The 59,203-nt window shown below is 36.0% G+C and overlaps 1 protein-coding gene and 3 pseudogenes across 2 annotated transcripts; all 4 read left to right on the forward strand.

Annotated features, from left to right (window-relative positions):
• The first annotated feature begins 18,482 nt into the window (after positions 1 to 18,482).
• On the forward strand, positions 18,483 to 20,332 carry LOC148863618 (3-ketoacyl-CoA synthase 6 pseudogene; annotated as a pseudogene). The gene has a single exon (XR_016108935.1). The product of XR_016108935.1 is annotated as a 3-ketoacyl-CoA synthase 6 pseudogene (transcript).
• Positions 20,333 to 22,075: 1,743 nt separating this feature from the next.
• On the forward strand, positions 22,076 to 27,264 carry LOC148863619 (uncharacterized; annotated as a pseudogene).
• Positions 27,265 to 27,479: 215 nt separating this feature from the next.
• On the forward strand, positions 27,480 to 27,576 carry LOC148863620 (U6 spliceosomal RNA; annotated as a pseudogene).
• Positions 27,577 to 37,234: 9,658 nt separating this feature from the next.
• Positions 37,235 to 39,902, forward strand: LOC148863621 (cytokinin hydroxylase-like). The gene is made up of 5 exons (XM_088975299.1): positions 37,235 to 37,615; positions 37,757 to 37,986; positions 38,135 to 38,376; positions 38,714 to 39,092; positions 39,291 to 39,902. The coding sequence occupies exons 1-5, from the start codon at positions 37,330 to 37,332 to the stop codon at positions 39,711 to 39,713; spliced, it is 1,560 nt and encodes a 519-aa protein (XP_088831425.1). The 5' UTR covers positions 37,235 to 37,329; the 3' UTR covers positions 39,714 to 39,902.
• The last annotated feature ends 19,301 nt before the right edge of the window (positions 39,903 to 59,203 follow it).

Raw genomic sequence — 59,203 nt, forward strand, 5'->3', positions numbered from 1 at the left:
TTATTTAATGCAAATAAAAATATTAATTAATTATCTATATAAATTTTGAGATATATATCATGTGAAAATTTGTAAATGTTAAGTATTAAAATAATTACTCTATTATTAATATTTTTAAAATTCTTTAAATTAAAAATCAACTTTTGATATAAATGTGGATTTGATAGATTATTTATTCCATTGGTTTATAAAATATTAATTTTAGATATTATTCTTTTTAATTTTTCCATTGTTGGGATTTTATGTAGATATTAGATAATAAAAATTAATGTATTTTATTTAGTGACATGAAATAAAAATTGAATTAGTGGTTAAAGATGCATTGCTTTAGTCTAGGGTGCTAAGTGAGTTGGAGTCTTAGGTTTGAATCATGCTAATAGCATTTTTATATATTGAATGTGGGTTTCGGCCCTTGTAATCAAACTAAGGTTCGATACACTTCTGTAATGGTGTTATCGGCCTTTAATCCTTGCACTGCAATTAAGTGTTCTGAGCCGAAGAGGGTGGCCTTGTACCCTATTTCTTCTTGTGACATGTCTCCGAGTGTTGGATAACCGACTAATTCATAACACCTCTCTTTAGAATGACCAATGTGTTTGCAATGGTCACATTTTAATCTTGGCTTTCCCAATTATGTGAGGTTTGAACACCACCGACATGGAAAGTTGCTGCTTCACAGGGAGCTCCTTGGTTCACGAACATCTAATGTTTTCTTCTTGTACTAATAGTGCATAAACTCGACTTGCTCCCGGCAGCGGATCCAGACTTAAGATATTTGAACGGAAGAGCGACGAACTAAATACACTGAAGATTTTTGCACGTGGACAGAGTATGAGCAAGAAAATGGCAAAAATGCCCTTCCTTCTATAAAGAGGGGATTTGAGCTATGTCGACGCCGCTACCTCAAGTCCTTCCATCCCACCTTTGATTTCGGTAACCTATCTATTAGGCCGGTATCGGATGAGCTAGCCGTGTAAATCGACCAAGAACCTTTAACTCCAGACGGAGAAGATGGCAAGGTCGGCGATAGACGAGGTTGACGATGAGCTGCAGTGTGACGAGGAGTAGCTGCCGGTGGGGATTTTTTGGTCATGTTCTTCAAAGATCTATTGTACCTGGAGCCTGCGTGTTCCTGAATGCTTCTTTAGAGATCTATTGTGTGCTCTTAATTATTTCTTTTTGGAACCTGTGTAAGGGTGTCAATTGGACTGTATTTGGTCTAATCCGATCCAGTCCAATGTGAGGCCATTATAAATGGACCAGGTCCAATCCAATCCAATGAATGTACCAATTTGGACTGGTCCAATTCAATGTCTGAACTGTCCAATCTGTTCAAATTCATTTTGAATTAGATTGGTTTCAACCCAAACCCAGTCCATTGACACATATATATTCTTATCTTATATCAATGGACCAGATATTGAGTTAAGTCAACCCAATCTAATATAATTTCTTTTTTTTTTAAGGGACAGACCAGGTCCAATCCAATCTAATAGATATTTTGGATCGAATTGGTCCAATCCAATATGTCTTATTAGTCCATCAAATCCGTTCAAGTTGATTTTGGACTGGACGAGATCCAATCCAAAACCGGTCCATTGACACCCTTATTGGTTGCATCAGCTGCGAAGCTCTCACACATACATTCTCTCCTCCCATGCAGTTCTAGTAGTCACCGCTTCCAGATTCTCATTCCAAGTAACTGAGTAAAAAATTTGTAAGATGAGGAACCTCTATTTGGATGATGCAAGATCAAAATTTTAGTAGAATTACAAATATGTTGTGAGGACGTTTACCTACCCAGCAAGAAATTCCTCATCTATTACGATATCCACAATCCAGTCCAATCTTGTGCAGCAACGTAACTAGCCCTTCGTGTATCCAAAATACTGTGAACTATCTTAGGATGTAAAATTGTAAATCATGTTTTCCACTAGTTTCTATATATAACATCATTGCTAGTTCATTCAACTATCTTGTTGACTTAATTTTTGATGGAGGGTGATTTGACCCGACCTCCTAATCAAATGACACGTAGACATGATTTGACGTAAATGACAGCTCAGTATGACAGCTTGGTCACAACTTGGCGTAATGAGTTCGTTGAAAACCTAGCATGAATAGCTTGCCACACGACAGCTCACTACAGAACGGCTTGCTGCAAGGCAACCGCTATTGGAGCTCGCTACGAAGGAGCTTGCTATTGAGTAACCGGAGTCTTCAGGAAATTTCTTATCCAACAAGACCATGCCTGTCAGACTGCTCCCACATCTCTTGTCTGGCGGCGCTGCACCTGCCAGTCCAGAGGATTGCACCCACGTCTCATGTTAGGCGGCGTCGTACACGTTAGCTCTGCGTACATCTCTCAATTGACAGGATCATACTCTGTGACGGTTACCTGCACCAATCGAATCAGCCTGGCAAATAACATCTGTAGCAAAGAATCAGAGGCAGTTACACCCGATTTGACAGAGCATCAGTATATAAGGGCTCCGACCCCCAAGGAAAAGGGTAATTGAAAATTGTGCATCTTCACTCTTAGCATTTATTACTTCGCAACTCTCTCAGTTTTCTGCCGAGTTCTAACTTAAGTATCGGAGTGTTCCCGCCGGGCGAGCTCCCAAGAATCCTTCATCTTCTTCTCCTTCTCAGGTATTGTCCGTTGCCAGGTAGGAACAAAACCCATGCCAGTTAGAAATGACCAGATCGGACTATATCAATCTTATTTTGATGGGTGTACTTTGTTCTTAATATCCATGGTCATGAAGAACTCTCTATGTATTTAGGTGAAGATTCTTCATGCCATTAATTACTTCTACCTACCTTTTTGTATATGCTCCTTATGCAATCAAGAGGTCGTCATTAATTCAAGGAAAGAAACAAGATATATACCTAAAATATAAACACGAATGGTTCCTTGTGGATTTGTGTAATTTCTTTTATGTTGACCTTTGGATCATTTTTTTTATGAGTTCTTTAGTTTTTAGATCCTTGTATGTTCATTTTTCTCTCATGAATTGAGCTGTATTTTGGGGAGTTGGGGGTAGTGGCATGGGGAATAATTAACTGCAGGATTTGTCTTCCGACCCCCCCTCCCAACCCAAAAAAGAGGAGAGGGGATTGGATTCAATCCTAGTGGCACTTCGATCGAAAAGGTTGTAGCTTATAAAACACATTACAAGTATATATATTACCCAAGACAGAGACAATACAGGACATGAAACCTAGACCATCACTAAGTACCCTCTCATTGATCAGGTAGCTTCTGCTTTGGACTGTTATAATTCACTAATCTGTTGGTTTGTTGCAAATTTTGTTGTTGTTGTTTTTCTGTCTAGGGGTTCTTCCTTTCTTCCCCCTCTTGCCTCTTGCTTTGTTCAATCAAAGCATTCAATTTTTTATCCTACTACGTACGGTACTATACATGACCCTGTTTGAAAACGCGTGCAATTAAGCCCCCCCCTCCCCCCAATGGCGAAGGAACTCAAACAAGGCCTTAACATTTGGATGACTTCTGAAACTGGAGAGACTCTCGTTTCTGGGTGCGGGTGGTTGCATATACCAGTTGCATATCGGGAATATCTATTATGGGAAATGTTTCAATGAGAGCTGAGAATTATATATATTGTTGGGGAAGATGGGGTCACTGTAACTTTGGAGGAGAAGCTCTGAGGCGCGTCTGAAGACACTGTTTTTAAAACGTTATTTGCCCCCACTCAGTTTTACTGAGTTTGCTGTTGGGTTACAGGCAAATTCATTCCCAGGATACAACAGAGCTTTGGGCGAGAATCTGCAATCAACAAAATTGAAGAGTCTCCAAAGAAACCTTCCGTGAGACTGTAGCAGACCGGACTGAGAGAGAGAGATAGTGAATTTCGAAATTGTGTGTTTTGGAGTCTGATTCATGCTCCTTAAATAATTTGTGAAGATGTGTGAGGAAAATGTAGGTGCTGGTTTAGAGAAGGCACCTTGAACAGTCACAATTTCAAACATTGTGACTGTTTAAAAAGTTGTTAACAGTTGGTGACTGTTAGCTTTGAATTGTTCCTCTTAATCACACCTGATCGAATCGTGACCGTTGATCTCATCAACGGTGATCAACGATCATCAATGCACCAAAACCAGAGCCGCCCATTGCAAGCCATGCGAAGTGCGAGCAAAGTGCGCCTCTAAAGCGCCTCATTGCGCCACACACACGCGCGCACACGGGTGCACATTATGGTATCCCCATACTCTCCTCTACTAATTCTAAGGAGTGTAAATCAGCTCCTATTGAAATACTGAAAACAAACCTTGTAATTATCCAATGTGGGACAAGTTCAAAACTAGGTTTTTTTTTTTGTAAGAAAATTTTGATTTTTCAACCAAATGTATATATGCAATTTCTCATGTAACTGACCAATCAAACCCATTGGATTTAATCTCTTATGAAATTAAAGTCCAACATATATATCCGATTGCACTTAAATAATTTAGACATAAATACGGCCCTATCACCCAATACAATCCCCTATATGTTAAGATGACTTGAGTCTGAGAGGTAGAGCTGGCTCCGGGCTGTTTAACTATTCTCATGACTCATATGCCATGATTTAATTGACCTTTATTTTTTATTTTTCAACTGGACATGATGGGCATCTTTTGACCTTAGAGCATCATCTCTATGATTTCTGACCAGTGACAGTTGAACAACCATGCTTGGATGAACATACGTATACTCGCATCTACCCCGTCAACTAATGTGATGCTCACCTATGTAACCCACTAATCGAACGACGAACGATAGAAATGAGTGACTCGCATCATTATCGATTACAACAGGCTGAAGCTAAACAAAATGAGGTGGTAAGTAAGAATCAAGTATATAGCCCATGCTTTATAAATACAGATGAGCGACGAGCCGACGATTTTCAATCTAACCTTTTGAGTTTCTACTAGTATCATTTGCAGTGTGTGCTCGTTGGTTGCGGTACAGTCAGGGGGCCCACGACAAAAGATGCGTCTTAACCACTAGATCAATGTCGTTTTCCTTCGCCAGGTGGGGACCAAATGTGGCCACTAGCCCTCTACAATGAAACAGTGAACCATGTACATGCAAGGATGCAACTTGGGTCGGATTGGGTTAATTTATGTTAATGGCTTTTAAATGTGCCCAAACCCTAACCTACTAAGTTGCAGTGTTGTACCCTAGAGAACACGTGACCGTCAGTTGGGTTTGCTGAGCCTATATATGCTCTCAGCTAAAGGTGATTGCTGGTTCAAAATTTCATGTCCGGTCTGATTAAAGGGGTGGTCTCCCCTTTCGCCACGTTTTACCTTGTGCATGTTGATTATTTTTGTATTTTTAAATGGCCAATTTTTAAGAAATCAATAAATTTATCAAAAAATGATTATTAAAATCAGTCTTAAATAAAAATTTTTAGGTAAATTATAATTATTTATTGAATGAAATAGCATCTTATATCTTATCTTAAAACCGTTATGGCCACCGGTTTTCAAGTTAATGGTTTGATCGTCCGATTCGAACGAACGATTTATTCTGACAACAAAAATTTAAAAAAATATATACAAAATGACAAAAAACCATTGAACGGATCGATGGTTCGACCACCCGGGTCAATGAGTCGTTGACCAATTCAACGATTTTTGGCTAGGGGCTGGAATTGGAGTAAAATGGAATTGGTTGCCTGGACGGTTCCCAAGTCGAACGGTCCGACTGTCTGACCATCTGAGTCAATGGTGGTTAAAAAATCATGGTTTTTTTTATGCTTTTGAATTTTCACTGTTCAAAAGTTTCTTCTAATATAGGCTTTATTCAAGCGTGTGTAGTTTAACAAAAGTATGTTCCTTTTTTTTTCATTTTATACTTTTGTTCTTTTTTTGTTGGTCTTCTTCTTTAAGATCGTCCAAAATGATCAATGTTTACCATCATTTGATTTCTTCTCTTTTGTTTTTTCTTTGGGTTTTCTTGTGTGTTTTTTTTTTATTTTATTTTCTTACAGGGCAATCTGCTCTATCTCTTTTTTTGCTTGCATATGTGTTTAGCTCCATCTCAAAGTGGAACTTTGGACTTGATTTTCTGATTTTTTTCCTTGGGTTTTTCAATTTGGTAGATTTATCACCAATTTTTTTTGTGCTTAACGTCAATTTGGATTTATCTTTCAAGGTTTTGGAATCCCTCGCAATGTCTACCTTTCCCATAACTATGACTACAAAGTTATTTTGTTTAATTATTGACATTTAGAAAAAATGACCCGGAAATGAAACCATTCTGACCACGGGTTTCCAAGTCAATGGTTAAATCATCCAGTTTGAACAAATAACCCGTTTTGACAATAAAAATTAAAAAATAAAAAATGGCCACAATCATTGAACGGGTTGAAGGTTCGACCGCCTAGGTCAGCGGGTCATTGATCAATTCAACGGTTTTTGGCTAGGGATCAGGTTTGGGGTAAAATAGAACCAATTGCCTGGACTGTTCTTAGGCTAAATGGTTCTACCATCTGGGTCAAGTAGGAGTTCTCAATGTGAAACAAAGGACAATTATAAAGTAGAACTATCACCATATGACCGTATTCTTTTATATAAGATGCTTTGTTAAAGCAATATTTAAAAACCAAGCAAATGATGATTTCTTTAAAGTCTTTATATAAGTTTCAAGACTTGATTAGTTATAATTACAAATTTCTTATTAAAAAACCATTATCTTTCTTAATATAATAAATAACAATATTACAATTCCAATATAATTCCTGCGAAATAGGGCCCTCCGCTAATGGTTTTTATTTCAAGACAGACAACTGGAGATGTTGTGTTGGAAGACATCATCTACGCCCTGTACAATTTCATCACAGGTGCCTAGCTTCAATAATTGTATTAACTTTTATCTTTCCCTGGCCCCACTCAACTCCCACCCATGGCCCCCCTGACCCTGGTGAGTGGTGACAGAGGGATTTGATCCCAAGCCAAAGAACTCACAAATTGAGCCACCTATCACTTGGATGTTGATGTCTATCGCTAAATTTAAATTCCAACTACTCCATTCTACACAAAATTGATATGTCGTGGTCTCTTGGTCTTTTCAGATTAGTGGACTCCATTTTTAATATTCAAATAAAAACAATTAATAGCAGTGTGAACTTGAATTTCGTAGGCAGCCTTTATTCTCCATAATGAAGATGGACCAATGTTGAAATGTATAAACTGAAGTAATTTATTAATCAGTTAGTAAACTAATTAATATATATATACAAGGCAAGTTGGTGTTGACTGCAGCTAAAATATTCAGAATGGGCATTATCTGGTGTACTGTTATTATTTGATAGATCGCATGAAAGGAATTAAGTGGGTATTCGGCATCGACGCTGTTTTTTAAGAAAACGGCGTCATATAAACGTTAATTAGAGAAAGCATTGTTTCAAATAATGCACTTTTATTTGACATTGTTTTTTTAGAAAAATGATAAAATTGCGTACATCTATCTCTCCCCACCCCGAACCCATATTGGCAGGAATTTCAAGCACTGGGCTGCCCTTCACAACAATGAGATGGTGGGTCCTTGGTCATAGTATTTGATTTCATATTTCACATTAAAATTGTAGAACATTAGTGCACAGGACAATTACTTAATGCATGTCCTCCCAAAAAATAAATGGAGTCAAGATGGAACGAATAGCAAGATTAAATGGAAATAGTCATCGGGACATGGCCTCTTTAGTCATCAATGGCTAAAACAACTGTTCACACTTCACATAGTAGGTTGCATTAACCGAGCGATGGGTCCAATCCTATCGAGGAAAGTTCATACCAAAAGTTGGGTCCCATAATATTAGGAGGGCTGGGAAGTACAAAGCCATAATTAATTAATTGGAAAGGCATTAATTTTAGGTATGAGATTAATTGAAAAAAATTGCAAATAGCTAGTGACAATAAATATAAAAGAAAACTACTTCATAACTAACAGTATTTTTGTTGAATAATTAAGCACGACAAACATGGAGGGAGGCATGTATTTAAAGAACGAGTGCCCAAGTGATCATAATTCATCAAGTGATGAAATGATAACTGATATCCCAACGTTTCCATATGATCAACAGTTCTATGAAAATGCCTCCTCCATTGACTGCTCATTTATAAGAGATTAACGCTACGGGTGCCCGGGTCGGTTTAGTTAATTCTATTAAATGACATAATATGCATATAAACTTATTTTATACATTATATAATATAACATAGTACATATAATATAAATTATATATGTCATGTTATAATATTTATATATAAAATATATAATATAATGTAAAAAAAATATGTATACATATATACATTATACACAAAATGTGTAATCTTAAATATATGCAAACCGGATTTGAAGTATTAAACTCAAGCCCAGCCCTATAATTTGTTGGCCTAATGTGGGCCCAGCTTGAGATGGGCTTGAACACAAAACCCAAGCCCAAGCCCAGAAATCTGATCAGACTGGACAGTCAGACAGTTTGACCTGGGACCGTCGGTTCTGTTTTATGCTTGACCCAGAATTTTTTCAAAAAAAAATCATTGATTTGGTCAGTCAATCGCTGACCCAGATGATTAAACCGTTAAAACATTTGACCTGATGAACAATTTTGAGGTCATTTCATTATTTTAATTATTTTTTATATTTCTATATTTTTAAACATCACAGGCCGATTCATTTGAACTGGATGATTGAACCGTTGGTCCAAAACCAAAGCAGCTGTTTTTAAAACCTTACGGCAATTTATTATTATTTTATTTGGACGCAAATATGGAGAGAGAACACTTATTACAGACACGCGGATAATGCAGGTAACTTCTCTACTGATATCAATATAAAATTAGAAAAGATATATATAAGTATAATTTTCAATCTATAAAACCGTTTACCTATGATTTAAAATAAATAACTTACAACAAGATTAAAGATCGGTCCAACAAGTTTATCATCATCATCGTCGTCGTCAATTATTCTAAGGGGCTGTTTGTTAACCATTGAAATTGCTGAACTGAAAGATTTATTGTTTTATATCTATTAATTGTAAAAATAATTAAATAAATAAAAACTTCAAGGGCAAAGTAATTTACCCAACTTTAATTTCAGCCATCAAAAGAGACTACAACCGCTCCTTAAATATTTATTTACTAAAAGATCAATAAGTTTTTCATTTGAACATCGATCTTTCAGCTGTTACGAAACGTATGCTATAAGTTGTACGAAAGAGTGTATGGGTTGACCGGGTCCACTTGAAATCATGTGCATTGCTTTTTTATAATTCTATCAATTATTGTTTTGTTTCATGATTGGGATGGGTTTGAAGTTGGTGGTGTTTTGTTTTTATGGTAGATCATGAATCAATTGATGGAGTAGAAGTCTCAAGTCTGGTCTATTAATATAATAAGAAAAATGGGCTTACTCGTGTAATTTTTGTTATCAAGAATAATATTGGCAAATCAAATGTTAGCGTGATTATTTTTTTTATAGAACGAAAAGACGGGGTAGCGCGTCCCCAAACATCAGTAACACAAATAGAAATAAGAGGAGAAAACTAATACTAACGGATTCTATTGGAGAAGATAGAGCTTCGTGCACCAGCCAATCACTCGCCTGGTTTGCCACTCGATAGATATGCTTTGCGCCAGACCTCTTTGAAGCTCGTCCTGCAGTTCTTGATGATGTATTTTATCTTTTAAGGAGCTGGAATCTTATTTTTGAGACAGGAAATGATAAGGTTTCAATCACAGTCACTAATGATAGGATAACCTTTAAAATTAAAGGCCAAATTATGGGCTTCCCAGCCGCCCAAGGCTAGAAAATTTCTCTTTTTTTTTTTTGAATTCTTGAATTTTTTAATCCATGTCATTTTTTAAATTATTAATCCCAAAAAAAAATCTTCCTAAAATCTCTCTATCTTATCTCTCTCTCCCACGTTCCAATAACCTAAACAATTTGATATCCTAAATTTTCTCCTAAACAATCTCCCTTACTATCTCCAACTTTCTCCTAAGTTATCTCTAATTTAGTAGAGAGTTTCTCTCCTAAATTATCTCTAATTATTATTTATCTTCTCCCCAATTTCTATCTATATTTATCTAAAGAAAATTTGAATTAAAAATTTTAAGAATTATTTAAATATTCTAATAAAATTATATAATAACTTTAAAATATTTATTAAAAAGACAAAAAAATAATTAGAATTGACTTAATAATATTCATATTATTAATAAATATATATTTTTACAAAATTCATCACTAAATTATATACAAAAAATATAAATTATGATTTTTTGGATTATTCAATCTAAATGTTATTCAAATAATAAAAATCTAACATTAAAAATGAAATATTATTTAAATATTTCAATAAATAAATATCTTAAATAATAAAATAATAAAATTAATATTTTAAATAAATTTATAATATATTTTAAATAGTTACTGCATAACTATCAATTATAATAATAGATTAAGATTTTAAGTATTTAGTTAAATAACAAAATATTTAACATAACTAGATTTTGAATAGTTAAAATAACAAAATTATGTATTGATGCTGCTATAATTTTATGGATTATTAAATTCAACAAGTAATTAATGTTTTAAAATTTAAATAATTATATTATTTCAATAAATAAATAATATTATAAATCACTAATTTCATTTATACCAACTAAAAATTTATAAAATTTCAAAATAACTATTGTTTATTAATAATAATTTAAAAAACTTAATCTTTACTATTATATATTTATCCATATTAAAATTAATATTTATTGTATTTCAGTAATTATTTATTGTTTTTTGTGACAAATATATTTTCAATAATTACGCACAAATTTATTTTTGTTTTATTATTTAATAGAAAATTTTCAGTAATTATTGGAGTTTAAACTACAGTTATTTAGCTTTTTAAATTTAATTAGTTGTATATTTGTGCTATAAACTTTTAATAATTATTGGAGATTAAACTATTATTCATGGATTGGTTCGACTTAGTTTTACGTTGTTTGGCCAACCAAATCAACCTGGTTAGGTTGGGGGGTTGGTCACTCAGATTATATCGATTTAGGTCAATTTTTAATTTGGTTGATTAATTCATAAGATTTAAACTAAAAAGTTAAATTTAAAAAATTACAATGGAATTATTGAAAAATTAAATTTATGATATAAACTATTTTAGCCTAAGAAATATTAGAAAATTTCCACTTTCCCATATTAAAAAATATATTTAAAATATAAAATATTAATATATATCAATGGTCGAGTTGTTTGATTTTAGTCAGTTTACAAATGGCCAAATAGAAACTAATCCAACCTAGTTGGGTTGGGAAATTGTTGAACCAAAGCCAATTGGAAACACTAGAAATCAGGTTGGTTAGTTTCATAAGTTTGATTCGGAATGGCAATGGGGCAGGGCGGGGACGGGAGCCTCCCTGGATTCCTGTCCCTGCTAACGAGGACAGGGTTATCCCCATTCTCGCAAGATCCCCATTCCTCGTGATTTTTTATAATGTTAACCGTTTTGTTTTTGTTTTTTATTTTATTTAAAAAGAATAATAATAAAATAATGAAAATTTACAATTCTATTAGAAAAGATTCAAACATATTTAACCACTAGGCGGGGATCGGGGTCCCCATGGGGTGGGGAGTGCTCTCCCCGTCCCCGCGGGGGAAAATCATCTCCATCCCCACCCCATTTGGGGTGGATCCCCATGGGGATTGGGGAAATGGGGAAAATTGCCATCCCTAGGTGGGGTAGGGACAAGGAGCCTCTCCCCATCCTCGTCCCCACGAAAATCCCCATCCACATCCCCGTCCCCTCTAACGAGGATAGAGTTATCTCCATCCCTGTCTCCACGGGTATCCCCATTAAACCTGTTCATGGGCCATGCTCGGGCTTAGCTTTTGCCAAAATTTGAATGGGGCCCGACATGAAGCCTAAAGCCTGGCCCATGAACAAGTCTAATCCCCATTCCCGTGGGGATCCCACTCCTCGTGATTATTTTTAATGTCAAGCATTATGTTTTATTTTTTATTTTATTTAAAAAATAAAAATAAAATAATTAAAATTTATATTCCTATTAGAAAAGATTCAAACATATTTAACCATATTTTTAAAAGGGAAATTTCCTAATCAGTACCTTATACTTTGGCTCAAGAGACAATTTGGTCACTGAACTTTTAAAATGAGACAATTTAGTACCCCAACTTTCAAAATGTGACAATCCAGTACCTGCCGCTAACCAGTCCATTAATCAACTGTTAATTGACATTTGAAAAGTAAAAAATGCTCTAAGAATGCCATCTAATTCTCTTTATTAGCCATCCAAACATTGACAATAAAATGAATAGTCTCAAGTTCTAGATTCTTCTAAATAGTCATCAACTTTTTTGAATAGAAGAGTCTAGGATTTGGGATTGTTTAGTTTTTTGTCAACGTTTGGATAGTTGATAAAGAGAATTAGATGGAATTGGAAAGGCATTTTTAACTTTTCAAGTGTCACTTAATTGCTGATTAACAAATTGGTTAACGAAAGGTACTAGATTGTCACATTTTAAAAGTTTAAATACTGGATTGTAACATTTTGATAATTTGAAAAAAACAGAGAAAATTGTGATCCCTAATTTTGATAAATAACCTTACCAAGCTTATAAGTCTCATGTCTAATAACACTTTACTGAAATGTTAGCGTGATTACGTGATTCTAGGAACCAGCTGAAAATTAATTCCCTCGATTCTTGGGATATCTCTCGTTTTAAAATGACAAGTATGTAGACACTTGTCAATATATATACTTTGGAGTTTTGAGTGGAGGACTAACTTAACATCTCCGGTTAAATGCGATCATTTAAGCTCTAGCAGTTTAGCCTTTACGTGTCTGACCAATCAAAGCTGTTGATGTTAAGGTAGTCCCCTAAGCAACACTTGGTTTCTAATTGCATTAAATAAATTATAGTAAAAAATCTGCCTACTGCGTACAATCTTTTCTTCCTTCTGTATCTGATGTACTTCTCAACATTGATGCTCAAGTTCAGTAAATTCCTTGTTGAAATATCAAAAAATAAAATTCTCTCAAATTTCTTATAAATTTGACTTATTTTTTTGAAACAAGTAAGAATGAATACAAGAATAACAAAGACGTGTGTCAATTTGCTCTGTGATTCGAAGACTATAAATAAGTAAATAAACTAGTCAAACCTCTCGTGTATGGGGAAAAGTGAGTTACCGGCCACGTCAGTAGAATTTCTGAACAGGAGACATTTATGTTATTTGACTGCCACTTATTTAACAGAACAAAAAAATTGGCTAAACTTAATTGTCTGCAAACTGCAACAGCACATTGAACCTTTATAGATAATCGGATTACTAATAAATAAGAACATGTTTGGTTCCATTTTGTTTTTCTTGAAAAAGAAATCGAAAAAAATAACTAGATGAATCTGGGACAAAACAGCTTAATAGCTTACCCCTTGATTGTTTATATCAAAGTTACATTCAGACATTAACAGTTTAAACTTTGAATCTAAGAAACACCAACTGATTGCTGAAAATGAAAAGTTGTGCATTTGACAAAAAGATTCTCGATACATGAACGTACCATTTCATGAACAATATAATTCAATTAAGGGGTCCTAATGGTTAATGCATGTGGTCCTCTCTCTTCACACCAACTAATGGCTAATCCTTAAAATGTAATATTACCAGAAAGTACCTTATTGAACCCCTTTTCTTTTTTTTTTTGGCTTAATTAGAGCGAAAGGTTAATTTCAAACTGTCATTCAATGCTAACTACTATAAGGGACAAATAGTAATATCATCTGATGACCAGTTGCAAACCAATAAAATGAAGTTGATGCCCTCGAAGTACAAGTGTTTATTGTTTATATGTTACAGGTGAAGAAGTTGATGCCCTTGAAGTCATGGGAACATATGGAGATTTCATTGGAGCTTTTTAATTTCGAGGTTCTTATAGTTTCTCTGATGAAGTTATCATCGAGCAAAATCCAATTTGCTCCTATTGGATTAGTCGACAGGCTTAATACCATTGATGCCATGCATTCAATCACTGGAGTAGGATGACAAGACATTGGAGTGAGGGGAAACAGAAGGATGAGGTTGTTTGCATAAAAAAAAAAAAAAGTTTGTTTGATTGACGGTGAAAAGGTGCCATTTACATTGGAGGAACACATGGTTGTGGTTCAAGTTCCATGGCCTACTTCTATGTTATCTATAATTGATTACCAATTTTAGAATTTGGGATGGGGACCGGATCCACAAAAATGGATGTTTTTTGAAAGCCACAAAAAATGTATTGATGTTTTATTTTTATTGAACTAACTTTATATAATATGAATAGTGGTAAAGTATGCTCTGTTATTTGTTGTTTGTCTTGTGCATTGAACAGTAGCTTATATTCATTTTTCACAAAACGACCATCTATGATATCGAGAAAGCTTGGTAGCCAATGTAAATGAACAACTACTAGTATGATAAGCGTGAAGACCTTTCTTCATCTTCTGGGGTTACCTATTCAACAGTGAAATTGGTGAATCATTAAGTTGAAGGTGGGAACTAGGCCATATGAATCATAGATCTTAAAGGATGTTCTCAGCAATGAAAATCATGGAGTTGAAGGTGGGAACTCAGTAAAATGGTGAAATTGCTACCGGTAGTCTCCTGGTAGAAGAAGAGGAAGGAGGAAGATATTAAGGAAGAGGAATAGCAGGGTTGAAAGGGGAAGGAGAAGAAGAAATGCTTACTGCCAATTGACTCTACATCATCAGAGCTTGGTGAAATTGCCGTGTGGTCTCTTGTTCTTGGGCTAGGGTTCAAGTGAAAATGAAAATGAAAAAAAAGGGGAATTCGAACAAATGAGAGGCAAAAACGCTTGTTTCATCTGATTTTGTCTTTTTATAACTAGTTGAACTGGATTAATTGACTCGCTTAACAGGAGTGTGAACCAAACGTAACTTTAACCAACGGGTTCATTGGATTCGCCCTCATTTTTTTGGGATCATAAGCAATGACCATTTACCACGTGGACATTAATTAATGCACACATGGTTGACATGCATGCAGTACTATTACACATTATGATGTGATGATTATTAATTGTATTGCCACATATTATTACGTGAGCTATTGTGACTTGTATAGGTGAAATGTCGAGGTCTATTCACCTGTCTTATATTTTAATTTCAATATTACCACTCAAATCGGTTCTCCTAAATTGTATGAGGAGCTTAGGTACATGAACTTTGAATTAATTTTATAAAGTAAAAAAAATGAGAAAAATAGAAAATAAAAGTTCAATTTTCTGTTTTTTAAAGATTGAGCGTTTGTTTGGCATTGATGTCGTTGCTCCAAAAAATGGCGATACAATAACATTATGTCAGAAAAAATGGTGTTTTAGGAAATGTCTATCTATTTGGAATAATTTTTCATAAAAAATAGTGCTTTGAAATCATGAAAGTGTGGTTTGGAGCAATGCTGAATTTGACATTTTCTCATATTGGAGCTCATTGTTGCCAACGATGTCGTGATGTAATAGTAATGTGAGATTCCTATAATGAGTACCAGTGCTAAAAACAGATATAAAACATCGGTACCAAACAAAAAGTGTTGCTATTGCTTTACAAAACGTTCTACCTGATAACAATGTTTCCAAACATTAAAAAAGAAACTACTTTTTCAGAAAACGGTGCTTGTATCCCACACATCAACAGCACCGCTTTCTGCATCTGCAACATTGATGCCAAACATATACTGAATGCAGAAAGAATGTTATTTTAATTTAAGACATTAAATTTTGGTTTTGAAGAAAGCACAATTTATAATGTATAAAGTAGCATTTTTAACTTTGTTAAAGTCTTAATAATAAGCATATAGACCTTATAAGTTAAACATAAATCAATAAAAAGTAAATAAATAATGTTTTTAATATAAATGGTTGGAATCTTGATTCAACATACAAAAATATTTGTAAAATGCACCATATATAGTTGCACTTCACCAAAGAATGACAACATTATAACGTAGAGTTTTTTATTTTTTTTTTCATTTTAATATTTTTCAAGAGACTACGGCCATCCTCCCAATCTCATTTCATGTATGTAGCTATAAGGAGTTTCTGAGTGCTGCTGACCACTGTCAACCTCTCAAAGAATATCAAAGAGGTCTGGTGATCATAAATGGTTGATGCCTTGGTTAGCTAGCATTTCACCAATTTTTGTAAAATTACCAAACCCTAAGACACATGTCCTGAAGTACACAAGCTTCTTCATTATAACAAACCAAACAGTACTTACGTAACAATCCCGACTTATATACAACAACCCCAACTGTCAACATATTAACCTAAATGTGTGTATGGCGGTTCAATTGTGGGGCCCGGCCCGTATGTCAGAAAGGGCTCTTTTAGTCAACCCTATATTTTGTTTTTCTTATGGCAAGATAAAGGTGGGGTCATGTCCTTACAGTTGTTAAGTAGCATGCTTCGGCCGGCTAAGTAGGAAAATTCTTCCACAAATCCAAGATCAAGAATCCGGCCTGCTGCTTTCGCCATTATTGTTCCTACTTCCCTCCCGAGTCTGTTCATGAACCGGTTTAAACTTAAAGCACTGCTCCAACCTGTTTCCATAATAGCCGTTAAGGTGCAAAATTACACTTTACTTAATTGGTGCAGGGACATATATATAAAGTGAGAGAGAGATCCTTCCTTCAACAGATAATGTAGTAAAAATAGGCAATAAAGCTGTGGATTGGCTAGCAAATCAAGCCCAGGCCACCTTAATGAGTGCACTCGGGTTTGATTCATAGGATTTTAGGTTTTATCAGTTGTTTTGAATTTTGGGGTCGGGCTACCTCAGAGCTGTGTAGCGTTTAATTTCTTGTATATTTCGGTTTTATCAAAAAAACAACAATAATAATAATAACAATAATAATAATAAAAAGGAAGGAACATGCGACTTCTTTATATCCCACTTCCTTTTAAGGATTTATGGGTCCTCGGCCCCACACTTTTATTTTTTTTTCTGCCAACTCTACCCCACAAATATTTTGAAAACCCCATATAGTTACAACTTACAACATTTAAATCTTGGAAACAGCGCCCTTTTTCTCTGTATGTGTATGTGCTAAACTGTTAATGTGTAGGGGGAGGACCAGCATTGGGGGGAGCCTACACAGGATTTATGACAATATATAAAAGTACGTACCACTCATAAAATTACACACGGATGTCTCAAAACCAGCTGCTAACTGGAAACTGTTCAAAGGCTTTGTGTTTTCTTTCTTCATTAATATATTTCTTTAATAAATATGTTTGTGGCTCACGTCAAACCAATCCAACCCTTTTATCCATCTTTCAGTCAATCCACCAAAGCAAAAAAACAAATAAATAATCTGCATTTATACTTCGCCCCTCAACTATGTCAAAGCTAACCGATCTCATCTTCCTTAATTACCTTCAACAACCCATTAAACATATCAGTTGCCGCCATAATAACGTCATACCATATCTCCCCCTTATCATACCTCCATGATTCATGAAAGAGAGTCAAGAGCAATACAAACGACAATATTTTAAGCCGAAACAACTAAATCAAAGCCTTTGATTTATTTTAATCATAACCCACTTTGAATTAGATGAAATGGCTTTTTTCTGAAATTATTGCATTATATCTAAGATGATCACTATTTTCCGCTATAGCCTTGCATACAACATAGCATATATAAGCCTCCAAGTCTAAGAGGGGGATTTCTCTCTTTCTTGAATTTTTTATTAATGATTTTGGATTTGGGCTGGTCAATGTTTTGGAATTCCATTCCATTTGTCCCTTCAATCATATTGCAGCAGGATCATTACTCTCTCTCTCTCTCATATTGTGTTGTATTGCACTGAGTCTGAGAGTATGTTTCCATTGACGATTTCTCTACTTGATTTATTGTAATTCTAAATTTCTAATTGTTCTTTCAGAATTCAATTTTCTATTCTAATTGTTTAAGTACGTATCGGCGCAAATAGTCCAGGTTTGGCTTGCCCTCGGATTTTTGAACACCTGCTAATTAATGCTAATTGTTTAAGTTAATTTATGATTGTTATTGGGAGTTTAAACAGTACTGGGCATGCATATATAAGTGAGTCTTTTGCTAGCTTGCTGTTTCCCATTTGCTAATTTGTTTCTTTCTCCACAGTCACACATGAAAATATAAAAATTAAAGGATGAAGTAAAAGAGTTTAGCTAGCGTTAAATGAAATGATGAACTGGTTTGAAAAATGGATAATAATAAATAGCATGTTTTGGAGGGTGTTACCGTGTTAGCTTATTAACTAGGGGAAAAACAAGGTCCAGCTATGAATAGCGTTGGGTGACGTGAGAGCTTCATTTAATCCTTCCATCTGCTTTCATTCATTTCCCCTCGCCAGCCTTTAAATCCTCACCTCCCTCTCCAACCTATTAAAACCCCAAAACCTTTCTCTACTTCACCAATCCAATCTAACCCATCCATCCATCCATCTCTCAGCCTCTCTCTCTCTCTCTCTCTCTCGGTTACGTTCTATCCAGTCCAGTTGTAAGCTAGGATGCCACCAACAGCACTCCCGAATTTCTCCAGCTCTGTCAAGCTCAAGTATGTCAAACTTGGTTATCAGTATCTTGTGAATCATATTCTCACTCTTCTCCTCATACCCATCATGGCAGCAATTGTATTAGAGATACTTCGATTAGGGCCGGATGAGATTCTCGGACTTTGGAATTCTCTCGAGGTTGATCTGGTGCAGATTCTTTGCTCTGGTTTCCTCATCATATTCGTGGCCACTGTCTTCTTCGTGTCTAGGCCTCGACATATCTACCTCGTCGACTACTCTTGCTTCAAACCCCCTGTTACATGCCGTGCCCCGTTCTCCACCTTCATGGAGCACTCTAGGCTTATCAATGGATCCAATACCAAGGTGGTCGACTTTGAAATGAGAATTCTCGAGAGGTCCGGCCTTGGTGAGGAGACTTGCTTACCCCCGGCCATCCATTATATTCCTCCCACCCCCACCATGGCCGACTGCAGAGCCGAGGCAGAGCTTGTTATCTTCTCGGCCATCGATTCACTCCTAAAGAAGACCGGAATCAAGCCCAAGGACATCGACATTCTAATCCTCAACTGTAGTATGTTCTCGCCGACACCCTCGTTGACGGCGATGATCGTGAACAAGTACAAGATGAGAGGCAACATAAGGAGCTTTAACCTCTCCGGGATGGGTTGCAGTGCGGGGCTTATATCCATTGATCTAGCTCGAGACCTGCTCCAAGTCCACCCCAACTCTTACGCACTGGTAGTGAGCACGGAGATCATAACCCCGAGTTATTACAGTGGTTCTCAGAGATCCATGCTACTGCCCAACTGTCTATTTCGAATGGGCAGTGCAGCTATCCTTCTATCCAATCGGAGAAAGGACAGTTGGCGCGCTAAGTACCGGTTGGCTCATGTGGTTCGTACCCACAAAGGTGCAGACGACAGGGCCTACCGCTGTGTTTATGAAGAAGAAGACCCACAAGGTATAAGGGGTGTGTCCTTGTCCAAAGAACTCATGGTGATCGCCGGCGAGGCTCTCAAATCCAACATAACTACCATTGGGCCGCTTGTCCTTCCAGCGTCGGAGCAGCTGTTATTCCTTTTCACCCTTGTCGGCAGAAAACTCTTCAACCCCAAGTGGAAACCTTACATTCCCGATTTCAAGCAGGCCTTTGAGCATTTCTGCATCCATGCGGGAGGGCGCGCCGTGATCGATGAGCTGCAGAAGAACCTCCAGCTTTCGGCGGAGCACGTTGAGGCATCGAGGATGACACTCCACCGCTTTGGGAACACTTCGTCCTCGTCCCTCTGGTACGAATTAAGCTACATTGAATCCAAAGGTAGGATGAAGAAGGGAGACCGCGTGTGGCAGATAGCATTCGGGAGTGGGTTCAAGTGTAACAGCGCGGTTTGGAAGTGCAACCGCACCATTAAGCCGGACCCGGAAAGTCCCTGGTTCGATTGCATCAACAGATACCCGGTGCACATCCCTGAAATCGTTAAATTATAGCCTGTTTTAATTCATTTCGTGCCCACTGCAGTCTCTGCTTCTGTCTTCTCATAAATTTACTCCTTTATTTCGCACTTACTTGTGTTATTAGACGTTCCCTTCCCATTCCCCCTCTTCTCTTCTCCCTCCTGCACTTATATATTTTCCAATAGATAAATAATTTCTTTGTATTAATTAATTTCTGAGATACTACTCAGACTCAGAATGAAAACATGCATATATATAAATATATAAATAATCAGAAGTGTGCATTCTCCGGCGACAAGCCGATCGATGAAGCAACAGTTTATTAAGGAGAGGAGATATATGGCTGTGGTCTGTGTGACTCACCGGCCTAGTCTGTATTGCAGATGTATACAGGGCAAAACTTGCTTTTCAAACTCTAAAAGCAGAAAGATTGATTGAAGTTGAACCTGTAAAAGGTTCCAGTTTGTTAGGGTGCAATAAAGCCTATTTATTGTGAAAAATGTTGGACACCCTTGGAGTCACAGTCTCTACTCTCTAATATAGCGGACCGGAAACGTTACATTTGAACGATTTTAAGTAGTTTGTCCAGCGGCTTAACTGATCATCTACCATTTGCCAGGCTTCATTGCTTGCCACATGTAATATTAACCGCTGAACAACCATGAACCATACGTGATGTACCACTGACATGCCCTCTTTGACTTCGTTAGCTTGGCAAGAAAAAGCCCACTTGCCGGGCCACAATCCACGTGTGGGTGTGATAAAAGATTTGCCAATTTTGGAGCCGGGATCGGTTCCTCACGAATGGGCATCTCCACAGGCACATCCCGTGCATTAGAAACATCTCCCACGTGAATAATAATTAATAAGTACATGAGATATTTCCAATGGATGATAGGATATGCGTGTGAGGCGCCAGATGTAAGGAACAGATCCGGTTTCAATTTTGTTGATGGAACATCTTCTAATTTTAATATCTTTTTTAATTTTTTCTATTTTTAGGTTTATGTTAAAATTTTCATTATTTTTTTTCAAAATTAAAAAAAAAGCATGGCTTAGCCTAGTTCGTGGCCTGGCCTGGCCTAAGACATGACCCGCAGACCTGCTTGGCCACTGGCACAGCACGTGCTTGCGCAGGCTCGAGCCATATATTATATACAATAATTATAATATATAATTTTATTTTCAATTTTATTATATTATTTTATTTTATTATTGCATATATAAACAATTGTACACATCAAAATTCATATAAAATAAAATTTTAAGATCATTTTTAATCTTTTTGTCTATTTATTTTAATTTATGTTAAAATTTTCAATATTATTTTTTTTTAATTTTTAAAAAACATGGATTAGCCCAGTTCGTGCCTGACTTGGCCTAAGATTTGGCTTGTGGCACGACACGGGCTCAGGCTGTATACTATATACAATTATTATATAATATTTTATTTTATTTTGAATTTTATTATTGTATATATAAATAATTATATACATCAAAATTCATATAAAATAAAATTTAAAGATATTTTTAATTTTTATCTATTTTTTTTTAATTTAATGTTTTCATTAGTTTTTTCAAAATTCTTTAAAACACATGGATTAGCCTGGTTCGTGTCTCGGCCTAGCCTAAAAATTGGCTCGCGGACCAGCACGTCCTGCGACACAACACAGGCTTGTGTGGGCTTGGGCCAAGTGTTGTGCCAAAGTGATCCCTAAAGTATTTTTGGGTTTAATATCAATAAAAGTAATATATTTAAAAAAATTAAAAATAGGTTAACTTTTTAAAAATAATATCAATAAAGGGCAAAAGCATTATTCATTTTCTTCTTCTTCCCATTTGTTCAACAGAGCTGTCGTCCGTTGCTATCCGCCACCGCCGTCCACTACCGCCTGCCGCTGCCTCTGCCCACCTCTGCCTCCACCTCTGACAACGTTGCTGGAGGTGGCGGCGCTGGTGGTTTCTTTGTCCAATGCCGCCATCTCCGCCTCTGCCTCTAACCACGTTGTCGGAGATGGGTGGAGGCAGAGGTGGCGGTGGCGGAGGCAGCACTAGTGGTTTCTCTGTCAAACGCCGCCACCTCCACCCACCTCCGCCTTCGCCTTCAGCAACGTTGCCAAAGATGGGTGGAGACAGAGGTGGTGGCAGCGATTGGCAGAGGAATGACCACCAATGCCGCTGCCACCACCTTTGCCTCCGACCACCTCTAGCAACGTTGCTGGAGGCGAAGGCGGAGATGGGTGGAGGCGGCGGCGGGTGGCAGTGGACAGTGATGGCGAGTGGTGGCGGGCGGCGACGGACGACGACTCTAGTGAACAAATGGCAAGAAGAAGAAGATGAACAATGTTTTTGCCCTTTATTGATATTATTTTTAAAAAGTTAACCTATTATGCACAATGCATATAACCTTTGGCTTTTAGAATCCAATGCGTTGTACACTCTCTCTGGTGGAAGTAGAATCCAAAATAAAGGTAAGATTAAAAGAGGAGTAGCCATTGAAAATGAATCTTCGGATATTTATTTTAGAATTTGGATTTGCTTTTCACATTCACCTTACACTTGCAATCGTGTGTTGGGAATATTTGATAGTTCTAACAAAGACTAGTAAATATAAATAGGGGAGGCCAAAAGTTACTAAACATGAATATGGGGACCAAAATATAGGTGAGGGTAGACCTAGCAATTGGGTTGGGTGGGTCGGGTTCGGATTGGGTTAAGTTGCTTTGGGTTGATTTTGAGTCAGGTTATCAAATGTTAGACCCTAATCCTAAATGTTCGGGTTAGGGTGGACCCATGGGTCAATTTGGGTCATCCTCAAAAATAACTGAAATTTAAAAAGAACAAAGAAAAACTACATGAAAATTTATAAAATTAAAGGAATTAATCTTAAAATTCTAAATATAAAATAAAAAATCTTGAACATTTAACAATTTAAAGAGTAAACAATAAAGAGTAAAGACTAAATAGAAAAAATTAGAGAGTGGAAACTTCTAACAATGAATAAATAGTCCCAACTAGACTTAACAATTGGGTCAGCAGGTTGACCCATAACCCAACCCAACCCAGTTTTTTCCAGGTTGGGTCGAGTCGATCTAGGTGAGGGTTCGTGGATTGTGTCATCTTTTTGTCAGGTCTAGGTGAGGGTTTAACTAAGTATTGTGGGGATTTTCAAGGCATAGGGGGGCCATGACCCCCTCTGCCACCCCCTGTCTTTACATTATATAAAGGAAAGAGGGTGGCCAGGAGTCCTCTCACCTTGATACACATGAAGACCTTCCTCTCTTCTCATTCTCATTTATATCTATACTATAAAGTAGATATTTGCCTTGACCTTGGTGTGTATGTATAGGGATTGACTGGAAGGATCAGGGGATGGTTTGATTGGATGTTGGCTGCTACTGTTTTTCTAATAAAATATATATATATATATATATATATATATATATATTTTTATGGAAGGCTTTGTCTTGTTTTTTTGGTGGTTGTGAGGAGCCTATGCTGCTCATATGGTTATGATGTACAGTCTTTGGGTTTATTTTTTCACATGGGCTCCAAGCTTTGTGGGTCCAATCGTACTTTCTCCCCCTTTGCTGTCTTTATTTTTAATACATTTTATTTTACATATCAAAAAAAATTATAAAAGTTAAATTTGATTATATAATATCTATTTATATCTTTATTCTTTAACTGCAAATGTGCATAGCACGTACCCTTATATTAGTTAAGTTATTAAAAATATAATCAATTATAATGAAAACTCTCTTAAGTCTTAATTTTCTCTTATAAAATCGGCAATTACTTTCTATTACTCTCTCTTGTAGGGGGTGAGAAAATGGATAGGTTATTCCCAAAACTGAATGGAATCAACCTCAAACTGGTCTTAAACCAACTTTACCCAATATATTACTAGGTGAGTCTGGTTCCAAATTCCGAGAATCACCCCCCTCACTTAGGCTAGTTTTAGGGTATAGGCATATACCCTACTTAAACCAACCTAAGAACCGGTTTTGGAATTGAACTTGTCTTGAAATAAATCCCAAAATACTTTAATTAAGAATATAAAGATTTAAACACAAGCACTCATGGTTACAAAGATCATGGTCTCAATTAGACATGTTCATGGGCCGGGTTGGGCCTGGTTCGGGCTGGGCTTTCACTTGTCACTAATGAAAATATACTAGGCCCGAGCCCGAGTCCGGCCTGACCAATGGGCGTATAACTTGGGTCCGAGCCCGAGCCCGAAGCCCAACCTAATTGAAAAAAAAAACAAATTTCCCTATTCAAATTAGAATAAAAAATTCATATAGTATTTTTTTTCTATTTAAATGAACAATGGGCCTACAAGATGGTATTTTTCCCTTTCTTTTATTTTAAAACACAATTTTACATTCTTAAATCAAAAAATTTATTCAAATGGACATAATCACATAACTAATTTTAAGTTTAATATTAGGTCGAGCTGGGTTATTTTGAAAAAACCTAAGCCCGGCTCGAATTTATTGTGGACCGAGCTTTTTGGCCCGAATTTAAGCCCGCGGGCCTATAAGCATGTTCAAGCCCGTTCGAGGGTCGGGCCGGGCCGGGCCAGCCCATCGGGCCACCCGGCCCATGAACAGGTCTAATCTCAATTGACCATCGAGTCACTTAAATGATTTGATCATTTTTCTTCAATTTAATATTTGAATGTCCATAATACGTAAAAGGTAGAAGCTAATTTTAAAAGCTGCTTCAAAAAACTAAAGAATATGTATTTGTCAAAAACCCAAGGAGTACTTTCAATAAATTCCTTATTTAGATAATTATTGCTTTTGATGGAAAATTTATGGTTTGCTCCCAAGTGGCAGAGCTAGGAATTTTATTTTGGGGGGGTCAAATTAAACAAGAAAATGAGATAGGGAGTAAAAGAAGTAGGGTTTGGGGAAAAATGGATTGAGAAGGTTTGGGTCTATTACATATTTTTAAAGAACCCCACCTTCTTAGATGCCATGTATAAATAACAGTTTTACCAAAAAGTACCCCCACCAATATAATTGGCTCCACCCTGGCTCCAACCTCGTAAATTTTTATTGGTTTTGTGAAATCCCCGCCTATGATATTGCATTTTCCCCTTGTATTTTGATAAATTCCCTTACCTGCCATTTCCCCTATTATACAAACCAATAAAAATTTATGAGGTAGGGGAATCAATAAAAACCCTTACTTTTGAACTATTAGTAATACAATAAGCTCCAAAACCATGAGACTCGAGACAAAATGCTTAAAGCTCTCTCTCTTTCTCTTACACAAACACATGGCTACCTCTTTTTTCTTTTTTTTTTTTTGAAGCCTAGTAAGGCAAATTGCATTCAAACAACTATGTAGTAACAAACAACAAATAAGTCTAATACAAAGTGACTAGTAAACAATAAGAAAAACCCATCACTAAGTATCAGACAAAAATGTTGAAGAAGCAGATACCGAGTATAGGGAGAGAAAACTCATGAACCCTTTGTGAACGACGTCAACAACTGGAGAATGTCAAATAAAAGGATGGCATCTGCCTTCATCAGAGAAAGTTGAAATGAGAAAATCTCCCAAAAGAACAGAAATTAACTACCAATCTCATAAATCAAGATTAAAAGGAGTAGGATTGTCAAAACCATCCCAACCTTGGCAATATAAAGATAATAACAGAAATGGCATAGTTTTAGGGGAGGCCACGGGTTTCTCCATGAGACACGCATGAAACATACAAATAAAAAACCCTGTAAGTTTGCTATAAAACATCCATAACAAAACAGCCCAATCAATCATCAAGTCATCCCATTACAAAGCTTCCACACCCAACCATAAGGCATAGAATAGGGGAGCACAAAACAAGTCAATTTAACGATAATCCACTATAAAGAGTTTTCCATAAGGCTATGTTTGGTTTGAGGAAAAAGGTAGGGAAAAGAAGGGAAAGACAGAAAATTATACAAGATTTATAAAGATTTTCCTACATTTCTCTTCCTTTCCCTACTTTTTCCTTCAAACCAAACACAACCTAAAAGGTGCCCATATTGAAATGGTTGACCATCCAAAACGGATGCCACTTCCACAATTTGTATATGAATCCCATAACGTGGGAAAATTTGCCTTCAACCACAGTGCCAACAAACGAGACAAATGAATGCATTGGTTTGCCGGAAAATCTACGAATTCTGGCACTGACACCCACACCATGAAGCCCCACAAGCATATATATGAATTCTTAAAATCATCTTTGTCACAGTCGAATCATCGGGTGTTGGGAGTGGAGAGTCCGGATATCCTGTACTTTATATGAGTTAAAGGACTTGTACATGCGAATAATTTAACTACAATGAAATTACTTCCGTTTCTTTGTTTCTCAAAATTTTTAAAATTTAAAATTTATTGAAACAAAATAAAGGCTTCGGGCGTGGATACTTTTATTTTAATGTGTTTTTAAAGAGAACCTTTAAATAGAGCATCTTTTGGTGTTAAACTAACCGTGTGGTGGTATTTCATGCTTCTCATGTATAAATTTTTTAATCCGCAGGATGTTGACGTGTGTCACTCTGATAAATCATGCAAGAAAATGTGTAGGAAGACATGTGCAGAGTTCGTTCTACAGTTTTGAGGAATTTCAACCAAAGGAGAGAAAGAAAAGGTCGAAGAAGACTAGGAAGACCCACGAGAAGTACAAGAAGAAAGAGAGTTTCTACCATCTCAGCTCCTTGTCTGCAGAAACTAATGGTGGTGGGTGGTTCAGCAGTGAAGACGAACTAGATGACGAGACAGAGATGTTTTTCTCCTCGAGGAGCTTCTCTTCTGATTCCTCGGAGTCTCGTCACCTAAGCAAGAGAAGTTCTTGCCGGAGATCAGAAGCCAGAGCTGAACGGAGAAGAGCAGTGAGCAAGAATTCCGATATGGGATGCTGTATGTTTTCCACTAGGGGGAAAGTGCAGGAATGTTTCGCAATAGTGAAGCGCTCCAGCGATCCTTACAGTGATTTCAGGACATTAATGGTGGAGATGATCATCGAAAAGCAGATATTTAAAGCCCAAGGATCTCGAGCAGCTTCTACAGTGCTTTCTGTCGTTGAACTCCAATCATCATCACAAAGTGATCGTCGAGGTCTTCTCAGAGATATGGGAAGCTCTGTCTCTAACTTGTCTTGAAGAAATCTGCTATTTCGTCTTGTTATGTTTAGATATCTGAGAAAGTAGCTAGCTTTTCTTGTTTTTGTTGTTAACTCTTGAAACTCTAACTGTTATTGACTATGTTAATGGTACTCTTTCTAGTTTTTCCTCTCAAACCTTTTCCAGTGTTGTTGGTGGACTAGACAATAGTGCGGTGGAGAGAAAATATACATGAAGAGAGTCAATGGGGAAAGAGAGGAAATAAATGTATTAAAGTTTATTTATGGTCGTTTGGTCTCTTTGGAGACATAAGATTAAAATGATACTGATAAGATTTGCATGGGCCTTATGCAAAGATAACACAAAAAATGTAGATATGGTCCACATTAAAAAAGAAAAAAAGAAATTCATGATCGTTTGAAATAATCATGATTTTATGACTCACACATGCACACAAAAAAGCAGCGGTATTACGAATGCACGAGAGGCAATATATGTTGCGTTATATACCGTTTTTATCATCATCATCGAAGCATTATCCCAATTATGTCATGGTTGTAAAGAGGCAAACAAAGCATGATCATCATCATCTTTTATTCATGAATTCGTTATACACCGTTTCCACCCAGAGACGATCCTATGAAGAACTGGTGACCACCACCACCACCAAGAAATAGCGATGGATATCAAAGACATATCATGCTGGAAATCAGAGTAACCGGCGAAGAGGCGAGCTCGAATTCAGCAACTCCTTGTTTCAGCTGTTGTTAGGGAGAGGGAGCAGATTGAACAGGCCAGGATTGATGGAGACCATGAGATTGTTTCATTGAAGAAATCTGTATGGAACCTCGCTTCAGAATTTGGAATTCACGTAAATCCACCATTAGTCCAACCATAGAAGGCAAAAAGACTGGTATCAATATCTTCTGCATTCTACCAAATTAAATAAATAAGCAGAATTGTATGATAAGGATCGGTTCCCCATCAGAGCAGGCCTGGTCCCATCAAAGCAAAGATTTGACGGAAAGGGAACATTTTTGGAAAGTTAAAAGCAACGAGACCATGAGTTAAGCGACAACGAGGGTTGAGCTGAAAGAGACAAGGATTGATGACGGGGAGGGGGGATTCAGTTACTTGCAGGTTGGGGTGAAAGCACCGGGAACGCCGAACAAGATGAACTTTTTATCGGCAGCGAGGGAGTGAATGGAGGAGATCTTTTGAAGGTCGCCGTTCTCGTCGAAGTAACCAAGAGTGCCGTCTGGAATCACGTCACCGACTGAGATGGGAGCCATTGCCAATTGCTCTACATTTTACTCCTAACCTTCTTTTCAAGACAAGAGGAGACGAGAGAGTGAAATTCAGCACAGGCAGTGACATTCACCAGCTAGTTATTTCAGTACCCATTTTACAAAAGGGTAAAACGGGTATTTGAAGAAGTTTTATGCATAGGTTAAACATATCCGTCTGGATCATTGACAGAAAGGAGGTTTTTGTCAAATTTTTTAAAATTTCAAAGGAGGTTTTTGTTAAAATAAAGCTGTAAAGGAAACTTTTATGATTGTCAAAAACTTGGGAGGTTTTTTGTATTTTACCCGTCCAAAAAAGAAAAAAAAAAAGCTACGAAATGGATAATGAGGTTGCACCATGTATATTTTCAATGTGAATATTATGCTGTCATTGTTGTGGGATATGCATTAAATTGCTTATGGCGCAACATTTACAACCTGTGATACATTATTGTGACAGTACTGAAAAATGTGTTTATGCACCATAGAATTATTATTATTATTATTATTATTATTATTATTATTATTATTATTATTATTATTATTATTATTATGTGGTATTGATAGTGACAAACAAGTTATTTACTACAAGTTGGTATACATGATGTATATAGGCAAATTTTGTACCCTCAGGTCAGTTCGAAGGGAATACATTGTATTTACTAATCCTTGTATTGGCACTGTACATCTTCCCAAACTAAGCATTCATGAAAGAGGTATAGGTGATGACCCGTCTTCTAAAAACATAGAGAAATATCACAATTCATAAATATTGAATGAAGAGAATTGCTTCATTGTCGTTTGAGTTGTTGTGTCTGGGTCCTGTGCTCTGGGCTGCCCTGGGCCTGGGCCTTTGGTACTTGAGTCCGTGTTGGTTTTCTTAACAGCTAACGTTTGTATCTAGCACTGTTAATTGTGTATTTCTTCTTCTTCTTATTATTTTTATTAATCTTTTGAATTATTTAAAACATAATTTTAACACCGAACAAGTCAATTTATACAGCATTTTGATTTCAACGTGCCAGTTGAACACGAAGTCGGGAAAAGCAGGGGATGAGTTTGAATTTTTTTCCGATATGTAAAAGAGCACAACTTTTTGATTCCTTTAGAAACAGAAGAATGTGTAGCAGAAGCAGTACAACTACTCAAACGATTTACTCCAACTTTGAACGATTGATGCAACTCCTCAACGCTTGAAATTATTGCAAGGATATTAATAATGCTTCACAACTCAACCTCAGGAAATGCACGGGGAAGTACACCAACACCAGGATTAACCCGAATGCCATTTGTCATTACCATCATTTGGTGGGCTTTAAAAAAGTAGTCCGGATCTCTTGAGTCTTCACCATAAAATCAAAATCCCACTATCATACATTGGGAACATCTCTTGCGTGATGTTCCCGATGTGCGTCTCTAATTCACACATGAATGTTTTTTTTCGGGATGTGGGCAAATTGGGCTTGTGACTACTGACTACCCGCGTGGGTATCTTAAACTCAGCCCATCCTTCCAAACTTGCACTCTTAACTAACAAATTTTGAAACTGCCCTAAAACTAAATTTTGCCTCTTTTTAGTCGGGTACACCCCCAACTACTAGCCGGTAGTAGCTGCTAGCTGGTCCCCTACTCTCTCCTTCACGTTCCTTTCTGAAGATGGGGCAGCTTCTCTCATACAGCTTCGGGGCAGGAATTGTCATCAGAAACCGGAAGAGTGAATTTGTAGATGGACAGTTAGTTCTACTCGTCCCTCTTTACCTTTACGAGAGGTAGAGGTGTCAATTGGACTGGATTTGGTCCAACCCGATCTAGTTCAATGTGAGTCTACTTACAAATGGACTGAATCCAATTCAGTTCAAATCTAATACAAATTAAATCCAATCCAATTCATTAAAATGTAAATGGACTGAATTTGATATAATCTAAACTGAATGAAATATAAAAAATTATGATTAAAAGTACTTTCGTAAAAGTACTTTCATAAAAGTTATTTTATACCGACTTCATTTCTGATCGATTTCAAATTAGACAAAGGTTTAGCCTTATAATCGAATTATTGGAAATTTGGTTTAGTTCCAATTCAGACCAATCAGAATATGAACTAATTTATTTTGGATTGACCCAATCCAATAATTATAACAGACTATCCAAATCCGATTTGATAAGATTTGGATCGGAATGAATCCAATCCAAAACCAGCCGGTCGATTGACACACCTAACCTGAGGAAGCATAAGCCATGCTTTAATTTTCCTTTGGTTGGTATCACAATCTATAACCAACTATAACAATTAATCCTCCAAACCATTGCCATTTGGATTCACACGGTCTCCACGCCAAGGAATTCTATCACTGAATTCAGTACCCATGCACCACTCATTTTTTATGCTTTGCAATTTGCTCTCTTCTCTCTCTCTAATAGACGGAGACATGTTTTTCGCAAAGACACAAATCCTCAAAAATTTCTAATTAACAGATTTTTTGAAAAATTAATTTATTTAAAATTATATATATATATATATATATATATATAAGCATAATCGGGTGGAAACTTCATTCTCCATCTCCATGGGAAAAATTGTCATCCCTAACCAACCTTGCTTTCAATATGATTGCATCTTAGCCACACAACTCAACATGGTTGCCATCTCTCGATATGTGGCTGCCATGTGTTGTAAAACAGCTGTGCTTACATGTCCGAACTGGTTAGAAGCAATGTTGGTACCAACAACTTAGTAGGAGATCCGGACTCTGAATAATAACATGTTGTATGCGCCAGTCAAGAAAACCCAACACCTGAGATGCTGCTGTGTAGCTTGCTACCAAGCTTTAGGACGCGGTGCCCCTGCAAGGACAACCAACCCCACAAGAATATGTTCGATCTTTCTCCCTGGACAGGTTCCTTTGTGTAATGCATGTCCATATCCTTCCTTTGCATCCACCGAGTCACCGACTGATTCAAGCGGCAGTTCCTTTTCCACGGTTTTCTCCCTTGAAGTCTTTCTTTCAATTCCAGTCTGCCAGTTTCATCCTTTCTTTTCCGTCATTGATGAAAAACTTTCATCTTTGTTCAAATCTACCAAATGCCTTCTTTTAGAAGAAAGATTTCTCTCGTACTGGCCCAGAAGCAATTCGATCCTTGACTGGCCAACCCATGGGCTTCTTTTTTAGTTGGGCATATTGTTTGTAATGGGTATGTTGATTAGATTATTTCACTGGTTGCTTGTTCAGTTCGTTGATTGGTCATGTAAGCATCATATAGGGGCCTACAAGTTCAGTGAGGACGACGGAACCCAAGCCCATCGCATCAATCTATTGTTCTAAGTTCTAACAATTGGAACCAATACAAAGTCGATTAGTTTGAAAAATTAGATCATCTTAACTGACTGAAAGAATCTTTTTTTTTTTTTTCGGTTAAGCTTACAACGACAATCGTTGTGTACATGTTTGTAAGGTTCCATTCCATATTCATCATGTAACTCCTCAGGGTGCATCAGGGCTGTGATGGGCCTGACGGAATATTTAGGAGTTTGGCCTACCTACTAACAGGGAAAACTTGGGCCAATCCTGGGCTGGATTAATTCCCATTAAATCTACATTTGATGTAAACAGTTTTTTCACTACTCTAATATTAGCTTAGAACTACATCCTAGTGTTCTATCAATAGAAGTCTGACCCAAAATTAGTTAGACAGATGCTCAGACATGGGTGTAGGTCGACGTTTTAAGTTAGACAGATGCTCGCATCAATCAGAGAGGGACTCTCCCATGGACATATATGGTTGAGAAGCCAGCATTTTGAATTTATATGGGTTCTGTCTTTAATTAAGTTTCAAATGTACATTCAACACGAAACTGCAGGAATGTCTCCATTTGGTCATCATTCATTTTAACTAGTGAAGCTTCAATGGAGGACTCCGCCTGCTTTTTCTAAGATGCAAAAAGAGTGTATGCCAAAAGACCGAATAAAAAGGAAAAAGAATAAGGTTAATCAGTTTATCTTTTAGATTCAAATGAAAGGAATATGGGAAATTGGTCGAATGAATAAGGTAAAATGGTTCAAAAAGAATAAAAACAAAAAGAATAAGGTAAAATGGTTCAATGTTCAAGGTCCAAAAGTTTGGAGCTTAGTTACGTGTGAACTATGGAGATGGTCTTAACCATCTGATTGGACCCCATTTGACACCCAATATTAGCTCACGATGGACATGAATCCATTCAAAGTCCAATAGATGCACTAAAGCATTATCTATTAAAGTGATGATCTTTTGAATCGCTTTTCAAAGAAGAATTGTTATGGAGACGGTTCCAGTTCCATCTTCACACCTGAAAGTCAGCGCTATCTCTAGCTTAGTTCACCCAACTTTAAGGCATCCCAACAAATCCATAGGCTTTCTCAGGTTTGAGGAATGTTTGTTTTACATTCCCCAAATCCTCTCTCTCTCTCTCTCTAAAATCCATCTAATTTTAGTGGCATGGCATCCCAACAAGTCTAGTTGTAATGTGCTTCACAAGGAACATTAGGAATCTCTCCCATACTCAAATTTGCTTTCTCGGTCTTTACGGTTTAATCCATGAAACTAAAGTTTGATGTCCAAACATCCCATACTAATTTTAGTTATACTTTCACTCTCTAGATCATGTAGTAAATTAGACAAATATATTGTTCATCAACCTTTTACCATATTCTCTAGTATTTTACCTTTTTCCATGTATAAATATTAAAATTCTGATATCAATGTAAATATTGATATTTTTGCCCAATGTAAATATTTATTTTAAAAAAACTATGTTTACATGTAAATTTAAATAATAGAGAATTGTTTTATAAATGTATCATTTATAATAGATGGCATTAAGGGGGCGTTCTTTTTTTTTAGATTTTGAAAGTGGGAAAACCAAGAAACCCATATTATTTTTTTCAGATTTATGTGAGAATTAGTGAAAGTTTATTTTCTTGGGTATCACTTACCCAAGAAAATGGTACTAATCTCCTAAGTGGATAAATAACATTTCCACTTGAAAGGAAAATTTCCAGCACTTACTAACATGTCTTTGGACCAATATTAACTATTAAGATTGTCTATATGTATATTAATTTGTGAATAACAGTACTAGTTGAGTGGCATCGGTCATACGTTAAAATCACATTCATTGTGTGTGTAACGGAGAAATGTCCACCGCTCGAGAATTCAGAGAGAGAGAGAGTGGGAATCTGATGCTTGTCTAACAAATTAGCTTCATCGATCTAGCTAGGAGAGTCACAAGGAAAGATGATATTATAATACTTTACACTTGGAATAGGGCATGGGAGCATCCTGGGGTTTTTATGTTATGGGTCTCTTGTAGGTAACTGTAACTCAATAAATACAACGAAGACTCAGATCGATCATCAAGACCACCCATCATTTTATATAATGCACGGGGTCCTCCATTACCATTAATCCCACTATCTCTAAGAGAAAAGAAAAGACCATGCATTACACAATGCTAGCTCCTGCCGTCCGGCTGAAGCTGAATATAATTTTGCACAGTAAACCATATGGAATGATCCTTCCCTAGATACGCTAGTAACTCAAAGCCATATTATCCATACGAGACTCCTTTTGGCCTAGACCTAATAACCATATTATTTGCTTTAATTGGGATGCTGCTTTGCTTATCGAGATATAATAAGAGTAAAATACAATATTTGATCAAGAATTAATCTTTTCTGATCAGGAAGATACGATGGTCAATCCAAACCAAAGTTAACTCTACTTTAAAGATCAAGGACATGTAACCATCCCATTACAGATTCATGTTCCAACGGTTTACGATTCCTTCTAATGATTCTCGCCATGGGAATCTGGTCAGCGCCTAAATATCTCATCTCATCAAAGGTAGTGCTGAGTATCAGTTAGACTATTTTAGTCTTTAGAATCGTGTTAGAGTCTTATCTGTCTATCTATCTATATAAATTAAATTAAAATCTTGGTTCTCATTAGAACACAAGGATCCAGCACTAAATGTGTCTCAACCAAGAGATCGTACATGATTAAAAGCAGAATGCAGAAGATTTTCTTGACAACTTTGCATCTGTTTAGAGGTCTTTCAAAGCTTTAATGATTTCTGGGATGGATGATCTCTTGAGTGGGGCATAAACATTCCTTGCCCAGTTTCAATTCCTTAATTTAATTATTCATGACACAAATTAAATGATAAGATTAATGTTGTGGACTGACAGACTGACTTTGGATCAACCCCCTCCCCCCTAGGTCTACAGCTAGGATTTTCCATGCAAATAGATGATTATATCATCGGTCCATTCAATTTATAGACTTTTTTTTTTTTCTTTTCTTTTGTGTGTGAAGCAATTAATTAATATACTCAAATACCATAATCAATGCATGCTAGCTATGTTCCTCTCACATTTTGTCGACCAACACAGAGAGGGGCTGCTTCGAATGAGCTCATGACTAAAATATTATACGCCCTTTTCATTCTACAAATCAACCTCCTTAATTTGGAGCTGCCAATGTAATTAAGCTGCTACATGAAACTACATATCCTTCTAAGCCTCCAGTGTGGAGTGGTTAATTAATTTCGTCACTACCTTGTTTTTCAGTTTTATAAGCAAGCCTTCGATCGGTAAAGACTTCCCATAAGCCCTTCATAAAATCAAAATTCTCTCAGTTCTTCTAGCTTAACTGAAAGAATCTTTGAACATTGAACGCACTTAACTTCTCAATGAATTTTCTTTCCATAATTCATAACCATAGTCAAATATAGAGAAATCCAGGAATCAGGTTGGTGGAATAGAACAATGTTTCTTTATGAGTTTCCTCTATATAACACCAGGAATCAAGCAAAGAGTATATAAGAGGTATAACAAATATACAACAAAATAAATAAGAAAAATAAAGGATGAAAAACCTGATGATGCGTGATCTGAAAGCTCTTAGTTGAAAGGTTGCCTAGGCATTGCTTATGTGGCGAGATGGATCAAACAGTAAAATAGAGATTAGAGAGACTGGGGTGGATGACCCGGTGAGGTCGTTCCGATGCTTAAATTAGTATTCTTGCTATGGTTGCGAGTTAAAAACTTGAATATTAGAGAGCTTATATGTAAATAATCACGTGTTCCCGGGCCCTAAAGGGGTTGATGCCCTTAATAGTTGAGCTTCCGTGGATCTAACAAAACGATTCCGGGATCTTCGGCTTGAGTAGATGAGATCCATTTCCACTTTAGACGGAGAGTAATATATCAGTCAATGAAGTCTATCGTTACCGCCCGATCCGGGTGGGTAGAGGATAAGACGTATCGTTACGCAGTGTAATCCCGAAAGATTCAAAATCTGTTGAGAAGCTTTTGAAATCGATTATATATCACTTCGGTTCCTAGGCCCCGAACTAACTTTAATACCGAGATGCCTCTACATCGGTGTGACTGGCTTGGGTCCCAAGCCGGGAACTGGCTTAGAATCGATTAAGGCAGCAACAGTACCAAGTTTGGAACCATTCTGTCAGCAGGCCCTGAAAAGAGTTAATTAGTACTATATATGTTATGTTATGTTATGGTCCCTCCTTCAGCCATGTGAAGATAGAATGTATGGTCCCTTGAAAAGAGTTAATTAGTACTATATATATGTTATGTTATGTTATGAGAGTTGATTTCAATTTTTTTTTTTTGTTTTTTAGTTGGACATATTTTATAATGTTCCAAAAATTGAGATTTTCTTTTAACAGACCTACTGATACTGGGCCTGGGATGTATGCAACGTCTAAGTTTATGTGATTGGATTTATATATTCGTTTTAGCATCTATCGCTTCCCCCACGAGAGTCCCTCGTGTTTATCGCTCATTGGCTCAAAAATACAAATAACATATAAAAGATGTTAATTAGTAACATACACCTGGGCCATCTGATCGATAACAGTTGGAGTGTCACTGAACTGATGAATGACTTATTTATTCATCGTAGATAGTATTCATTAAGGCGTATTCAGTAATGTGAATGATTTTGTTTTAAAAAATTATCAGCAAAATTAAATATGACAAATTCTGAAAGCCAATTCAACTCAACCCAACTCCTTCACCTCCCTCCCCCTCTCAACAGATTAGAAAAAGTGATGCCAAGTCTGAAAGTCCCAGCGTTTTACATGATCAAATCGGATATACTACGCTCACCTACCCACCCATAAAGCATTGCAGTCGATTACACTTCCGATGTGAATGACAACCTATAAGTACGAAACCAAACAACATCCCTAATAATAACCACAACGATAATATAATAGATAAACACTTCCGCTGTGAATCACCCCTTTTATTTAAGACTTTGCAGTTTGCACTGCAGAGTAGCTGCCTTTGCCTTCTAGGAAATACCATTTTCGAAGTCAGTGTTCCTTCGTATTCTTCTAGGTGGTTCTTAACGCCCCTCCTTGGCCTTCCCAAGGCTTTTACTTGCTCCCCTTCTTCACTTCATAAACCTAGGGAACGACTACTCATCTGCTTTTCTAAAATGATCAGCTTGGAACCTTGGACAGAGGCACAGAGCCAAGAATTTCTTTTTTTTTTTTGGTGGGGGGGAGGGTGTTAAGAATTGCCACGTGGCCATGAATTTGGATACCTTGTTTTTGATAGACAGAATTTAGAGAGCCCGGATTATATTGGTCCAACCAGTGGAGCAGTAAGCCACTACTCTACTTTTACTGTAAAGGACAATTTTGGAAGTTCCGGCCCATGATGAGAGCAGGTTCTATAAAGGGCAGCTGGAGACCCTGACGAGACCTCCCCCCACGCCCCACCCCCTTTCCTTTCTCCCCCTGGTTCTCTCTCCCTTTCCTTGTTTGCTTTCTAGCTTTAATACTCTTAACCATGGCGATGGTGGTGTTGGTAGGACTACTACTACAAGTAGTCCTGCTTTGTTTGTTCGCTATTGTTTCCTACGTCACCATTTCATGCTACTGGTTGACCCCCAGGAAAATCAAGAAATTCATGGAAAAGCAAGGAGTCCGTGGTCCCAAGCCTCGGTTTCTAGTTGGAAACCTTGTTGATGTAGCTGCCTTAGTCTCTAGCGCTTCCTCCATGGACATGGACTCCATCCATCACGACATCGTCGGTCGCCTTTTGCCGCATTATGTCAACTGGTCTAAACAATATGGTACAACTGACTATCGTCCTGCTCATGCATCCTCTCATCTCAGTTGCTTTAATTTCTCTGCTTCCAACTTAATTTCCCATATAAATTATGCTAATGGTGGATTCACGCCAATGACACATATATAACAAACACTACTTACAGGTAAACGCTTTATATTCTGGAATGGAAGTGAACCCAGGATGTGCTTAACGGAGACTGATATGATCAAAGAGCTCCTCTCTTCCAAGTACGTTAGTCTCTCCGGCAAGTCATGGCTACAGCAGCAAGGATCAAAACACTTTATCGGCCGGGGCTTGTTGATGGCTAATGGAGACGACTGGTACCATCAGCGCCATATCGTCGCTCCTGCATTTATGGCAGACAAGCTCAAGGTATGGACATGATTAATGCCTTGAGCAAAAACAGACCCACCTCCTCGCTCTTTTTCTTTTTTTTGTTTCCTCTTCTTTTGTTATTTGATTCTGTTTGTTTCTTAATCTTCTAGCTGTTATAATAAAATGAATGGATGGTTATCACCAGAATCATGTGGGGTACATGGTGGAATGCACCAAGAAGATGCTCCAATCACTGCACACCAAGGTGGAGTCAGGCGAAACGGAAGTTGAAATCGGCGAGTACATGAGTCAGCTCACGGGAGACATCATATCTCGGACCGAGTTCAATAGTAGCTACGAGAAGGGAAAGCAGATATTTCATCTCCTTACATCGTTGCAGCACCTCTGCGCTCAATCGAGCCGCCACTTATGCTTCCCGGGTAGCCGGTGTGTGCTACTCTGGTTCTGGTTTACAGCGACAGTTGTAGCTTGTGTTTTTTATTCCATTCAGACAAAATAGCAGCACCTCACGTGCTCCATCTTCCTGGGTTCTTTTTAATATTCCTCTCTCTCTCTTTTTTTTTTTAACTTTGATCTCCCTGTTTCGCTGTCTGCTTGTTCGTCATCACTAGCTACTTAGCTACTTGTTTCTTTCAGTCTCTGACAATATACATACTGCTGCTGCTGATATTTCTCTTCCAAGTTCCAACAACTAATACAGTTGGGTCAATTGAACTATATATGTAATTTAATTGTTTCTTTCTTTTTTTTTTTTCCTTTTCAGTTTCTTTCCCAGCAGATTCAATAGAGAGATCAAATCATTGAAGATGGAGGTAGAGAAGCTATTGATGGAGATCATCCAGAGACGAAAATACTGTGTCGAGATTGGTCGGAGCACATCCTATGGAAACGACTTGCTAGGCATGCTACTGGCGGAGACCCAGAAGAAGAGAGCCAGTGGATTTAACTTCACCCTTCAAATGCTCATGGATGAATGCAAGACGTTCTACTTCACAGGTCACGAAACCACTTCTCTCCTACTCACCTGGACTACTATGCTCCTCGCCACTAACCCAACTTGCCAAGAGAAGGTCCGGACTGAGGTTTTCCAGGTCTGCGGTGGAGAAGCACCCACCGCAGAACAACTCTCCAAGCTCAACCTGGTAATCATAATTTACTGTATCATGAGTTAACAACAGTTGAAGTACTGATCATAAAGTTGTATGATGGTAATAGCTAGCAGACATCATTAGTTATAACTTCTTAAGCTTGTCTTTGGAGGTCAAGCGTACGTTAAATATAAACAATTAATTACGTACAGCAGTCACTGATTAAAAAGTTGGGCCGGCTTCTCTCTGCAGTTGAACATGGTGATCAATGAGTCGCTTCGCCTGTATCCACCGGCTTCCCTTCTCCCTCGAATGGCCTTTGAAGATATCAAATTGGGTGATCTCCACATTCCCAAGGGGCTCTCCATTTGGATCCCAGTACTTGCAATTCACCATAGTGAGGAACTCTGGGGTAAAGATGTACATGAATTCAACCCAGAGAGATTTGCTGGGAGGCCATTTGCTCCTGGTCGACATTTCATTCCATTTGCAGCAGGGCCTCGCAACTGTGTTGGTCAGTCCTTTGCATTGATGGAATCTAAGATCATACTGGCCATGCTGATATCCCGGTTCAGCTTCACAATTTCCAAGAACTACCGTCATGCTCCGGTTATGGTTATGACTCTCAAGCCCAAACACGGAGTTCAAATCTGTTTAAAACCTTTAAACCCATGATGATCAATCTCTGATTGTGAGGCTGAGTTTTGTCCCCCCAGCGATCGATGAATTATGATCAGAAAGGCTGATGCCCGATTAATTTTGTTTTACTTGTATTATGAGAAACTTTTAACCACTGAATAATGATAAACATAGAACGGATTAGCGAAACAGGATTCATGATAATATTTTTTATCATTTTGAGACAATGATGGACTGTTGCTTATAATTTATTTAGTAAAGAAATAGACAAATAAGGAATTCATGGGCCACCCTTTGAGTTTGCCTTTCGGTTATAATATAAACTATGGGCTACAATAGTGCATGGAGAATTCCTTATTTGTCACATGGTGTTAGTGTTGACTACAGTACTTTGCCTTCACTGAAGCTTTTCGATCAGCAGCAGACAAATTTTCATTTCTTTAACTCTGCTTGACTTATTGTAAGGGCAAATTCCTTCCACTTGGCAATCTGTTTACTCTGATTGATTAATTATTATTCCAAAAGCGTGGCCAATAGGTGATTAACCCATACAAAAGCCCAACAAGACAAAAAAAGAGCTAGCTCAATTAAACTTCCACATGAAAACCCACTACGCTTAATTAAATTAGTGGAAGTAATATTCAAAATCTGGTAATAGATATGGACAAGGTGAAATATCCAACTCTATTATATATTCTTTTGTTGGCTGTATCTGTATGGATTAATTATTTGATCAAACCATATAATGGATCTCATCTAACAGATGTTTACCACATTTAGCGCATTTAGCAATGGTAATTAAACATCACTTTTATAAAAAGGAAAGAAGAAGATGAATAGTATTTTTGTCGATATTATTTTAAAATTTTAATTTTTTTAAATATATTATTTTTATTGATACTAAATCCTAAAAGTTGCCCTTTTATGCTAGAAACCCTTAATCTTTCGCATTTTTTTGCACAAACTGGCTGCTATAACTCCATTCAAACCCACATTTTCACCCTTGACAGTTTGAGATTTTACCTTTGCACCAAGTCATATCTACTAATTAAATATCACTTTTATAAAAGTAAAAAAAAAAACAAATATACTATACTATATTGATAAAATTATTAAAAGGACATTAGCCGATGGGCTCAACCATTAGGCTCTTGCACAATCAACCAAGAACTGGCTCAAGGTTTTTAAAACCGACCTAGAGAACTAACAGGTCAGGGGTCTGGTTCCCGGTTTGAACAGTCCTACCATTCGAACCGAATGATCGGCCCGTTCTGACAAAAATAAAAAATAAAAACAGTCAAAATCATTCGAACGGTTAATCGCCTGGATCAGCAGTTTGTTGACCAAAATCAATGATTTTTGGAAAAAATCCGGTTTTGAGGAAAAGTGGAACTGGTCAGGACCAGTCACCTAATTGGTTCCCGGTTTTCTAGTCCGATCCGGTTTTGAAAACCATGAACTGGCTTTTTGGTGTGTTAGCTGGTTTTTTCCAGCCTTGACGCAAATTGAAACCCACAACCCCTAGTTTGGGGAAAAAGGGGTCAAGGGGAAGTTACTACAAAAAAAAAAAAAAAAAAACTACCAGGGTCTTGCAAGGACATTACTCCATCGACCCGATTTTTTCATATTTCTTGCACAAGCTACTCTTAGACTCAAAACTGCGATGTCATGACCTAGTCCAAATAACAAGAAGGAAAATGAAAGAAAAAAAATCTAAAAGAAATGAAGAAGGAAATTAGTTTAAACTTTATAATTGGAAATTAATTACATGAAGATTCAATGAGATTTTAGCACTTGCTCACTTGAAAAAGAACTCTCTTAAATTTCAAAATAATAATAAAAAAACTCTCAGCCTTAACGAAACATAGATAAAATCTAGATGCCTCATGTTTGAGAGGATTTGAAACAAAAAACCCATCATAAACCAACTTTTAGAAACCCACTAACATACCAGCTATTGGAATATGAATTGGTGCTTCATAGAGTATGGTTGTAGGGTAGCTGCATCATTTATTCTATTCAAATTGCTCGAAACAGATTAAATTAATTTCTTTGTGGATATGGCTGAATTCAAGAGGTGGATAAGGATTGAAACCCAACTTTTTTTTTCTTTGGGATTGGGTTCAGGATAACCCGGCACAAGTTGCAGCCCTACTACCTTTAAACCCATGGCTCATCCTGTGCTATAGTTACACCAGTCTAGTGTTTAAAGGACAATCTTATCCCAAATAGTGACCACGTCCGCTAGGCAAAACTCTTTCAATATTTCGAATCTGGAGCGTGTCCAACTGTGCCAAATCCAACATATATTTTCGGGTTCATTTCAATACATGGACAGGATCCGCAAGAGGGTTGTGTCTACGGAGGTTCCAAAGCTGACCAGAGTTAAACTACGTCAGGGTTGGGATTGGGGTGGTTTATATCTTGGATCGTTGTGTATCCTATTTATCGGCAAGAACAGAGTAAACTTGTGAAAGTCCATTAACGTTCCACTTATACCATGGTCCCTTCAAAATGATCAAAACCAGACAAGACCAATGCATTTCGTCAACCCTTGGCTCAATTAATTAACAACCCATAACCGTTCCCCCCTTTCTTTTTGGAGCAAAGCCAGTGCCACCACCAGAAGAGAAGTGATAAACACAGAACACTCTGTGACGTTAGCATTGCACATTCTCAGAAATATGGGCCTAGACTGGAGCAGATCTCCGTCTCTCATCAATATCATGAGCCGATTCTATAATATATTAACATTATTGGTGCAGGAGGGACAAAGAACTAGAACCAGTTACGTCCCAGAAGTACTCTTCGATTACAAAAGGACAAAACCTAAACAGGGTTTTTTGTGTTGATACAGGGGGTTAGGGAGGTTTTAGTTGTTGTAGTGGACGCCATGTCGATCGCCAGAAACAAGAATTCCAGAGATGTACTCTCAACTTCCACCACTGTTTCGTACATTATTATATATATAGAGGGTGTACTTATCAAATATCCCCATCAGAAATTAAATGACACAAAAACCAAAAAAAAAAAAAATCCTGATATGGACATGTGTAAAGATAATGGGAGAAGGAGAAGGAGAATGAGAATGTGAATAACAATATAAAAAAGAAGCAATCAAAAAGAAAGAAAAGAATGATCAGTTGCTTTAGTTCCCCCGGTTTGGTCAGGTTGACTGCAGAATTCTTAACAATTAAAGAGATCATCTCATATTCTCATACTCCTTTACTTTCCCTCTGCTAATAAGCATCTCGATCGTTAAGATGATTAGAATAGCGAGAACCCAAATCTTAATCTTTTCTTACACGAGTGGGTTGAAGCAGACAAAAAGAGATAAATCAGACCTCCTTATATAGTTATATTAGCTGTCATCAAATTTTATATAGAACTATCAAATTATATATATACCAGCCATGACCTAGCACCAACACCCCACCATCGATGTCTCCCCCACCACGCACAGAACCCATTTGTTAGATAAAGATAAAAGAGAATTTCATAGAAATTAATACTTAAAGATTTACTAAATTATTAAAATATTACATGCTAAAAAACAAATATTAGATGTAAGAATGTGACGATTTCAATCTCCATCCACCTGATACTCGGTACTCTCTCACTCATCAGTGGCTACCCATTATTATTGCCCGTGCGTGCAACCATGTATGTTGAACAAATGACAAGAGGAAGTGGGTGGTGTATAGTTGTATACCCTTTAATAAAAGCTTTGTTTAGGCATGCATACTGTGTTGGGACTAAGAACCTGCAGGGAACAAATATGGAGCTGAACAGGCACTACTCGTATGGCCCATGTGTCCTAACGGTGAAACACATCAAATCCGGGAGTGCACCACTTTGTTCCACAAACATAACAAGAGGTAAAAATCTGGGTTGTTGGAATATAATGACCACTAATTAATTCCTTCAATTGTTTCTTAATGAGCATCCACCAAATGAGCCTTAGCCATGAAATCTTGCTCATAAGAACCTATAATGGGGAGAAACCTTTTTCACCTGAGTGTCCATTTTCAGCAATCCAATACTGCATCTGAGCTCTTTTAATTTCTACGCTTTCGAATGACTCCTCTATTACTTGTGAATATCCTTTTCTGCATTTTGGTCATATATATAAGACTAGTCACATTATTTGAAATGTATTGTCGGCAAGCTTAGTGGATTTAGTCCATTAAACTTTTTTTTTTTAAGTTGGAAGCTAGAGATGATCTTATTGGCAACTTCTACTAGGCGTCTCATTTGGCAAACTTGGAATACAGTCTAATTTATGTCAATGTTTTAAGAATTAATGGAAAACTTGATTCCTTGGTAAGATTCTTTTGCCTGCATTACAAACTCAACCAATCAAGTTAAATTGCATGTACATCAATGAAATTAAGATTAATTCAAATTTAAAATAGATATCAGAAATTTCCTGAAACATTTAATATTAGAGAGATATTTGAGAATCTATGCTAGTAACATGCATTAAAATGATTCATCACAAAGTATTTTTGTTGAAGAAGATGGAGAAAAGGAGGTGTAGAGAGATAGAGAGTTTTTAGACATTTACTAAGTAGTGCATGCAGTTTAGAAATAAATCATGTTCACAGAAGCTTCGAAGAAAAGAATCAAAGCTAAAATACAGGAAGAAAAACATTTTCTTCTTTACACCCTTATGCTTTCTACAAAGAAGTGTCCTAATCTAATAAAACAGCCGTTATTATAATCCTATTAAATCTTAATTAAAGACAAATTCAGAAATTCCCTTGTAATACTAACTTGGTAAATACAATCTAAGATAAAAGATCTTGTAATGATATTATTTTGATAAATAGAAACTGAATTGGATCCTTTGGAAGCCAACTTAATAAATGTTTACTCAGTTGCCAAATACTGTATTGTCCCACTAAGACAATAGTGGTCACAACAAGCATCACATTTGTATTGCTATGAGTTAGAGTTGAATACTATAATAATATAGTAATAGCAGAGGGGCCCTGCTTCGCAGGGGCTGGAAAGGAACCGTTGACCCATTGACCCAGTCCCTGGCCAAAACCATTAAATCGGTTAACGACCTATTGACCCGAGCAGTTGAACCGTCGACCTATTGACCTGTAAAATGGTTTTTGGCCATTTTTTATTTTTTTTCAATCGGGAACCATCCAGGCCGGTTCCGTTTTATCCTAATCTAGGTCCCTATCCAAAAATCGTTAAATCGGTCAACGACCCATTGACTTGGGCGGTCGAACCATTGACCCGTTCAATGGTTTTTGGTTATTTTTTTATTTTTTTATTTTTGTTGTCAAAATGGGACATTCATTCGAATCGAACAGTCAAACCATCAACCCAAAAACCGGTGGCCAGAACGATTCCGTTTTCAGGTCATATGAATCACACGCTCAAATAACATAACACGTGTGGTACTGTTTAAAGGACCTCACACACTCAATTTTTTGCCTAATCTTTGTTGTCAGAATGGGTCATTTGTTTTTTTATTTTTTTAATTGGGAACTGTCTAAGTAACCAGTCCTATTTTACCCCAATCCCAATCCTTGGCCAAAAACCGTTGAATCGGTTAACGACCCATTGACCCGAGTGGTCAAACCGTTAACCTGTTGACCTGTTCAATGGTTTTTAGCCATTTTTTTATTTTTTTAATTTTTGCTGTTAGAACGGGTCATCTGTTCAAACTGGAAGGTTGAACCATCGACCTGAAAACTGGTGGCCAGAATAGCTCCATTTTCGAGTCATATGAGTCACAAGCTCGAATGACATAACATCATGATTTTTAAAACCGCCCGAAGACTAAACCGGTTAGGGGTCCAATTACCGGGTCGAACGATCGGCCAGTTCTGACAAGAAAATAAAATAAATAAAAAACAATCAAAACCGTTCGAACAGTTCGATATCTAGTTATTAACAATATTTATAATAACTATTATATATTTATATAATTAAAAAATTATATATATCTAATTATCTACCAATATTTATATAATTAAAAAATGTTAATTAGGCTTTTACATTTATAAAGCCATTTCCTGCATGGAGAGAGAACCCCAATCCTATTAATATATATATATAGGCTTGAAGCATGCCAACTCTATAATATTGTGTTTGGTTTCACAGAAAATGGAACGGAAAGAATGCAACATTTGTTTGATTTAGAAATTAATAAGAAAAAACAAAGTTATATTTTTCTGTTGCCCCTAAAAATTGAAGAGGAGTATGGTCACCATTGACTACAGTTTGAATGTTTAAGAAGTGAGGAAATGAATTGCGGTTCTCCTAAATATCTGCATTACCTCTTAAGTCTTGTATTAAACATTTAAAATAACTAATATATCCCTCAAACCTTCCTTTACGTACAGAACTACTTTTACATTTATAAAGACAGGTAACCCAAATTTATATATATAACTCACTTAAGACAAGATCGCTCATAACGTAACTCACTTTTATGGTCGGTGAGGCATCTAATAGACAGCTTATTCAGGTGCCCAGGTTGATCTTCTTGTCTATTAACCCCACCCTGCCGTAATTTAAATAAAGGATGGCATCAATATAAGCTTTTTCTTGTCACATCAAGAGAGCCATTGAGCAGAAACTTGCCACTTGATGAAAAGAGAGGGTATTGTGGCAAACATACAGCCTTTTAAAGTAAAGGCTGCTTTGCGATATTCTTGCCATGTGGATCCCATCTCACAGAATTGGTCTTATTCTGTTAACTAACATGCATTTATATATATATATATATATATATAGTAATAATTTTATAATCTTCTTTCATTTTTTTTCTTTTTGTATTAAGTGGGTTGTCTTTGGAGTTGGGAATTGAAAGGTATAAACTGTAAAAGTAAAATTTCTTTATATATCTTATAATCTGAAATATTTTGTAATAAAGTTTAAGAAGTTAAGAATAAAGTAAAACCTAGAATTCTATTTGGCTTTTTATCTTCTTCTCTTTATTTTATATTTATTTTCACTTCTACAAATTTTTTGTGTCTTCTTTTCATCTTTTATCATCACACTTTCGTTGTCCCAACAAACTTTTGGTATCAGAGCAAAGATTCATTCAACCATTTAAATCCAAAACTAAAACCTTTCTTAGCATCTATTCAACTATTTTTATGAAAAAAATTATGATTATTGAAGCATATAAATGAAAACATTTTTCATCTCCAAAGAGATTTGGGAGCTGGTAGAAGAAGGATACAAAGAACCAAACATTGGTGAGCAACTTGCAGCATGGACTGAAGACAAGGAGTACAAGAAAAATAAGAAAAATGATACTAGAGCCCTTTACCATATTCAGCAAGCAATAAGTAAATCAATCTTTCCAAGAATCATAGCTACCAAAAGTTCAAAAGAAGCATGTGATATTCTCAAGAAAGAGTTTTAAGTTACCAAATATCAATAAAATTTCACTCTTTGGAGAAATTTTGATAATATTATGATGAAAGAAAATGAATTTGTTCAAGAGTTCTTTTCTAGTGTTGTTGGTATTGTAAATCAAATTAGGACATATGGAGATGTTATCTCAGATGAAAAAAATTGTAAAAAAGGTTTTGATGAATTTACCAGTTAAATTCAATCATGTGGTGACTACCATTGAAGAAGCCAATGATTTGATTAAATTATCCATGCATGAGTTAATGAGCCTAGATTTCCTACTCACTTTTCCTACCCACTATCTACTCGCAGTGAATTGGAGTCACACATCTTTCAATTCAAAATAGAGATGCCTGGCTCCAATTCACGGCGAGTAAAGAGTGGGTAGGAAAAGTGAATAGGAAATCCCGAATGTGAGTTAATGAGCTCACTTGAAACTCATGAGGATAGAATGAAAATTTTTTCTTCTTTATTAGAGCAAGCTTTTCAATCCAAATTCACCATTGCAAAAAAGAAAAAGAATGATGGTGAAAAGAAACTCCAAGAGAATTGTCATATCAAGGCAAAGGAAGATTATCAAAATAAAGAAAAATGACAAAGAAGATGTAGATCATAAATAGGAAGAGGTGAAAAGCAAAATAATGGTTGTTTTATTTGCAAGAAAGACAACCATTTGCCCCAAGACTGTTCATGCCTCAAAAGATTGTAGATTTAAGGAGAAAGAATAATTCCACTATATTGAAAATGATGATTCAAAAATCATCTATTTTTCTCTTATATGAATGTCCAACAAGAGCCAAAAGAAGTTTGGTATTTGGATAATGATTGTAGTAACCACATGACTGGAAACAAAGAATGTTTTCTTGAGTTGAATGAACATGTCAATTCTCAAGTGAAGCTTGGAGATGGCAAACTCTAATTGAAATAAAGGGTGTTGTTATGGATTTAAACGTTGATACGCCTATCAATTACTAACGATACGATATAAGATACAAATACAAGCGTATCTCGTCAATCATTTGTATCGAATGGATACAGATGTGTATCGGCCTATATCGTATTGTATCAACCAATACTTACTGATATGGGTTCATACGTGTTGTGTCTATCAACTTTCTCAAAAAATGCAAATGAGGTGATTCAAATGCAAATCACCTAACACGTTTAGAGGTCGTTACGATTCTAAACCACTAAGACACGCTTCATTTCGTGATATAAAGTGAAATAAAATAAATTTTACTAACATTTTGTGTTCACATGCAAATTAAATAAAAAACACATATTTATATTTAATAACTCTAACTAAAAATAAAAAAATAATATTTAAAAATAGTATTTTATAAACTAATAGAATAAATAATGTATTAAATCCACATTTATATAAAAAATATTATTTTTAATATCAATAAATTTGTATAAATAGAATATTAATCATAGAATAATTATTTTAATACTTAAAATTTATAAATTTGCACATGATATAAATCTTAAAAATTTTATATACTTTTACTTAGAGGTGTAAAGTGACGCCCTCCCTTGTGAAAATTTTGGGGGTCGGCCCGACATGGCCCACGGCCCAGGCCCATGTCGGCCCGTGCCATGCCAAGTTGGCCTATGGGTCGAGTCTTGGGCCAAGTCAGGCCGTGTATTGGGCCAAAGCTATTTATTTAAAAATTTGACAAAAAACATAAAATTTTAATTTTTATATGAATTTTGTGTATAAAATTGCTTATATATGCAATAATTAAATAAATTAGTATAATAAAATAAAAAAATGTTTATTTTATTAATATATTATATACTATATATTATTGTATAATTATAATATATATAATATATATGGGTCGTGCTAGGCCGAGTTGCGGGTTGAGCCGTGCTAGCCCGCGGGCCTCGGGCGACACGGCCCGCTCGGTTGTGCCATGTCGTGCCAGCCCGTGGACATAAAATCCTAGGCCCAACACGGCCCGCATGGTCGTGTCAGGCCTAGCATGACCCGCAGACCGTTATGCCAGGTCGTACCGAGCCACAGGTGGCACGACCCAATTTACACCTCTACTTTTACTAGTGATTAACTAATACTTTAATTTACATTAACAAGTAATAACAACATATTTGTTATTTAGAAAAAAATAAAAATATTATATACAATGTATTGAAGATTATAATATTAAATTGAACCTATCAAATCCATTAATCTACATTTATTTCAAAAAAATGATTTTTTATTTTATCAAATTTATAGAAATAAATATATTAATAATGGAATAATTATTTTAGTAATTAAAAACTATGATTTTGTATATGATATGTATCTTAGAAATTTTAACAAATTTGATATACTTTAAGTTAAGATTATAATTTTATAAATTATTAATTGATATGTTAATTTGCACTTGAAATTTTAATATTTAGTTGACTTTTTCTTAATTTAAAAAAAAAATTAAAATAGTAAAATAAAAAATAATTGATATAATAAATAAAATATAATAGGTGCATATGTTTAGTATCTTGGACTCTTGATTGATGCATTATAAATAAAATTATGCATCCCAATACATAAATCGTAATATGTTTCTTCATGCATGTCCTTAATATTTAGATTTTTTATTTATTTATATACTATTTTGTGATCATTTTGATTTTAAATTTAGTATTATTAATGTATTTATGAAATTTGTATGTATTTCCCTAATATATCCATGTGTTTCCATTTTTTTCGTTCATATCAATGCATTTCCAAAGCATATTTGTATCCATATTCGTATCCAAGTTGTTTGATACAATACCCGATACAAATACTTTAATCCTTGGGTGTTGTTACAGTCCAAACTAAGCAAGATAATTGTAAACTCATCACAAGTGTCTTTATGTTTTGGTTTGACTCAAAATTTTCTTAGTGTTGGACAACTTATACAAAAAGATTATGAGATGCACTTTGACAATGATGAATGCATAATAACTAATAAGAATAAAGGTCAAATCATTGCAAGAGTAAAAATGGTTGCAAACAAAGTGTTTCCATTAAGCATGTCCTATGATGTGAACTATGGGCTAAAAGTGAGAAGTTGGATGAATCCATATTATGCCACTTAAGATATGGAAACTTGAATTTCAGAAGTCTCTCTTGTTACATCGTAAGACTATGGGGATTGGGCTTTCTCAAATTGATAGAGAATATAAAGTATGTAAATGTTGCGTCTATGGGAAGCATCAAACAACAAGAGGTATTTTCTTCTCTTTGTTGATGATTTTCTAGAATGATGTGGGTGTACTTCTTAAATGCAAAATCATAAGCATTGTATATTTTTATTCAATTCAAAGCTTTAGTTAAGCAAAGTGATCATAAATTAAAAGTTTTAAGGGTTGATAGAGGAAAAGAATTTACATAGAAAGAATTTGGAAAATTTTGTGAAGAACAAAGCATCAAAAGGGAATTGATAGTAAGACATACCCCACAACAAAATGGGGTAACTGAAATAAGAAATATAACCATTGTAAAAATGGCATAAAGCATGATGCAAGGTAAAAATCTTCCCAAAAATTTTTAGGCTGAAGTAGTTTATAATGCTTTTCAAATATTAAATTGCTCTCTCATCAAAGCCGTGCAAAATAAAACACATTTTCACCTTTTGAAGCATATTACAAAAAGAAGCATGTTGTTAGCTCATTTAAAGTATTTGGCTGCATTTTTTATGCTCACATTTCCTCAAAAAAGAGAGAGAAGTTTGATGGCAAAGGTGATAAATATATCTTCCTTGGTTATAGTGATGAATCCAAAGATTACAGATTGTTGAATCCAATTACAAATGAATTAGTAATTTCAAGAGAGATAATATTTGATAAAAAGGGAGCATGGAAGTTTGAAGAAAATTCCCCATTAACAAAGAAATATATTAATGAAGATGAAGAAGAAGTGATGCCCAATGACCATGAGCATGATACAAGTACATCAAATGCAAGGCCAGTGAACTCAAGAAGATCAAACTCACAAGTTTCAGTTCGAGAAGGGACAACTCAAGTTCAAGAAATCAAAATCTATGACAAGTAAGCCTAAGTGATGTAGATTTGGATACTCTACCAAGAAAGGCACGTTCACTTCAAGAAATCTTTGATTCTTGTGATATTGCATTTTTTGCTCTAGAATCACAAAAGTTTAAGAAGGCTTCAAAAGAAGAAGTTAGGGTGAAAGCTATGGATGGAAAAATTTAAATGATAGAGAAGAAAAAAATGGTTAATAAACCCAAAGAAAAAGAAGTTATTGGATTGAAATGGGTTTATAAAACAAAGTTCAATGAAGATGGTTCAATTTAAAAGCACAAAGTAAGGCTAGTAGCTAAAGGTTATGCCCAACAACTAGGGGTAGATTTCCTTGAGACTTTGGAACCAGTTGTAAGAATGGAAATAATTAAAATTGTGCTTGCACTTGCTGTTCAACTAAAACTACAAGTGTTTCAATTTTATGTGAAATCACCCTTCTTAAATGGAGATTTAAAAGAAGAAATTTATGTTGAACAACCACAATGATATGTGATAGAAGGAAATGAGGATAAGGTTTGCAAGTTTCGAAAACTTTCGCATGAATTAAAGCAAGCACCTCGGGCATGGAATAGCAAGATTGATAAATATTTTTGTAAGAATGGATTTGAAAAAAGTTTAAATGAGCCATTACTCTATGACAAGAAGGAATGTATGCATGATTTTATTCTTGTTTGCCTTTATGTTGATGATTTGATTTATATAAATACCATCCCAAAATTGTTGAATGAATTCAAATTAGCAATGACCGAGGAATATGAGATGAGCGATTTGGGGTTAATGAAATACTTTCTTGGAATTCAAGTGAAGCAAAGAAAAGGTAAAATTTTTATGTCCCAAGAGAAATATGTTGATGATTTGTTAAAAATGTTTTATATGTCAACATGTAAACCCCTAACTACTTGTATGGTTGTCAATGAAGAGTTGTCAAATGAGGATGGAGCAGAATTGGTAGATGCATCAATCTACAAAAACCTTATTGGTTCCATGATTTTCTCACGAACACAAGGCCATATATTGTTCTTGTTGTGAGCATTGTTTCAAGATACATGAATAAGCCAAGTAAAGTTCATTTTGGGGTAGCAAAGAGAATACTCAAGCATGTGAAAGGAACCAGGAACTTTGGACTAAAATATAAAAGTGAAAATGATTGCAAGCTGGTTGGATTCTCAGATAGTAATTGGGTTAGTTCCATAAATGACCAAAAAAGTACATGTGGATATGTTTTCTCTATGAAGTAAAATGATCTCTTCGTCATCCAATAAGCAAAATATTGTGGAACTTTTTCAACTAAAGCAAAATACATTTTAACCACTAGTGCATCTTGTGAAGAAATTTGGCTTAGAAGATTTTTGAAAGACCTTCAATTTGTGGAAGATGACCCAACTACAATCTACTGCAAAAAGACTTCACCTATAATGACCAAAAATCCAGCTTTTCATGGAAGAACAAAACATATTGAATTGAGACACCACTTCATTAGAAAGTCAACTGATAAAGGAGAGATTGAATTGAAGTTCATCAAGACTAAAGATCAACTTGTTGATGTCTTCACCAAGCCCCTAGCTTCTGAAAAATTTCTGCATTTTAGATCTCTAATGGAAATTACAAATTAAGAGTGGGTGTTGAAAAGTAAGAATGGTAATTTTGTAATTTTCTTTTATTTTTTATCGTTTGTATTAAATGGGTTGCCTTGGGAGTTGGGAGCCGAAAGCTCTAGACCGTAAAAGTAAAACTCCTTTATATATCTTATAATTTGAAATATTTTGTAATAGAACTCAAGAATCTAAGAACAAAGTAAAACACAAAATTCTACTTGGCTTTTCATCTTCTTTTCTTCTTCTCTTCATTCTATATTCCTGTTCTCTTCTACAAATTTTTCTAATTCTTCCTTTGATTTTTACTATCATACTTCCGTTAATCCAATAGACTCTCTACAGATTCATTAGGGTAGTGGAAAAACTGGAAATGAAAATCGAAAGAGGGATTTTCCATTCTACCCCAATTCCAAAAGATTCTAATAATTAGACAGTCATTTGCGCTCCCAAAAGAAAATGATGCCATGCAAAATTGAAAAAATATCTTAATCGTAGCTAGGCACAAAATCCCATTAGAAGTGTGGGATTTTAAATTTTGTAGAATTTGGGTTTGGGGATGAAATAATGATATTCAGTTCTTTGCAGAAACCCTGTCAATTGTCATATAATCCAGATACGTACAGCTTAAATGTTAAATTAATCCTCAGACAAGTTTCATTAGCTCACATGATATTAATCATAATTTCAAGTGTGGATTTTATATTAGACAAAAGGCCTAGTTAAGAAATGCATGCAGTATCTTAGTATAGTTCTTCTTATAGTGATCATCTCAGTTGATACGGTCACCACTCACCAGTCAACACAGGTGTAATTACTAATTACAAAAGATGAAGCTAATTAAAATGATCCGACGCTCAAAAACAGGATCATATATTTCAAACAATTACCGATTACAAGAACATTTAAGCATAACTAATGACTTCCGGTTAAACGACTAGTTTTCTCTGTCTATGTAGGAACGGGATCTGCTCCTGACATTTGGGCACCTCACATTGAGAAATCTCCCGTGAATAATTACTTATAAGTATGGAAAATGTTTTTAATGTATGGTAGGATGTATATATGAGGCGCCCCTGTGTGAGTAGCAGATCCTGTCTTGTTTATGTGGTATATTCATTTTACTCTCTTGAAGATTGAAATTTTCATGGTGTTTAGAAACGTGAACATTTTTTGAGATCGTTTTTTAAGAAAAAAGGCCCATGCTTTCAAAACCTGTTTTTTATAAAAAAAACGCTTCTGCCATAATGAACAATACTATACTGTTTGCTTCTGCCATATATATATATATATATTGCTTATGTGTCATCATATCGATCCATAAACAATTCGGAGAAGTAGGGATACATCATTCTCCCTAAATAATTAGTCATAGTCGATCGAAGCTTGTCGGATAAATACGTGCTTTTATGGGCCAAGAACAGTCTTGACATCCACGTATAGGGGACCCCACCGATGCATCCTTATATATATATATATATATATATATATATATATAAGATATGCACATACTAACAGGTAAGCACTATATAAGATATATATCAGTCAACTGTTGGGAAAAATGGTTCAAGGATGCATCGGTGGAGTCCCCTCTACGTGGATGTCAAGACTGTTCTTGGCCCATAAAAGCACGTATTTATCCACAAGCTTCGATCGACTATGACTAATTATTTAGGGAGAATGATGTATCCCTACTTCTCCGAATTGTTTATGGATCGATATGATGACACATAAGCAATAATAACTGAGTGGGGTTGGGACGATATGGATGATTGTACGTATACATACATGGACCTGACTGTTCGAATATGGCATCTGAAAATTTTTTAAACTTGTGATAATCAGGTGTTATTTATCAAAATTTATGGATGGATTTTTGATTGATAAAAGCTCTTATAATACCACGTCTTTTTCCGTTAAACAAGTTTTGGTCGTCAATCCAGTGAACCAATTCTATATAAATACAATGAGCACATTTATCTTCATATATGCAAGATAATCGAAATTGGGATATCCCACAAGGATGTTGACTGACAATATTATCTTCGATTAATTCAGCATGAGGTAGCACACGTGCTACATGAATTTATATATATCCTCTTCCTATTTCCTAATTTCTACTTTCATGAAAGAGATAAAGAGAGAGAGAGACAGTCCAAAGTTTAGTTTGGTGTTAGTGATGAGAAAAGAAAGGTCATGGCAAGTGGGATTAGTTCATTTCATGGTGTAGTGACAGAGCTGGGCCGGGCTGGGCCTCAATAGAATTAATTATGAATTAATTATGAATATGAATTAAGGAGCCGGGCCGGGTACCATTAATTGGCAGAGCTGGGCTGGGCTGGGCCTCAATAGATAGATACATCCCTTATGGAGTTTGTGTACAGACGGTCAACCATTTGGGGAACAATGAGAATGCAATCATGGTTCTGTGTGTACTACTCCAAGTAAAAAGCATGAAATGATCATCATATTCATGCGTGGCCATGGCCCATGGGTCCTGTCAAATTCCTTCCTGTTCGCCTCTGTCCTCTTAGCTTTTATATATCAACAATTCCGGAACCCAGATGGGTCGGGTTAGAACTGTTACCAGGGACACCGGAGCACAAACCGAAACCGGCCAATATGAAGGACACTGCTTCCTTCTACCTTCTGGGGCCAGAGAACCCATCAAATGGTTTTGCCATTAACCTGTTTATATTGACATGATCATGATCATGATCATCTGGACCTACCGTTGAATGGATTATCCATGACGAAGATAAACTGGGCTAAATCGCTTGAGAGAAGATTAATTTAATTACAAACCTTGCGGAAAATAAATCATGAAATATATAATTAAACAAGGTTCATCTGACTACGCTGATTTTTGTAAGTTATGACATTAATTATGGGCCTCATACCAAACAAAACTCCTATCTAACACAGAAGGGCTTATTGTTTGGCCAACCAAATTAATTTAAAGAATTTTGCTTCTTGTAATTTTTTGCACAATATCAAATCTTTTTAAGAGAAAAATATCAAAGCGGCTTCTAGTGTTACGTATAAGTTAGTTTTTTTAGATGTATTTCATTTTTTTTTCTTTCTTTTTTGGGCTGGGACCGCTGGGTTGAGATGGTAAGACTGTGTGCTAAGGTTTTGCACATCGCCTTAGGAAAAGGCGCACCAAGTCCTCCTCTCCATTAAGATTCTTTCCATTTAACAATGGTTAATAAAATTTCCGTTGACCGGTGCTTCAATTTGAGTAAACTTAGTCTTAAAAATAATAAGTGAATCGGGCAGAATTGGTAGGTCGGGTCAATAACTAATAACCCGGCCGGCTACCTGTTGGGTGGTTGAATTAATTCAATGAAGTGGTATCGTTTGGTGTTGTTTATTAGCATCGGGTGTAGTTGAGGGAAATGACCCAGCATGTTGGGTTTTGATTGTTTTGTATTGAGTTGAGTTGGGCAGGCACAGGTGTCTAATCTTGTCAAGTCGCTGTGGGTGGGGTGGAACCGTGGAAGTGGAAAGCAACCTTATTAGGGGTAGGGAATGTGATCATGAACTTTTGAGTTGTTGGTGGGCCGTGGCTGCTGGTGGCATTGGATTTGCAGGCGATCTCAAGAATTTCCACTGCATCTGAAATTGGCCCACTCAAGTACGCATCACCCTTCACCTTTCGTGTCTAAATCAAGACAACTATATACCCTATGAATTGAACGAATATGGCCGTTCAATGCCATCTTTTCATTACACTTTCCATTGATGTCATTGATGAAATTGCAGAGGTCCATGAGATAAAAAAAGATTAAAAAAAAAATCGAGAATCATTTAAATTGTAGGGAACGGGTGCCATTAAAGCGGGAGCAGCCCATAGAAACTCCTCAATTACCACAAGAAGAACCTCAAGAAAAAGAATAATAATGAAGAAAGTTTGGTAGGAAACGGGTGCCATAAAAAAATACTCTCTTTATGACTATGTTATGCTTAGTGATGCAAGTGAACCACAATGTCATGAGAATATTATAAAAAATAATGAAAAAGAAAATTAGTTGAAAGTTATACAAGAAAAACTAAATTCATTGTATAAGAACTTCACTTTTGACTTAGTGAATTTATCAAAAGGCAAAGAGGCACTCAAGAACAGATGGGTATTTAGGTAAAAAAAAAAACCTCATAGTAAAGGTACAAAACAAGGTTGATTGTGAAAGGCTTTGGTATGAAAAAGGGCATTGATTTTGATGATTTTTTCTCTCCATTTGTGAAGATGTTATCAATTAGAGTAATATTGGGCCTAACAATAAGTATGAATTTAGAGGTTGAGCAACTTGATGTCAAAACTGCATTTCTTCATGGTGATTTAGAAGATGGCATCTACATAGAGCAATCGGAAGGGTTTGAAGTCAAGGGAAAATAACATATGTTTTGTAAACTAAGAAAAAGTTGTACAGGTTAAAAAAAACACATAGGCAATAGTACAAGAAATTTGAGTCTTTCATGGTTGATCATTGTGTATTTGTAAAGAAATTTTTTGATAGTGATTTCATTATTCTCTTGCTTTATATTGATGATATATTGATAGTTGGCAATGATTCTAACAATATTAATATATTAAAAAATGAGCTTAGCAAGTCATTTGAAATGAAAGACTTATAACCAACCAAACAAATTCTTAGGATGAAGATCTCTCCAAATATACAAAATGGGAAGTATGGTAATCCCAAGAAAAATATGTTGAAAAGGTTCTTGAGAGGTTCAACGTGAACAATGCAAAACCAGTCATTACTCTACTTGCAGGTCATTTCAAGATCAACACTAAACAATGTCCTACAAGTGAGAATGATAAAGTATAAATGAAGAAAGTGTCTTATGCATCAGCAATTGGAAGTTTAATGTATGCTATAGTGTGCACAATGCCAAATATTGTTCATGTTGTTAGTATAGTTAGTTGATTTCTCTCTAACCCTAGCAAAGAATATTGGGCAGCAGCAAAATGGATACCCAGGTATCTCAAATGTATTTCTCAGATATGCTTATGCAGACATGACTAGTGATATTGACTCTAGATAGTCCACTTCAAGATATTTAATGACTTTTTTAGGGATAGAAACTTCATAGCAATCCAAATTTCAAAAGTGTGTTGTATTGTCCATCAAAGAGGCAAAATACATTGTAGCTATAGAAGCTTGTAATGAGATTCTATGGTTGAAAAAGTTCTTACAAGAATTAGGCATGAAGCATAAAAGATATGTTCTCTATTGTGATAGCCAGAGTATTATCCATCTCTTTAAAAATCTAACTTTTTACTCAAGATTCAAACACATTAATGTAAAGTATCATTGTATTCAGGATTTACTGGATATGAAGTTGTTAAATATTGCGAAGATCCATACTGATGATAATGATGCAAATATGTTAATAAAGTTATTGCCTATAAATAAATTTGAATTTTGCAAAAATGTTGTGAACTTGGTGTGGGTCTAGCCCATATGACAGGCTCACCCCACCTTTTCATGCTATCAAAAATGAGTCGTATTGTGGACCATATGAGGGGCCCACCCCACCTTTTCATGCTACCAAAAAGGAGTCGTATTGTAGAAGCTAAAAAGGCTCTCACCTTTATTTATTTAGCTTTCATTCGTAAGAAGTGAAGAGTGAGAAAGAAGAGAAAAAGAATCGAGGGTTTTCTGGGTTTTGAGTTTGTGAAGAAGAGAAAAAGAGAGTTGGTTTTCTATTCTATTCAAGGTCAAGTTCATATGTGTTTTCAAACCCGTTATTGATGACATTAAGTGTTGTTCAAGGAGTCAAGAACCTCACTCTAGTTCACATTGGTTGTCTCTTCCTTACTTCTTCTCAGTTTCATATTTGCAACAACTTGGTGAGATTCAAACATTTGTTTTTGTTGAATCCACCTTACATTTAGTGATGTTAATGTTACACTTGTGGGTCAAAGGTTATTTCCTTGATGTTTGTAAATCTCTAGTTGCAACTAGAGAGGGCTGTTGTACTCGTTAATTTTTGAATTAGTAAAAAACTTTTATAGACCATAGGTCCCATGGTTTTTTTCTTAATTTTGGGATTTTTTACATAAAAATTCTAGTGTCTTATTATACAGTGGCTACTATTTGTATTTTCTATTACTTGGCTGAATTGTTTATCTGTTGTCATTGTTATTGACAAACCCATTTTAATACACAAATTTAAGGGAAAATTTCTTGCTATCTTAAAATTACTTTTCCCATTCATTTCTGCTATTGTAGTGTATCTTTCCCAACAAATATGCAATTTCAATCGAGAATGATGTGTGGAAACAATAAAATTAATGCATGGGTTATAATATAATAAATCTCTTGATGACATCTAACCGGCCTCAAGACTTTTTCCTCTAAAAATGATTTGAAATCTTCATTTTTTTCTTAATCAATTAATATAAAGCTTTGATGAATATCTTCATTCTCTCAAATTTACAGTATTTCATGTGCCATCCAGACATCTAGCCTGAAACTGGATACATATATATTGTATAAT

Source organism: Nelumbo lutea, chromosome 3 (assembly GCF_056320005.1).
Source record: "Nelumbo lutea isolate HS-2025 chromosome 3, American lotus-T2T, whole genome shotgun sequence".
Taxonomy (NCBI): Eukaryota; Viridiplantae; Streptophyta; class Magnoliopsida; order Proteales; family Nelumbonaceae; genus Nelumbo; species Nelumbo lutea.

What these genes read in the sequence shown, in the direction of transcription:
- LOC148863621 (XM_088975299.1), top strand. Translation starts at nt 37,330, where the DNA reads ATGGCGATGGTGGTGTTGGTAGGACTACTACTACAAGTAGTCCTGCTT. An exon ending in CAACTGGTCTAAACAATATG is followed by an intron (nt 37,616 to 37,756) that starts GTACAACTGACT and finishes CACTACTTACAG; the next exon opens with GTAAACGCTTTATATTCTGG. An exon ending in TTATGGCAGACAAGCTCAAG is followed by an intron (nt 37,987 to 38,134) that starts GTATGGACATGA and finishes GGTTATCACCAG; the next exon opens with AATCATGTGGGGTACATGGT.